At 43.5% G+C, this 72,089-nt stretch overlaps 1 protein-coding gene across 3 annotated transcripts; it reads right to left on the bottom strand.

The window, feature by feature from the left end:
* Positions 1–36,438: 36,438 nt before the first annotated feature.
* Positions 36,439–71,671, bottom strand: LOC116940860 (eukaryotic translation initiation factor 4B-like). 3 transcript variants are annotated; one of them, XM_032951148.2, is made up of 14 exons: positions 71,552–71,671; positions 67,387–67,521; positions 66,700–66,908; positions 61,533–61,649; positions 61,332–61,386; positions 60,994–61,149; positions 60,138–60,557; positions 59,113–59,332; positions 57,692–57,768; positions 48,319–48,484; positions 45,704–45,774; positions 42,197–42,302; positions 39,740–39,806; positions 36,439–36,594 (listed from the first exon to the last, which is right to left on the bottom strand). In XM_032951148.2, exons 1-14 carry the CDS (start codon positions 71,562–71,564, stop codon positions 36,529–36,531), a joined length of 1,878 nt encoding a protein of 625 aa, XP_032807039.2. In that variant the 5' UTR covers positions 71,565–71,671; the 3' UTR covers positions 36,439–36,528. The 3 variants fall into 3 exon arrangements, with proteins under 3 accessions (XP_032807039.2, XP_032807038.2, XP_032807037.2); XM_032951147.2 differs by having other exon boundaries at positions 71,537–71,654; XM_032951146.2 differs by lacking the exon at positions 71,552–71,671 and adding an exon at positions 70,828–71,015.
* Positions 71,672–72,089: the final 418 nt, after the last annotated feature.

The following is a 72,089-nucleotide window of genomic DNA, read 5'->3' as shown; positions in this document are numbered from 1 at the left end:
GAATTGCAGTGTTGCAATATATATTGTGTGCATACTGTAGCGATATTCATTTTCCATATTTATCTTTCCTGGTGTCTGCTAAAAGTGTGAATGCCAAATTGTCTCGCTTTGAGATTTTTTAAATCAATATAGACTCAGCAGTAGTTCTTAACCTGGGGTGCACGCAGCCCCTGGACGTGCGAGATGCCTTTTCTTGGGGTGCAAGACATGGCCAGATATTTTTAGAAGGTAAATGATCGAAAATACAAATTTAGCACGGGCCCATAAATACAACTTACTTCGTTTCATAAAACGTATTTATTAACATTGTACATCTTTTTTTTTTACGATTGAGAACCAAAGGGGTGCAGTCTGCAGTAAAAGTTTAAGAACCACTGAGATAGAGGGCTGTGGTTATTCATTTGTATGATATCATAGGAAACAGCTTTTCAAATCCCAGCTCCGGGCATTACCGCCCAGGGGAGGCCAAAAGACTGCATGAAGTGTGCTGACAAACGCAAACACAAAGAGCGTTCCTTAGATTTAACCCTGCAAAGGCAACCTCCGCACAACTTTACTTTAAAATGCACGTTTTACATTGTGCTTTTGTTCAGATCAATAATGCGATTGATAAGGTGCAGACGGAAACATGGACATTCAAGGATGGTGAATTAAAGTGCCAAATTAAGGCCCAACAACAAAACACAGTACCAGTACAATTACAATTGTATTGCATTGCTGATGAATTAAATTTAGGACAGTTTGTTAGATTCACATGCAAGCACCTATTAATGTTATTTTCAAATATACGTATATATTTTGAAAAGCCTACAAAACAGCAGAAATCTTTCATTGCATGAAAGTGTAATATTACCAATTACCTCTTCATGTTAGAATGACAAGCTGACGTGTTATTAATCAGTACTTGCGCTAGAAATTTCTACAAAAGTCAATTGCTCTCACAATGGAAGCAAATCAGCTGTGCCATTCTTTACACTGTGCGTTGCTTTCCAATTGGAATATTTTTTTTTCCTACAGAGTGACTGACAGGCTCGGTGCATGGTCACGAAGTCGCGCTTAACAAAGTCTGTTTTCCTGCCAATGGGATTTCAAAATCACCAACTAGCGCCCTGGGGAAAGGGGGATGCATGTAGAATTCTATATCGGTCAGTGTTAAACTAAGCCACACTTATTTCACGTGGCATTGCACACGGACCAACATCTCGCTCGGAATGGAAAGACCGCACCTGGCGGCGCTGTAGAAACAAAAGGTAGGGACACTTGAAATATTATGAATTCCGATTTCTATCTCATGCAATAATAATCTTCTTTTGTGTACATGTCTTGTGCAATGCTTTCCACAACGTCATGTCCTCGGCAGGCTGCAATTTCAACTCAATACATCATTATTATTTTTTTTGTCAATAAATCAAGCTTGACAAAAATAGTGATTTCTAAAGAGAGATACCACAATTTCTCTCGATATCAAGTTATCAAATTATTGCGAATTTACCACAACGCAGTAGGACCCACTGCTTATACATTTGGAAATACACGAACCAAACCGTATATATTATTATTAGGCATTGCAACATTGGGCTAATTTGGAAACGTACACACATCCGAATCAGCGATACTCCTGTGTTACAACTTTCATACGGATTTATACATCTTAGCACTTTTGACATACAGTATATGTAAGAGTATAAAGTATTATTACAGTGCTATCCTTTAGGGTGTAGGTGGCACAGTTATTGGAATGCATTACAATTCTTGCCCATGGCTGACACCAATGACGAATGATATCTGAACCAGGCAAGACACCGCCTTCTCGTTTCACCAACCCACCCTGGCCAGTGTGGTGAAATATGATCATAAAAAAACCATGACCAACACGGCTTGTGGAGGCATTCATCCAACAAAGGGCTGGACATAGTTTTTTTTCATGTACGATGCATATAATTGTTTTATCATACTTGCATTCATCCGTCAAAATGACAAATTTCATAACACGGTTTGAAAAGATCTGCGAATGTCCACCATGTTTCCAATATTACTGTGCGGTGTTTTGAGTTCGCACCTGGTTATAAATAAAAGGGTTTGCCCCGCCCACCGCCCCCTCATTTTATATTACACTTCATATCACATTTAGAACTTAGCTCAATCTCACAAGAGAGAATGTATCCATTTCATGGTCAAAAATAAATTCGTTTTGCCGGCTTCCTTCGGTGATGATTCCTGACCCTAAGTTGTCTTGTGGTTGTTGTTGTTGTTTGACTTGCATCCCATTGGGATTTTTGCACACAGCGTTGGTGTACGGTGCTTTTCTGGAATATTTTGCTGTCTTTTCCTGGATTTTCTATTTGCACAGTCACACATAGTCACTTAAAGATGTTTTTCTTGTTCATGTTTTTGTTTTTTGTTTGTTGCGGTTGCACCCGATTCAAGAGCCGAATGGCTCACAGGGGCTATACCAAAATAAATGAAACTGAAACTGACCGTAACCGTGCATACACGAGGATTACTCTCGTCACAGTTTGCTCACCCCCTTGTTCTCGCTCTCGCTCTCGCTTCTCAACTTTAAAGCAGAATGATGGACACACAGAAATTAAAGCATCAATTGTGGTATGATGACGGTGGTGGTGGCGATGAAAACATCTTTCAATAAATCAATAGCAGTATGATTTTGATACATACAGTGTATTGTAATTCATCCATCCTTTGATTGTTGTCTTTTAGCAAGCAATAAACCCCGAGCAATCACTCGGTTAAAAGTTGTGTGTGTTTTTTTTGCCCACTTTCAGGTCAGGTCACGTCCTCTCGTGAAACAAATTTGGAGAGAGATTTGTTGGGGAGTATTTTTTTTGTTGCGCAATGTTCAATGACAAACAAAGAAACAACACTGCCCTCTTTGTCATTCGACTGCTGGAGCAATGCCTCGCCACGCTGCGTCATGTTGTAGGGATTGTTAGACCATACTTCACCACGCTCCCAAGTGTGGACCGGTGAAGGGAGAGCGGGGGAGACCCAGATACTGGTTCACATTTGGTGGTGGCAGATTTATTTACCCGATAGCAGGTTAACCAAAGTGGCAACCTTACTGGCTCAGCATATGGACTCATCACTCCAGCAGTCGAATAACACGTGATTTGATGTGTCACATCCAATCACCCATCTGCTAGGTACTGGCTTGCCCACGTAGACATATTTGCACCTCGACTCCGGGGTTGTTGAGCGGTTCTCCCTATTACTCTTACGTGCAATGAAGGCGACAAAGCTGTTCGTGGTTAGCACGTTTTGCATGCATTCACGTGCGTACACTCTGGAACGAATTCGTGATCTCGAATGTCGCTGATGCGCAAGTGAACTCATGGCTGGTCATTGCTGATGCCCTTTCCTTCGTTCGTTCTTTCTTTTTTTTGAGAGGCATAACAAGCGCGTCAACGAAGCAAGGCTCGCATTTGTGGCGAAGCAACGCGTCCCTCATACTAGGACACAAAATCAATGCCGGGAGACCACGATCGAGTTTAATGCTTTTGTGCTCAGCGGACAGGCTAATTACAGCCAACCCAAGAAACGGGAGTCACACGAGGCTAGTTGTGAGCCAAGGCTTCCTGATATTCATTTGGCGCACTACACTGGGCCCTAGCGGAGACATCGACAGGGAGATGTTACCGGAGTTCCGTAGGGTTTTCAGGGAGTAATATGTAACGGTAAATGTTGCATCTTGTCATTTAAAACGTTGGTTCTACAGCAATAAAAAATAATAATCCCCAAACTCATACCCTTGGGCCTTCAAGCAATGAATATTCTTAATTCAAGCACAAAATCTGTAATGATGCATTGTGCACGCACCTGTTAAGAAGCAAAAACGAGAAGCTCGACCAACTCATATCAAAGTGAGAAGACTGAGGTTTAAGACAAATGTTTGATGTATAGCATCAAACACTTAATTAGTAGAGGAGAATTCTGTCCGTATAAAATTACGAACATCTGTAGCTTCTCATTGAAAAGCATTGCATTCAAAACAGCTTTACGGCAGTAATTACACAGCAGAGCACATCGCTAATGTCTGGGGAGGAGGAAATTATCACTGAGCCTCTTCCCAGTAAATGGAATGAACACATCCCCCTGAAGGACAGGTAAAGTTCTCAACAGCACCTACACCTCGTGGCATTTATGGACTCAATATAGCAAGCTAAAGTCTGAGGCTGAGTGTGACATGGAGCTGAGTGGCAATTCCCGTCTGTCTCGGCGGTTGGTGGTTTCCTACCGCTCGAGTAAAAGAGGTCTGGAGTGAGAGTGAATGAAAACGGGAAGAGTTTGGCACGTTTATCAATCAATGCCTGTTTCACCAGCTCAGAAATCACTGAGATACCAAATCACTTTGGAGCGGTTGACCCAGCCAGTGATGTGAGAGTGACGGCCACAATGGTTCCAAGAAAACAAAACTAAACTAAAAAAACAGCATCAATGGAATCAAACGAGGATTTGTTTTTTCGTGACTTGACCTCTGCCATTCATCACTGACCTGCACCCATTCTCTGTTTACTCCTACACAGTGACCTTGTGCCTCTGTGGAGGTAATGCACAATGGGGTTTAACGTGTTTGCTGTGTTTTTGTAATCAAGGGAGCTGGAGTTTTGGAATGTTATTGGAGGCATTTTTTTATATATGTGTGTGTGTGTATAGAAAAGTGTTCATGTGATGCAATTTGTTCTTTGTTATCGCTCTCCAATACGCTGGCTGGCTATGTGGCATCCTGAACAGTAGTGCTTCATGTCACGTGGACAGTGGTGCTTCATGTCACGTGGACAGTGGTGCTTCATGTCACGTGGACAGTGGTGCTTCATGTCACGTGGACAGTGGTGCTTCATGTCACGTGGACAGTGGTGCTTCATGTCACGTGGACAGTGGTGCTTCATGTCACGTGGACAGTGGTGCTTCATGTCACGTGGACAGTGGTGCTTCATGTCACGTGGACAGTGGTGCTTCATGTCACGTGGACAGTGGTGCTTCATGTCACGTGGACAGTGGTGCTTCATGTCACGTGGAATGGGTCAGAATGCTGTTCCGAAAATGATTTTGGCACTCTCCATTCATGTCAGCGTAATTTGTTCTCATCATATTTAATACATCTGTTGCTAGGATTATAGAACTATAGGGTACAACATAATCAGATAAGTATGGATAGGCATACGTTGTACGCTAGCTGCAGTGCCTTTTGGCAATGATCCCTACTTCCAGGCAGTGGCAGAGCGTAGCGTTCCATAAAATATTGAGGGGGAAATTAAACCCCTTTGTTCACACCGTTCTCGTGATGACAATCCACAGACATCGTTCTGCCTATAAGGCGGTTTATGTCTCCATCGCAAACAAACGGACACGTTAACATTCAGTGTTGTTCTCATTGTAAAACTTTTTGTTTTTATTTTCTTACCATAAAAAAACCTAATTACAAAACAATCTTTTCGATTTAAAGCTTTCGTGACTGCAATGATTCATCTTCTTTGGTTCTTTCGGTAAAGTCACGTAGAATGAGAATAAAATAATAAATTGATAAAATAAAATAACACAATAATATTCTCACGACGTTTCGGCCACAACACAAGCGGCCTTCATCAGTCTCCAGCGCTGTCCTACCAGACAGTCTCGTCCTTTCACCTGCCAGATATGTCCCACGGTACTCCACTCAACTGTGGTTAATCGGGGGTACAAGCTCATGTTTTATTAACTTGGACATGTGGGCTTTACCTGCTGCGAGAAAAATAGTTTCGTTTGTATATTTTTTTCAGTCATTTGTTTACCTTTCTCATACTTTGCACTACCAGCGTGTTCTGTATTGACGTTATGAACTGCCACTACTGGAAATCTGTGGGAAAAAAGAGCTTTATATGTCATCGAATTCCTCCAGTATAAAACAATATTCAGATTGTCATGCTTGACATCACCCATCCACCCTGTCCATCCCTTGCAAATAAAAAAGTATTATCACGCAAAAAAACATTGCTAGGGCAATGCAGGTTTCCCTCACTTTATGCGGTAAACGCTTTCCAAAATAACGGCACACAAAGCGAAACCACAAGAGACAACTGCCTGGCAAGTAGCGCACACAGTACACACACAGTGCACACACAGTGCACACACAGTACACACACAGTACACACACAGTACACACACACAGTGCACACACACAGTACACACACAGTACACACACAGTGCACACACAGTGCACACACAGTACACACACAGTACACACACAGTGCACACACAGTGCACACAGTACACACACAGTGCACACACAGTGCACACACAGTACACACACAGTACACACACACAGTACACACAGTGCACACACAGTACACACACAGTACACACACAGTGCACACACAGTACACACACAGTGCACACACAGTACACACAGTACACACACAGTACACACACAGTGCACACACAGTACGCACACAGTACGCACACAGTACACACACAGTACACACAGTGCACACACAGTGCACACACAGTGCACACACAGGACACACACAGGACACACACAGGACACACACAGGACACACACAGTACACAAAAGTACACACACAGTGCACACACAGTACACACACAGTACACACACAGTGCACACACAGTACACACACAGTGCACACACAGTACACACACAGTACACAAACAGTACACACACAGTGCACACACAGTACACAAACAGTACACACAGTGCACACACAGTACACACACAGTACACAAACAGTACACACACAGTACACACACAGTACACAAACAGTACACACACAGTGCACACACAGTACGCACACAGTACACACACAGTACACACACATTGCACACACAGTACACACACAGTACACACACAGTGCACACACAGTACACACACAGTACACACACAGTGCACATACAGAATTCTGAACCATGTCCGACCGTATGGCCGGACTACCTCGAAATTTGTGTAGAAATAGGTCAACTCAGGAAAATGAATCAGTCATGGTACATTATCGACACGTATACACATCTGTCTATCTTTAAACATCATTGCAATAAAACATTTGAACGTGAGAAGGTCTTACGCATATAGTTTCATGTAATTCTCCTCATGTCACAAACATTGAAGCACTCACAATTAAATTAAAGCGGTGCCTGCATTCTATCAGGTGGACTTTATCTTGCAGTTGCTTGAGAATAGGGTGATGGCCAACGTTTAAACATTCACCGTTAACCTGGAGAGCCTGGATTTGGGAATTAGCCACGTTGCAGTCTGTTAGACGCTGACCAGGCACTCCCTGTGCTGAGTTCATTGAGCAGGGAGAAACCCCTCTGCTGCCAAACTTCGGGGAAACGCAGCACTTTGCTGGGAAATGCATACAAATGGGGAATGTTTAAATTAAGATAGGGCTCTGCTCGCACACAACGTTTATATTCACAGCCATACCCGTTGGGTATAGAAAATCCTAAATGGCTCAGGAGTAGAGCTCAGTGTTTATAAATCACGGCGGTTCATTGTTTCTCAGGTGCCGTTCATCCTCTCTCGGAGGTGTGGGCCAGCACGTGACAACACGTCGTTCTATAATAACTGCCTCTCAACAGTTGCGTGCACATTTATGTAGTGGCACGGGCTGAACTGAAGACCAAATTGAATTAGGAAGTCATTGGATTGGGGTGAGAAAAATCGAGTGAAGAACCACTTGAGGTTACCTGCACGCTGATGATTTCCCGTGCGTGTGTTGCCCTGCTGTAAAATGAGGGCACTCTTATTTAATGCAACTTAAGTGTCGCCTGAAGGTCGCTTATAACTATGACAGCAGAACATAGATTGAGCACTGAGCTTCCACTGAGAACGTACACTCTTTTAAAGCTGGACTCCACTGCTAAACCGCAACAGAGCATCCACTGTAAATCAACGAGAGCGAACAAACGACTTCCACTCCGTTTCTCCAAATAAAATTGGAACTGCGTTTTATACTCGGCCTAAATGGAATTCTGTACTTTCGTGAGGCACCAGCATTTGCTTAGGCATGCAAACCCTGGATCTGTGGCAGCATTAAGATATTTACTTTTTAGAAAATAATTTCTAACATCACGACAATTTAAACACTGGGCAATTATTTGGTCAAATATTAAATGGATCAGCAGCAGTCGTGGCTATATTTGTGCATGTGTATCTACGAAATAAAAATTTGACTTCGCCCCATTTTTTTTTACAAAAATATACATGTATTTTTTTCACAATTATTAATTGTGCGACGCTTTTGCTAAGTAAATTTGCAAACAACTCTAGATTTGAAGCTTTTGTGACTGCAAGGATCCATACTCTTTGTTTCTATTCGGTAAAGTCACGTAGGTAAAAAATAAAACAACAAAAATCACGACGTTTAGACCACAACACAAGCGGCCTTCATCAGGTGAAGGGACCAGACTGTCTCGAAGACTTCACTCCGGCGCAGTCTTCGAGACAGTCTGGTCCCTTCACCTGATGAAGGCCACTTGTGTTGTGGCCGAAACGTCGTGATTTTTGTTGTTTTATTTTTTACCTACGTGACTTTACCGAATAGAACCAAAGAGTTTGCAAACAACGCTCATGGGTCCAGAGGCAAAAATAGCAGTTAGTGATAAGGAAGATGACACCTGCCCATGCTACTACTGTCCTTAGGGAATATTTTGGCCACAAGCCACCAACAGAAGCAGAGTTACTGCTATTATCATCAATGTGTCAGGGCACGGAGCACCAACATTCCCTGCATTACACAGACCACGGTCACAAATAATATACGCTGACCCCTCTATTTTTTCACAAAATAGCAATACCGTAAACGTTACACAGTAAACGTGTTTGAATATGCACTTACAGTGGTAGCCCTGTTATACCAAAGTGCAACGTTCCAATTACGTATCTGGCGAGGTTTTTCTAATCGGAAAATGGTATATGGGATGGATTCACTTGGATATTATTTTTAGCAATTTCAAATGATAGCGACTGTCGTCTATGAAATATATATATAACAGGATACACTTCCTTTTAATCTCAGGAAGCAACTGAGTATTGTAATCCTCAACAGCATGAAAGAAGCCGCAGGGTGAGAGAGCGTGAATTTTAGAAGGGAAGATGCTGTAAGACCGGATATGTTTCTGAAATAAGCATGCCCTAAAGTAATGGGATTGCACGGAAGCAGTTATATGCAATAATTCATTTTAGGTAACCATTAAAATTCATTTTCAGAAACAACCAATATTCACAGATTATTGTGATTTGTTTCTCCAACATTGCCACTTTTACTCTTGAAAATTATTTAGCATTTTTTTTGTCAAGAATGATCTGAAAGTGGTGTGAAGATACTTGAATTCACGTGAAAATGGATTGACAAATCTTGAGCTTTTTACATGAATTTAAAGCATAATTTCTCAATTCACTATAAAACGTTTATTCAGTTATACTATTGCAGAATTCGATTTCACTCGGACAACTTCTGTCTTTCTTCGAACACCGCTTTATTTACAACTCTCAGCATGTCCTCCACATTCCACAGTATCCTGGTCGCCACGGCTCGCTCGCCGTGCTTCACTCAACTCGCTCGCCACCTTTGTCTCTCCACTCCCCACGATTACTTCGCTTACTCCACACTCAGCGACTCCGCACTCAGCAACTCCACACACAGCGTCTTTGCACAGAGCGACTTCGCACACAGCGTCTTCGCACACAGCGACTCCAGCCTTCAACTCTTAACTCCAAGCTCTGTCTCTCAAACTCTGTCTTCCAAACTCTCCACACTTCAATTCACCTCCAAGCTCTCCGCTCTTCAACCTCTCTCCAAGCTCTCCACCATTCAACCCCCTCTGTTGACTCCGACTCCCGCTCTTATCCCCGCTCTCATTACACCCCAATTAATTAACGCGCGTCCCAACGGCGCTCCGCGTGACCGTCGCACCTGTTTCTCGCCAGACTTTTAGATGCCTCTCCAGCCCTGGCAACAGCACCAACCAATCACAGCCGTCCACGGCTCTCCCAGCTTAATTGCCCCAACATAACCTGCACTGTATTCGCCTTCGCTACAGGCTGAATCAAGATAACCCGTACTGTCTGTGTGATCATGTAATCACGCTGTTTCCACTACATCACCCCCCCCCACCCCACCGTGATAAAAAATCTAGCCGTCCCGGCTACGATGACACTTCAACCTCTGGGTAGTGGAGTACCTCAGACATAACAATGAACAACAACATAACAACAACACCAACGCATCACAGAAACATATGTACAACAGACGTACGGAGGCGTAAAAGTCAATAGAAAGTTCTTCATCGGGAGCAAGTTCCAGCGGCCAGTCTTCAACGAGTTCACGTGGACGAGCCCCCAGGGGAGGCGAGCACGCGCTCCACTCCCCCCTTCAAGTCCACATCCAGCCAGCACAACGGGCGACTCCAAGGGCGGCAGGCGCAGGAATCCTGTGACGAGAGAAACCAACATTCCTGAGGCATCACTCGACGAACACTCGCCTCGGCTCGTCGGACACAACAGTCACCCGGTCCAGGGAAGTGGAGATGCTCAATTCCGCCCGGCGGAAGGAACCAAAATACACATTCTACAACCAAACCAAGATCACACAAATACCCCTGCACACACAAAATGACGGCCGCATGCTTGGACGGCAATGCCGCAATCCACGCACCCGCATATCTCCGCGGTTCTCCCCACACTCCCATCCCAGTTTACTCCTCTGGGAATTATGACAGGCAGCGCATTTCACACCCTCCGACGCCTCTGCACATCGCCGGCGTTCGTCGCACAAATCGGCCATATCAGGGGAATCTTAAACCAGTGTTTCTCCAAGACTCGCGTTGCCGCAATCAGCTACCCCAACCAAGTTGAGAAGACACATCGTTACCTCACTGCACAACATGCACCCTGACAACTGAGGGATACAACTCCAGCCCACTGTTTCAACGCACCTCGGAGTGTCTCGAACTCCGGGCTGTCAGGTCAAACCATCATTCACAGCATGACAGGACCACACTCTCGTTTTAGACACTCAACACTTACTGGGCCATCCTGGTCAGGATCTGCGCCCCAAGAGATTTGACAGCCAGTGCAATACCAAATCAATGGCAGCATGTCACCATCTCCAATGTTGAACAAGCACGCACAATTTGCGACGATCTCAATACCTAACAGTCACCACAATACACTTCACATCCCGCATCAGTACCCATTATGTTAGATACTCGCATTGCAGCACACAGCTGTACCCACCGAGTTGAGAGAAAAACCAACTATACACAATCCCACGAATCGCCGAATGAGGTAATACAGTACACGCATCATATACAGTCCGATACAATCTATATCTTGGCAACAATAACGATCAAAGTTTCTCACGGTCACACGTAACTAATCGCAAGCGAAGCTCCATACAGCATACACAATAACAATCGCGTATCATTAACACGGCAACCCACAGGATATTTAAAGGGCCTCGGGACACTCGACACACACGAATTAATCATTGACAACCCCATCAGATAACACTCCCGATGCCGTAACCACACACACGAGCACAGACATTGCGTTCATCCTACATTCACGAAGTCAGAAACCCCGTTCAGCAGCCCAGCGGTCAACAAAACCCCACACGCAACAACAACAACAACCCGGAGCAAGCAAGATGGGTGAGGTGTGTGTTTAGGGCCGGGTGCGTTGTGTCACGACTCGCCTGAGAGGCTGTGAGGAACTCGAAGCTTTGGTGGTGAGCCAGGCATCCTCTTGCGACAGGATGCCACCAAGACGGCTGAACATCTTCCTCCACAGGCTTTGAGAATGGCGGGAACGGCGTTTCGGCGGGAACCGCGTCCCGACCGGCCGCCACGATGGCGGTCGCGCGCGCACGATGCACACAATTTTCCCGCCCCGGCACCCGCATTAGCGGCGGCGGCGGCATTCTCTCTCCTCCAGCTCCGGCGCTCTCCCTCTCGATGGCGGCGAAGCAGTGGCGTGCTGTGCGTCCTGCTGCCCCGCCTGCAGCGCCGCGGGAGATGCGGCTCCGTCGTTGACGTTTCCCAGCGGCGCGGGAATGGCAGCGGGCTGGCTTAGCCCCGTCGGCAACGCTCGTTCCGCCCGCCGGGGGAGCGGCACCCACTTGCCCCGATGCGGCAATCACGTTCACATCGTTGCCGTCGTCGGACGAGGCCGTCAGCACGTTCTTCCTCTTGGCCGCTGTCTTCCACATGTCGGCGTGGTTCTTAGTCACTCTGACACCAAATGTAGTGTTCGATTTCACTCGGACAACTTCTGTCTTTCTTCGAACACCACTTTATTTACAACTCTCAGCATGTCCTCCACATTCCACAGTATCCAGGTCACCACGGCTCGCTCGCCGTGCTTCACTCAACTCGCTCGCCACCTTTGTCTCTCCACTCCCCACGATTACTTCACTTACTCCGCACTCAGCGACTCTGCACTCAGCAACTCCACACACAGCGTCTTCGCACACAGCGACTTCGTACACAGCGTCTTCGCACACAGCGACTCCACCCTTCAACTCTTAACTCCAACTTTGTCTCTCAAACTCTGTCTTCCAAGCTCTGTCTCTCAAACTCTGTCTTCCAAACTCTGTCTCTCAAACTCTGTCTTCCAAACTCTTCACACTTCAGTTCATCTCCAAGCTCTCTGCTCTTCAACCTCTCTCCAAGCTCTCCACCATTCAACCCCCTCTGTTGACTCCAACTCCCGCTCTTATACCCGCTCTCATTACACCCCCAATTAATTAACGCGCGTCCCAACGGCGCTCCGCGTGACCGTCGCACCTGTTTCTCACCGGACTTTGAGACGCCTCTCCAGCCCCGGCAACAGCACCAACCAATTACGGACGTCCACGGCTCTTCCAGCTTAATTGCCCTAACATAACCTGCACTGTATTCGCCTTCGCTACAGGCTGACCCAAGATAACCCGTACTGTCTGTGTGATCATGTAATCACGCTGTTTCCACAACGCACCTTCGTACTCCACTACACTATTATTGAAATTCAGGGTTGATGTGATTAGTGCATTCCGCTATGAATCTGTCAAACCTAAATTAACTTCCCAGTCGCAGCTTACATGAGTGGAGAGTAAGTAGTTGTTTGAAAATGTCATATACAACCACCTTCATCCATCCTCCACCGACCGGCATGGTGAAGTATGGTTAAATAATTCTGATGAGCAAATGTTGTGGGCCGAACTTAATTAAGCTACATTTAACAACACACAGCGATGTGCATTGCATGGATAGAATATAAATGTATATAAATGAAACTCATCATATTGTAGAACGAGGAAGATTAGCATCATACTCTACTGACTAGACACATGCTGAAGCCAAACAAGAATAATCTATTTTGATTTAAAGCTTTCATGACTGCAGGGATTCATATTCTTGGTTCTTTCGGTAAAGTCACCACGTAGAAGGGAAACAATAAAATAATAAAAATATAAAACAATACAATTCTCACGAAGTTTCGACTGCAACACAAGCAATCATCATCAGGTGTGAAAACCACAGCAAGAAAATTTTCCACAGCAAGAAAATTTTCTTGCTATGGTTTTCACACCTGATGATGATTGCTTGTGTTGCAGTCGAAACGTCGTGAGAATTTTATTGTTTTAGATATTTTTTTATTTTTTATTTTATTGTTTCCCTTCTACGTGACTTTACTGAAAGAACCAAGAATAAGAATCATATGTGTCTACTTATCGCTTGTGTGGAAACAGTTTTTCCGCTCTAAAAATCCCACAGTCGACAGCTACTTCCTGTTGACCGTATGCTTGTACACTTTGTGTTGAACTTATTTCGGTCCGTACGTAGCCAACCGCGCTAATTGGAGGTGCGGGGGAAGGACAACAAATTAAACACAAAAATAAGTTCCAAAGGAATTCGTTTTCAATCTAGAATTAAAAGTTGCATAGCTCCAGTGGTTTCCTAATGTCGGACGGAAGAGCTTTCCAGACGGCTGCAAGATCAACATCACCACCATCAACATCACCACCATCAACATCACCACCACGATCATGTATGTTTGTTGAACTTATTTCCCACCGTACATAGCCAACCGTGCTAATCGGAGGTGAGGAATGATGTTTGCGTTCTCGCAATGTTGTAAACATGTGTACATCTTTAAAGATGTTAACAACATGCACATAGCTTTAAATTTAGACTCCCATATACTGAGAAAATTAGTATGCAGAGTCGGTAAACTCACAAAATCAATCAGGTGCACTTCACATTAAATATAGAGGAGAGACCTGAATAACTCAAGACGACAAACATTACATGTTTTCGTTTTAGGGGTCTAGTATTGAAAGATCCTTGAAGACAAACAGTACGATTACATCCCAAGGCGAGCTCGATGATGCTGTATTTCAGAGCAGACACCACCAAGTTTCGAATTCAGAGGCCACCGTGTTGCTGTTTCTCACTTCGAAGGCAATGCCTGGTTATTATGTACGTATGTATGTTGAACTCATTTTGCACCGTCCGTAGCCAACCATGCTAGTTGGAGGTGCGGGGAAAGGACAACAAACTAAACAGAAAAGGCTGTTCTAAAGGAATTAGTTTTCAATCTAGATTTGCAAGTGCATAGCTTCAGTGGCTTCCAAATATCGGAAGGAAGAGCGTTCCAGACGGCCGCAGAAGCGCATCTGAAAGCGCGCGATGCGGTGACCACCGTCTTTGCTCGATGGCCAGACAAAAGCCGCTGCTGCGAGGATGAGCAGAGTTGGCGTGATGGTTTATGTTCCTTGACGAGATCAGCGAGGTGTTGTGGTTCATTTTTTGGCAAGCACTTTGTATACAGATGTGTTTGTTCAAAATGCAGAAAGATATGTTTTTAAAAATTGAAAAAATTGTAGAGGGAGCCACAGTGGCTCAGAGGTCAGAGCGTTGAGGGTGGTACCACTGAGACCTGGGCCCGACATCGGACAGCTGTTCGTGACTAAACTAAGTTGTCACCTGCAGTGCGTTGTTGGTCTATGCCAAGGCACCCAATGACTTCACAAAATACATCATGTAAAAGGTCCTTCTGCGCTTATCAACGGAACATTTGAGCCATACGCTCCAAGGGCAGAGAGCGGGAGTTCAGGGCCAGATGGTTCCCCCATTCCTACTGAATCCGCGGTGAAGGTTCGCATGGTGGGAGGTCGAGGTGGGAAGGGGACGGGGACGTTCGAGGTACAACCCCAGGGATAGACGTGGGGTAATCACTGCTCTACCGGATTCGTATCGATGCTCTAAGTTCGTTTTGACGCGTGTAGTTTATTTTATTTTATTGACAAAACCGTGTTTTGTACGCCCCCCCCACATCCCTTTTCCCCTTAACTCTGTCCCTTCTCCCTTGCCCTTCCCCCTTGCCCTTCCCCCTTGCCCTTCTCCCTTGCCCTTCTCCCTTGCCCTTCTCTTCCCCATACACAAGGAAGTCCGCGGTCTCGCTCGCAGTCTCTACGTAAGTGGGGCAGTGAGCCCATTCCCCCCCCCCCTCTCTCCCCTAACCCATGAGCTCAATGTTTGGGCGTCTGTGCCCCGTTCCCTTGATATTGCTCGCGTTCTCTCCCGGGCTCTTGTCGAATGAAAAATCAGTTTAATTGTTCCGCGCTCAATTTGGCTCCACGGATTCGACTGTCGCACGGCAATACGTGGCAGAGTGGAAGGGAAAGTGCTGCCCCCTGCTGTGGTGTATAAGAGGTCACTTGAAGATATTTCAGAAATATTTTGTGGCCATCTCCCTCCCTTCCCGAGAAGCGTTCTGTGACATCGGGCGATGCACTGCGCTGGGAGAGCTTCAGACGTAACACTTACATTCCACGGCAAGGCGTGGACAGCGCAGTCACGGTATAAACCTTTGGGGGAAAGAGAAATGAAACCGTTACCCCAAAGCTTTAATGACAAGATCACTTCGGAATTTGACGCTTTATTTAACGTAGGTGAGAGACCTGTGCATATTGAATTAAAGGACCGGTTAGAGTGCATTAATGCGGGTATTGAAGATGCCAAGTATTTCGTCAGGTTAACCCTCGGAGACTCTTGCTCGCATGAGTCCTGCATTAGGATGTTTTCCCAAATCCATTGATGAGTGATTGGTATGCGGGAAGAAACCGGAGTACGTACTTGGAGAAAAATCACCACGCATTCGGGGGAGTAAAACGTAACGCTGCTTTGTCCGGATGTATGTGACCATGATAAAGATAATATTTATTGGTGTTGATATTAAAATAATTATTATGATGTTTGCAAGTACAATGCCACGGCTGATCACGTCTGCTGATGAGGAATGTGGTGAACCGTACACTTGTGACAATTCCTAGAGCAATTGTACCAGCTATCACATTGCCACATTTACATATTCAGAGTACAAAAAAAAAAACTTAGAACGGCAGACAGATGAACAATAGGACAACTTGTGGAATCAATGTCATTCAAAGCGGAACAACAACAAAAATGTGCTGACCAAGTGAAATCTCGCTGTGCATTCTAATATCCGGTGGTGAAAAATACAGCATCCAAATCTCGATTGACTTTCTAAATGCCCATTTGTGGGCAAAGTCAAACTTGAAATGTTGCGAGACGCTCAATGGCCGTGCTTGCAATTGTCTGGAATTGGAGCTAAAAACGCTTTAGACAATGGTGCACTAAATTGTTCTTTTTATAGCAACAGCAGCTTGTGGGCTTTTTTCCCCACAGCACGCCTTGACTCCTGGGCTACCGACTGTAGCCTGTGTGTTATCTGATATTCTCCATGCCAACAGAGCTGTCGTGCTTTCCCAAGCATGTACAAATTCGGCTTTGATGAAACGACGTTTCTATTTATCTAAGCTATCATTCTGTTGTGTGGCCAAAAGTGCTCTCCGTGCAGTTTCAGTTTAAACTTTTTCTTTGCCAATTCGCGGCGGACAAACCGTGCATATTACTGAATTGTAAATGTCACGTTACAGGTCACTAAGTGGTGAAAACAGAGATGCTAATTGAGAGGAAAGACGCCAGCCAGGGTTGGAAAATTCCACAGCAAAATCCCACGTGATAGCGCAATTGTGACGCTGCAGCAATTGGTGGTGTCAGCAGTGGTTACACTTGACTAACGACTGTGGCCTAGCATTCACACTGTTAAATAGCCAGCACTGCCTCAGGACACTGAACGAGGAGAGAAAATCACGGGCCAAATGCAAGGGTGAGCGTGGGGATACTGAAATATCCTGTGTTAATAATGACCACTCTGGTGACGCTTGTTGTTTTTTATCCCCGACATGTCTGGCATGAAGCTGCGCCTCCTAAAATGTGGCGTGCCCGTGATTTATCACCGCGCACGGCGAGGAATTTTCACGACCCTTTAATTTAATACTCACCGCGATAGTCACGGCGATAAAGCACTAATGGGAAAGCAAAGTGTCCGTTTCAAAAATTTAATAAAGAAGGCGCGGGGCCGACCCGCATTGTGACGTCACGCGCGGGTGCATGCGCGTCACGTGACTCGTGCGTGGGGGTGGGGTGGGTGGACGGCGACGATGAATATGAAGTCTCAATAATGGCGGCTGTCGTCACGGTCGTGATGTATTGCTTGAAAATTGGACATTCAGACCAGCACCACGATCAGTACAGAATATCATTACGATCATTACAGAATATCATTACGATCAGTACAAAATATCATTACGATCAGTACAGAATATCATTGCGATCAGTACAGAATATCATTACGATCAGTACAGAATATCATTACACTCGCCGACTCGCTCGACTTTTTGCCCAGGAACAGTCGAGCAACCAGTCTCGCGCTTAGCAAAAGAAATGACTTGGTCCAGATCACACACAGCGTTCATTTTGCTGTGTATGGACATTTCTACACACACACTGACTATTTGCATTACATTGCCCCTATCCTCCATTTACTGCACATAGGATGATAATTACGATATTTCAAGTACAGGATGTTTTAAACAGATGGACCCAATTTCAAAGCAGTATATTTCACGATGGCAACATGTTACAATTACACAAAAAGTTACAAACGGTTTAATTAGTTATCAAGTTTTATTAACCATTTAATAAATGCTCTGTGTGCCCTCCACCTGCTGTATGGACAACATCGAGACGATAGTTGAATTCGTCCCAAACGCCTCTCAAAGTGAAGTCTTCTTACACTGAAGTCACCGCTGCCGTGATTCTGTTTCTGAGGTCATCCAGATTAGTCGCTAATGGTGGCACAAAAACACCACGGGTCTTTGACGTATCCCCACAAGAACAAGTCGCAGGGTGTGATGTCTGGGGATCTTGGGGGCCAAGAGTGTAGCGCCAAGTCTAGGGGTCTAGTGCGACCTATCCAGCGTTGAGGCAGTGTTGTCTCGCGAATGACTGAGGCTAGGGGCTGTTTGTGCGCTGGGAGAGGCATCTCGCGGTAATCATTTGAAACTCTGTGCCCCCCGCCCTTTCAAGTGGTAAGAGTTTCATTCGTGGGCGGTTCGTGGTTGCACAGATATAGCGATTTCAAATCGGGTCCATCGTTTTTAAACACCCTGTATTTTGAGCCTCTTGAGATGTCTCTCCAATTAAATTATTAATTAACAAACAATAGTCGGGTGGATCGGCATTGTTATATTGATACATTAAAGTACACCGCTACAGTGGGCTTTGTTACCCACCCACCCTGTCTTTTAGACGAATGTGAATGACGCATAGCTTACCTGATTGTGCGCATTTACGCATGCGATACGATGATGCAATTGCGCAGTATGCACTCCGAATTTCAACATCACAGGTGTGGCCAAGGAGTATGAGGAGGTACCCGGTCATAAAGCCACGGTTATCACATGTGTATTTATTGACACTATTAAAAAAATGTGTGCTGCAATGCACAGAGATAAAGCAGTTGACAAGGTCACGGCTCAGTTGGTATGGCAGCAGGGCTTCTGCTGGTGATACGGCAAGTTCAGATCGTGGCCAAGGACAACCAAGCCTCGTAAACTTTATTATCCATCATTCCTCCGCCAGGGTAAGTGGCATGGGCACCACCTGGCGAGGCCCCAGCGGTTGGTGGGAAGCAATGTTTTGGTGATACGAATTCCACCCAGAGGTGAAGATACACAACAGGCCAGTGTGCGTACGTATGTACGTATGTGGAACTTCTTTCGCATCGTTACGTAGCCAACCGTGCTAATCGGAGGTGCGTCAGAGAGGGCTGAAAGGGGCTGAGCCCCCCACTCAAACCCACCTCCCTTACCCGGTGATGACCACACTATCGTGCTCAGACAGTGCACAGTGTTTGCCAGTCTATCTTAGCTTAGGTTACGAAAATCAATATTCGTTTTTTTATTTACAAGACAGCGGCAGGAGGTAAGCAGTTTTGTTTTCTTTCACAGAGTCATGTTGTAGCGGATAGAGACAAATATGGTAAAATTATTCCTTGGCTTATATATATTAATTTTAAACTGTGGTTAATGCCTCAGTCCGCTATTTACATGCATTAAATAACAAATGTTTTTAAACACAGTATTTGACCAAAAGCAATTGTCCATCTTTGGCATTTAGGCTACGACAGAAGGCAGGGCCGTCCAGAGGTACCTGGAGGCACTGCGATTCAGGCCACGCGCAAATTCCACATGGGGCTCCATCATTATTCATTCTCTGGGCCCTCTTTTGTTTGAGTCTTGGGGAAGAACCCCCTTCTTGCCCCCCTTTGTGCAGCCGTAACACGAGGAGTCCCAGAATTGTCACTTACAATAAAAACACATTTTTGAGAGCTCTTGTATATTAAGAGCATACACTCATAAACATGCACGTATCCAGAAACAAATACACACATAGACCACAGAACATCGATTTATATATACATGTTTTTTTATTTAACCATCAATAAACACAGAGAGAGGCAGAAGGTAGGGAGTACATAACAAAGTCACAACACTTTTACAGTCGTTAAATGGTTAACGTGCAAAACATCAGGACATTATATGCTTATTAACTACAGCGAATGTGGACGTGTTTTAAAATGAAACGATAGTTCCCGATTTGCCATCCTTACCAATTGGGTTTTGCCCAGAGTGATACAAATATAGTCTAGTTAAAATTACACCCTAGTGCTGCATTAAGCTAGTGCAGGGCCTGTAGCATATGTTCTAAAGGGGCCCTTACATTTAAATAAAAAAAAACATACATATTAAAACACATTTTAACATGCGTTGTAAAGTAATTGTATTTTTCATTTTCTATACAGCCAGATAATACGACAAATCGCTAACTTTAAACACCCAGTCGTTCATAAAAGTTTAAGGCAGTATAGTACTATAGTAATAGAGCAAGTGCAGATTCACTGAACCGGAATTGATAGCTTGAATGCATTTAGCGCGGGGCCCTTGAAAGTGCGGGGCCCGTAGCTACTACTACATGTGTAGCTACTTTTGCTACTGGGATAATCCAGCACTGATGACACCTGGTGAAGCTGTTCTGCTGCCATCAATTTGGCACCGTTAACCTCAGAGCACTAAGCGCGAGACAATTTAATTCCACGTATATGCTACGTGTTGTGTCTCTAATGGCATCGTAAAAAAAAAGTATCGGCCACAGTTTGTCTTCGTTCAACCCATCATAACTGACTGGTGCAAAGATAAAAGAAGCTGCTGCTGCTGCTGCTACCATGTGTCAAACGACACATTGCGGAATCTTGTTTTCCCAGTGAACTGTTTTCAAAATGTGAAGATCTGCCGAGGATTTGTTCGTAGTGTATGCCAATTCTCTTGAGTGCTTGCAACGTGGTAGGAATAGGGAAAGCCTGGAGAACCCTCCACAGAAACAGGTGGGTTTTCACAATGCTTCCCACACGCACATCACACCAAATACGATGATGTTTACAGCGGCGTCCATTCGTTTGTAGTATATTCAGACTGAAAACGTATTCACTGCATTATAAAGACATTTATTGTTTGACAAAAAATACGGCGAGGTAAATGAAGCTATCATTCGTTTTTAAGTCACATAGTTGATCCGTGTAAATGTAGAGGAAGTCTCCAGAGGACACTCCTGTGAGTCGACCTACCCAGTGCAGATTCACGTATTGCCAGTGACAAAAAACCCCTGCAGAGGAGTGGTATTCAGAGTGTGGTCCCCGGGACCACCGGCGAATGGTCCCCGACGGTCCCCGTGGTGGTCCGCGATGCTGTGATGCGAATGCAGGCTGATCGGGACAATAACGACCATATTCTTAGCTCTTTCGGTAAAGTCACGTTGAAGGGAAACAATAAAATAATAAAAATATATATATAAAACATAACGACCATGTTTATACCTTTTGTTTCGGACATGAATTCATATTTGACTCGTGATATTCAACCTTAAAAATGAATCTTGATTTGAAGCTTTCGTGACTGCAGGAATCTATACTCTTTGGTTCTTTCGGTAAAGTCACGTAGGTATAAATAATAACCGTCTTCAGGTGAGAGAGAGAGAGAGCTACAGTAGCTTTCTTTCTCTCACCTGAAGACGGTCGCTTGTGTTGCGATCGAAACGTCGTGATCTATTAATTTTTTCTACCTACCACGTGACTTTACTTAAAAATGAAGTTAGGTAGACGACCCTGATGAAGCTACCCTAACCCAGAGATATATATTGAACAAAAACCGTATAGCTGCGGTTAACATTTTTTTTAAATATTTACGAAACATGAATCGTTTTGTATCACTGCCATTTAGAGAGAGAAGCGAATCATTGTTTAGTCACCGGGAGTGGGGTGAGTGTGGGGGGAGCTGGGTGGTCCGCGGAAATGTTTCCATCGGCTGAGTGGTCCGCGGGCCTAAACAAGTTTGAGAAACAACAGCCGCAGAAGACTCGTGGAAAGTGTGAGACGGGGAGAGAGAGACAGGGAGAGAGGCTCGTTGAAAGCGTGAAGCTGACCTCTGCGTGGACTTACCTGTAAACGCATAACACGAGAAACACACGTCAAAAAGGTAACTCATGCACGCGAGAGCAATCGATGGAATTCAGTAGAAGTAATATTGAAACAATGTAGAGCGATTCTAATTCTTGGTTCTTTCGGTAGAGTCACGAAGAAGGGAAACAATCAAATATTTTGTTTTTTATTGTTTCCCTTCTACGTGACTTTACCGAAAGCACCAAGAATATGATTCCCTGCAGTCACGAAAGCTTTAAATCAAAATTTAGAACCACTCTTGTGTGGCACGCGACTGCGAAGCGAGCAAGCACACAGCTCACCTATCTATGCATTACCCTTCACGTGTAGAGATCGACTCCGTTTCCAAGTAGAGTATCTGACTGAGAGACAAGTGAACGCAGGCCTTGTGGGTTACCAGTGATGCAACTTCATCACCCAATCAGCAGATGTAGTTGGTAATCGATCGATAAGCGCAGGGAGAAAGCTGGTGTGAACAGTGAGAGAGAGAGTGTGGGTACTATCCCTTAAGGTATTCAGTAGTCCAGAACCAATCCACTGATTTAAATCATTATAATGCCATTTATAACGCGCCAGATTTTGCAGCAAAAGTGAACAACTCAGAGGCACGGAGCCAAGCTCAGAGCCGCTCGAAAGCCCTGACCAACACAGGTAGAGAGAGAGAGAGAGGCCTTGAGATGTTTCCTGAAATTCCGAGTGCATTATTCGATCCCGCTGATGTGCAAAGGAGGATGGAGAAGTTCCACACCGAGAAGGGCGACAGCAGGGACACGGACGTGAGGCTGGAACACGGCCGCCAAGCTAGAAGTTAATAATGTACACATGGACAAAGAAATATGGACTGCATCAGTTCTGCGGGGTTTTTCATCAATATATTAATGAAGGTATGTGTCCGTTGACCTGCAGTGTTTGCGCCCGTGTGCTTCAGCGGCGTGCATTATTAACACATTATCTATCCAGCGCGTCACCAGGCTTGTTCAAACGTTTTTCGAAACATGTATGCGTGTTTATAGAAGGGGTCCGCATAATGGAATGTTTTAGCGCTGTCGGCTCTGTAAATTTCTTGCAAATTTTCTTGTCCTGCCCTCCAGTGCGCTTTCGGAGTAGACAGAAAAGTATGTAATTGTCGAACATTATACATCGAAATCAGAAATATAAAACATTGCTCACCATGATTTAAAGCTCTCGTGATTGCAGAGATTCATATTCTTGGTTCTTTTGTGGTGCCGCAGCAGCGAAGCCGCTCCGTCGGAGCCGCTCCGTCGGAGCCGTGCCTGCAAATGTGGTGCGGCAGGAGAAGCGAGGCCGTCCGGCCGGCTCCGTTGCAGTGACACTGCCACCTCCGAGCGACGGGGCCGGCGCTGCTCTTGCCTCACCATCCCCCACATGAACACACACACCCCCACATAGAGCCCCCACATGAACACACACCCCACATAGAGCCACCACATGAACCCACACACACACCCACATAGAGCCCCACATGAACACACACACCCCCACATAGAGCCCCCACATGAACGCACACACACCCCACATAGAGCCCCCACATGAACAAACACACACACATAGAGCCCCCACATGAACACACACACACTACACATAGAGCCCCCACATGAACACACACACAGAGCCCCCACATGAACACACACACATAGAGCCCCCACATGAACACACACACATAGAGCCCCCACATGAACACACACACATAGAGCCACCACATGAACACACACACCCACATAGAGCCCCCACATGAACACACACACCCACATAGAGTCCCCCCATGAACACACACAGACCCCACATAGAGCCCCCACATGAACACCCCCACATAGAGCCCCCACATGAACACACACACCCCCCCACATAGAGCCCCCACATGAACACCCCCACACCCCCACATAGAGCCCCCACATGAACACAAACACTCCCACATAGAGCCCCCACATGAACACACACACACATAGAGCCCCCACATGAACACACACACCCACATGAACACACACACACCCACATAGAGCCCCCAGATGAACACAGACTCACCCACATAGAGCCCCCACATGAACACACACACATAGAGCCCCCACATGAACACACACCCACATAGAGCCCCCCCATGAACACACACACACCCCCACATAGAGCCCCCACATGAACACACACACACATAGAGCCCCCACATGAACACAGACTCACCCACATAGAGCCCCCACATGAACACACACACATAGAGCCCCCACATGAAGACACACCCACATAGAGCCCCCACATGAACACACACCCCCCCACATAGAGCCCCCACATGAGCACACACACACATAGAGCCCCCACATGAACACACACACCCCCACATAGAGCCCCCACATGAACACACACACTCCCACATAGAGCCCCCACATGAACACACACACACATAGAGCCCCCACATGAACACACACACCCACATGAACACACACACACCCACATAGAGCCCCCAGATGAACACAGACTCACCCACATAGAGCCCCCACATGAACACACACACATAGAGCCCCCACATGAACACACACCCACATAGAGCCCCCCCATGAACACACACACCCCCACATGAACACACACACACACCCCCACATAGAGGCCCGAGGGGAAGTCACCTGGCCGACAGGTTTTCACCCAGAAGCCCTCTGATGGGACCAATCTTCACGGTTTCCTGCGACCAGGGAATTGGGCGACCTCCCCCGAGGCTTACTCGCACCACGGCGCCGTGACTTGGGTTGTAATCACGTGGTCACGACGGGGCTGCTGAGCCACCGCGGGTAGAAAACACCCACAACACACACGGGTCAGCAGGCAGGTAGCCTACCTTTACCCTACCTTTTACCCTTACCCCATACAAATTACCCGATTACAGGGTAACTACTGGGGTACTACACATGAAAAAGGTTTATAACAGGTAAATGCTAGGTAGAGCGCTTTATTCATGTAGAATACTCTCGATGATTCCAATTTTACACGTTTTCTTTTAACTCACTCTGTTGTTGTCGTTGTATGCTCAAATCTTGTAACTCAATTGTAACTCACTGCCCAATGTGGTATCGACTGCAAACTTGGTATACTTATGTCATACTGATGACAATACTATATTCTATCATTAAAATATATATTTTTAAACATTATTTTTTATATGTTATGTTTCGGCTTGGGTCTAATTGTCCACTGTCAACTGGCGTTGGCTGTAATTGGCCACGGCCCCTTATGTTGTGGCAAGCTCAGGTTCACTTCCTGGAGTCGTGGAGTTCTTACATTACTACTACTCGTACATTTCATAAAAGAGTGTTTAAAAAAAAGTTTTGTTCAAAATATAACTTATTAAATGGAAGCCACGGACTGCGCCATGGAGCTTTTAGCGGTAAACAAGGCACCGTATTTATCGGGTAATACCTCGCGCTACCTTTACCCTACACGGTAATACCTCGCGCTACCTTTACCCTACAGGGTAATACTTTCTCGCTACCTTTACCCTACAGGGTAATACTTCACGCTACCTTTACCCTACCAGGTAATTCTTCCGAGCTACCTTTACCCTACCTACCCTTTACCTTACCCCTTGGCATGTCGACACCTTTACCCTTCACCTTTACCCTTTTACCCGGTAAAAAAAGGTAAATTACCTTACCTTGCCGAGGCCTAGGTGCGAGTGAGTGTGCGCGGAGATTGTGTGAATTGACCCCAGGTGGCTAAGCGCCAGCCACGGATCATCCCCCGAGGGGGCGCGGCGAAGTGGGGGGCGGGGGGGGGAGAGTCGGTGAGCAGTAACCCTCCCCAGGACACGGAAGAGGGGAGCAGTGGATCCCACGTGAGCGAGAAAACGGGGGTCAGCCTCCCCGACACTTTCGGTAAAGTCACGTAGAAGGGAAACAGTAAAATAATAAAAATATTAAACAATAACATTCTCACGACGTTTCGACTGCAACACAAGCAGTCATCATCAGGTGTGAAAACCATAGCAAGAAATTTTGAAAAAAAGTGGTGATGATTGCTTGTGTTGCAGTCGAAACGTCGTGAGAATTTTATTGTTTTATATTTTTATTACTTTATTGTTTCCCTTCTATATGACTTCACCGAAAGAAACAAGAATATTGCTCACCATATAATAAAATACAAACATCTCCATTAATTAAGGTTGCCTTAATATTAAATCTCACATTTGAGGATTTTTTCGTTGTTGTACTTCTAAATACTGCGACGTAATTGCATACAAAAACACACAATTACTTGTCGCTATAGCTACAAACAAAAGAACCCGGAATGTGCTCGGTATCATTAGATCCCCCAGAAGCTGAGCAGGTTTAAACCTGGCTAGAGCATGGATCAGTAACCGCACACAGCTGTTGTTTATAGGCTGTGGATGGCAATGGTCAGTGCAGAAATATCCATTGTTGTACAAACTTTATTTTTCGTGACGGCATTACAACTTATAAACACTAAAATACAATATTTATATGGATGCCTTCAGCTGTGAATAGCTGATTTATTGTTGTGTTTTTTTTCTAAGTCATACATCCTGTTCGTGGTAAATGTTTGTAAAATGCACGAGACAAAAAGAGGCAGTCATTTTCATGTGCAGCCACAATCATCCATCGTTTATTTGGTAGTTGTCTTATCACCCTGAATCATTCAATTATCTAAATCCACTGACATTTATTGGAATCTAGCATTTTATTACAACATGCATATATGATGTACGGCTGGCTACGTATGGTGCGAAAAAAGTTCAACATACATGCATGCATAAACATTTTTTTTTATTTTGATTTTGAAAAAAGAATAAAACATGAATTTCCTCTTTACACACTTTTCATCTTACAGGGATGATTGTATCAATTATCACTCCCACACCACTCATGATAATTCAATTATGAATTCCATATTGCTTGGTCCCCGATTGAACATACACAGAAGCATTGCAAGAAAAGCAACGGCATTATTATTATCCCTGCCCTTGCCCGTGCATTTTATATATATGGAAACAAATAGTAATAATACATTTGGATGTGAGATGCTATAAAGAAAAAAACAATGTATTTCTGGTCTCCATAATATAACGTTACATTCAGAATATAATATATTGTACTGTTTTTTTTTTCTTTCTATGAGGGTATTAGTACCTTGGTAATGCCCACATCCATGGATGGTCGCTACCCTAAGCAACCGTGGTCGCTGTGCATTCATTCATTCATGGTGATGGCGTGTTTCTGTGTTTCTGTTCATACAAAACATACAAAACTGAAAAAAAATCATTCGTCCGTGGCATCTCGCGATTCTAATACGAAAACACGCAGGACGCCGCTTATCAACAGCGGCCAGACTCGGTGCGAGCACTCGCTTGGAATGAGTGAGTCCTGCGTCGAGGGAGAGAAATCACAGATGTTGGAGATGCAAGAGGAAAGGAAGCTTGGAAGTAAATTTGAAAACATTAATCCCGTGAACTTTTTTCTTCTTTTTTTATTTTAATATCACTATTTGGACGAACATATCAGGCCGCAGCACGGAGTGAATTTACAATCCTATCCAATTCGCTGCGACTGAGTGATTGCTCGTGAAGCTGTTGCAATGAGACACCTCTGCTTAAATATACGGCACACACAATGCGGCAGGGTTACGTAAGTTATGCACGGGTTGCAGGCAACAGCGGGTTGCAGGCAATAGCGTGGCGCAGACCGAGAGCAATTTCAATGCCCTTTAATATTGTTTCCTTTGGAAAAAAAAAAATCAAAACAAGCTCAATGCACACCGCGGAGCCTCGGAAATAGTTTTTTTTTAGTCGGCAATCGATTTAAAAAAAAAAAATGTTGGCAACAAGAGAGCACGGCTTTAGCGAGACTTCATATTGGCCTAGGTTTACTGGCTCTCGCTGCCAGTGGAGGCACGCACGGCGGGAATACTGAGGAGGGAGAACCACACTAATGTGCGTGTATTAAAATGTTATTTGTTCGAGGAACACGGAGTGTGAGCGAGTGTTTTTTCGTCACCGTACCATTTTTTTTATCTCAATGGTCTGAATATTCGCTAATGTATCTAGATTTGTAGTTTTTTCCTTTTCTTTTTGAAAAGCATGAAGCTTTTCAGTGTCCCTCTCAGATCAAAATCAGCCTTGTATATGCATTCTGTGAGGCCGTTACCCCAGGTTGGACTCAGAATGAAACTTGCATCCATTGAAGGCCTCTCTTAGAGATGCTATCATCCTTTACATAACCAACTAAACCAGAATAAATTTGTGTATAAATCTAAAGTCGGGCATGTCTCGGGTGCATGCAGTTTATATATGATGCACACACAGTGTTGATATGACATGTACCAGAGAGCGCCTTTGTGGTATAGATATTGCACAAGCTCACCCGGTTGAGATCTGTTGCAAATTGAATTGAGTAATCTGCATAATGTATAACTATTATTTAGTTTCAATTCAAAGTCAATTACTGAACCTGCATAATCTGACAAAAAGCTGACCACTGATCCATATGCACAACCAGATTAGAATGTTTCTGAGTCTGCGCCTGGGTCAAATAAACAGTGTATGTATGTTGAACTTCTTTCGCACCGTATGTCGCCAACCATACTAATGCGAGGGAAGGACAACAAACTAAACACAAAAATCAGTTCAGCGTTTGATTATAGGGGTAGTCAAATATATTTGATTTAAAAAAAATAAGAGTACAGTACAACAATCACATCGTGCATCCATCACCCCGCGCTAAAGAATGGACCACAGCAGGTGATGTCACAGAACTACTTTGAAGACATCTGCACATGAAGTCCTATCCACACTGGCGCCACTTAACTTTTCCATGCACCCTGCTTTAGTAGCTCTGTTCATCACGTGTCAAGTCATCATCAGCCACGTTCTCTCCGCTGATTGATGACGGCCTCCCCGCATCACCATCGTCCACCATGATCCTTTGATACCACAATCCATATCGCTCCTGTGTATGAGCTGATCTCATTGTTCCATCTCCAGTGTGGTCGAGCTCACCGGCGGATTGCTTCCCTCGGCTGCGATTCTGTCACGAGTCTCGTCCCGTCCGAGATATCCCCTTCCAGAGATGGGTCCTGCCCAAGCCTTTTCTTAACGGTCATTGTGATGTCTCGAATTTGCATCCGTGATGCCTTATTTACGTGTTCCCCATTTCTTGTTGGCGTGCATTCTTATTATTGGTTCTTTCGGTAAAGTCACGTCGAAGGGAAATAATAAAATAATAAAAAATAAAACATAATGTAATAAAATTATCACGACGTTTCGGCCACAATGCAAGCAGCCGCCCTCAGGTGAAGAAACAGGGCTGTCAGAAAGACAGCGTCTTAATGAACACTGTTAAGCTTGGCAGCGTATTTTAAGCTGGGTGGGAGGAGGAGAGAGGCTTGACAAGGCAGTTTACATATCAACAGAGAAATTTAGCATATTGATGACAAATGCAGATATGGGGTTAGTCACTCCTTGCATTCTTGTTGCTAATGTAACTTGTATAGTTCTGTTTGCTGTAACTTTAGAATAATTTACACAAAACACAATATATTCTCATTTTCACCGTGCTACGCGCGTATCATGAGTTTAAGGAATTTATTTTAATCGATTCATCAATTAAAATAAACATGCCGAGTGACACGGCTGAGACCATGAACGCGCTTCTCTCACAAACCTGCTTTCATCAGTGATGGCTGTGCAGATTTTAACCATCGGTGTAAGCTCATTGCTCTGATCCTGAAGCACCTGGCTAAAGTTATTATTTCTTAAAACCTCGTCTCTGTATTCTAATATGGTGATTTTATATAATTCTGGGGATTACTACATTGCACGTATTAAAAAAAATATGCCTTGGTGAAAGTTTTAATAAATTTTCTCCAAACTTTTAACCCTCTTGTTTAAATGTGGATATAAAACACATTCCATGGTAGTATTAGCTGCCACATATAAAACATAGCTTCATTATACTATAGAGTAATATGGCAGCTTGGTACACATACTGTACACGAAAAAAATTACATAAGGTAGCCCTCCATTTACATCTGTGTCGAGTGCAGGAAAAAAGCACACACACGCGCACACACAATGGCAAAGGGAAGTGGATTCGAGCAGTGGCGAGGGGTTAGCAACACTGCGCTTTGAACCCTGAGTTCGATTCCGGGCCTTGGCGATCGGATATGGCAGGTGATTTATGGACCAGTCCCCCCCCACCCTTCGCAGCCGAGAATGATGAAGCATTGTCAAACAACGTCAGGGAAGCCTTAAAGCAGCAGTGGATTGACAGAATGATCGTAGATTATCGATGTTTCGATGAAAAATACAGCTACAGTAATGTCATAAGCAGATGAGAGTCATTGGTTGACCAAACTCCATTCCTAATGACTCCCTATTAAAAAAAAGAAATGGTTAACTTGTAAATGTAGATCATGGTGGGTGAGGATTACCTTGGGAAATCTTGATGTAGGCGATTAAAAATTGCAGCTGATGTTTAATGCGTGTTCAATACTTCCTGAAAAAAAAATCCATTTCAAACAAATGTAATACCGTACGTGCCCCACGCGGCGACATCATGTGACCGATTACCGTGGCGAGATGTTAACTACCTCACCTGGTATACATCAGGTCGTGGGTTCGATCCCGACGTGACACCTGGATATGTGGAGCGTGCATGTTCTCCCCGTGGTCGCGTTGAATTTTTGCGTGAACATGCGTTTAGAGTATTTGGCTGCTTAAATGTCAACGTAATACGCCGCTTCGTTAAGCTATAATTTGTGGCCAGGTCGCTTCTGGAAAAGAGCTATATAGCTCAGTGGGCCTTACCTGGTAAAATAAAAAATAGTGAATAGTAGTATAGTTTAACACGTCGGCTTTCGCGACCGATATCATCCATAATAGGGTTTTTTTTGGGTTAGGTCACGTGAATATATAAATGTGTCATTAAAACACGCCGCCACCCGACACAGCCAACTAGTAAGGGTTGTCACGTAAACAGAACGTGCCAAACGTCGTACTCAGATTGTAAATGTTGTGGCTTGGCTCTCCAACACACCGGTGTGCTGTACTAGTGACGAATTGGCCACGTTCTGTTTATGTTACAACCCTTGCTAGTTGGCTGTGTCTGGGTGGTGGTGGGTTTTAACGACATATTTATATATTTACGCGACCTAACCCAAAAAAAACCTCTATTATGAATAGTAGTATAGTTTGTAGTCATTTGTTAAGTCTGTAAAATCCCAAAGCACTGAAAACACCGCCTAAACCTCCCCGACCTGTGGCAACAAACCCCACAATCTTACTGTGCAGAGGACCTCAAAAAGTGCAGGAAGGGAAGGGCCCTCCCTCCCTGTACATGGTGACAGTTCAGTGTTAGCATGATCGCCCTGCCAAGACGAACCTCGCCAGAGGCTTCGCGATCCAGCCAATAGCGCGAGACTAAGGTCCCATGGGCAGTCAATTGTAGCCGCTGTTATTACATTTCTAAAAGTGTAACAACAGCTGTTGGGAGCCAAGCTCTGTGGAAAATCCCACGGAGAAGGAGCACTTAAACGTGTCGGCAAATCAGTTTATTGATAATCACATCAAAACAGAAGTGACACACGCGAATCTACGAGGTAATATGCATGTCGAACTGCGGGGGTAGGACAACAACCTAAACATAAAAAAAAATTTCTAAGGAAATTAGTTTTCAGTCTAGATTTGAAAGTGCATAGCTCCAATGGCTTCCTAATATCGAAAAGAAGAGCATTCCAGACGGCCGCAGAAGCGCATCTGAAAGTGCACGTTGCAGTGACCGCCTTTGTTCGATGGTCAGCCACAAGCCCCTGCGAGGACAATCGGAGTTCGCGTGATGGTTTCATGATCCTTGAGGAGATAAGCAAGTTATTGTGGTTCATTTGTGGCAAGCACCTTGTGTGTAATGAGTGTGACTTTGAAACAGCCAGCCGCAGACACCTCTTAAGAGGAAATTAAACTAAATGCAGATGGGATCAAATTGGAGAACATTTGAGCGGTAGAAAACGCATTAAACTTTAAAGTACTTAAATTAAGTAACAACGTTTCCAGAAATGTAAAGATAAAGGGACATAGCAGAATGTGGAAAGCCTGACATTTCCACAATTGTGAAAGGTTTGGTACGAAATGAAATTTGTACCAAACATTGTGGATGTGGCAGAATCATGGACAAGAGCAAAAGTGAAAAGCTTTTAGTGGAAATGTGGCTTCTGAGGAATACGGTGGGAAAACAATTTACAGATACAGAATATGATTTATCAAGAGCTTGGAGTGGAGAAACTCGAGCCAAAATGGAATGGACAAGATTGGACGCAATAGATGGACGGGGAAAGATCACCAAGATGGGGTTTGTGAAATGAGAACAGGGAACACACCGAGAGAAAGGCCATAGAATAGATAATTGAACGAGAACACACCATAGATATTCCACAAGAGACACACATGGCGATGGGTGGAGGAACAAGATGATGGAGAGTGGTAAATTAAACATTGGTAAAAACACGAGGCAACTGCAATTGGAGGGATTTTAATTTGCTCTAAAAAGTCGGCCGCGAGCAGTGTTACGACGAACAAACTAACCTCCCTGCCCCAGCCGAGCAAAAAGCGGGTCCACAAATTGAGCAATGTCAAAGTAACCTTGCAGGCGTATGCGCAAGATGCATCAATGCGCGAGTTCTGAGCGCGTAATCCTGTTGGGTGAAGCAATAAATAAAGGACCGCTTTGGTGCACGTGTTGCAGAGGTAGGTTCAAAAGTGGGATGGTGGGATTGGCCAAGCCCTTTGCGTGCGTATTTGCCACTTGTTGCAGAGGTTCTTTTACATGAATCGGAATTCCTGCAGTCACGAAAGCTTTAAGTCAAGATCGTGGATGTATTTGTGGGGGCGAGACGTCCGCCCCTTCCGCTGCCTCCTCCACCGCTTCAGTCGGCTCCCGCCGGGCCCCCGCCGACTGAGTGGTCGGGTTCCCTGCGCTAGCGCCCTCTCTGGAGGGCGCTAGCGCACACCACGGCTAACGCTAACGCAGCAGACAGTGGCATACTAGCGCCCACACCTGCGAGCGATGATCTCAGCTCGTGCTGCTTGGCCTCCCCCCTCACTCTCGCCACGCGTCCGACCAAACGCAGCCGCTCCACACAGGAAATCGCAGGCGCCCCACCGATGCTCTGTACTAACTTCTATTCGCAGTGCAAACCCCGCACTGCCCGAAGGGAATGTCCTACGAGCAGAGAGCCTAGCCTATGGCTACCCAAGTCCCCAAATACTCGCACGCCCTATCACGTACCCCGCGGCTGTACTCACGGCGTCGCACGGATCGCTGCGAGAGTCGGAGAAGAACGAGAGAAAACCTTTGCCCATCACTGCCTCGTAGAAGCACTCGCTGGCATCACGCGGGATGCTGCGAGCGGCTCGAGGAGGCAGGACGGCAGGGCGGTGGGTCTTGGCGGCCCAAAAATCCAGAGTTACGTTATCCCGCGCGACCAATCGTGCGCCTTTCCTGTGATTCTCATTCGTTTTCCCTTCCCTTACACGGAGCGTTGTGCCGGTTACTTCTGCGACCTATTGTCTATGCACCCGTACTCATTAATTTCTGACTCAAACCTGTTTAATCTGGAAGGACCTCCGGCTGGCGAGTACAAACCCTGCTCGTGTGTATTCGGTCTGGGGCCGCTTAATGTTTCACCTCCAGCCCCCTCCCCGATGTCGTGCATGACTCATTGCGGCTAGCCCAGCGAACCTTTGTGCGCCCATACAATATGAAGCCAACGCAGGGGCACCGCACTGTGACCTGTCCTGCGAGGGTCGGCCAATCTCCTGGCACCGGGAAACCGTGGGCCTTTCCTCCGAAAAACCCTTCGGATGAAAACCCGTTGTGCCAGGCGATCCCCCGCCAGGACACTCCGTGTGTGTGTGTGCTCAGGGTGGAGGCCAGGAGGGAGTTGCGGCGCTTGCTGAGCTGCTCCGAGGTCATGGTCACCACATGTTCGCTCTGTCTCAGAGTGGACGTTAAATGATCCCCGTAAAGCTATTCCAAAAAGACTAGGCCATCTGTGCCAGTGGGCCAAATTGAATATTACTTGCACATGACCGAATTTAATAAAAGCCACGAAAGCAAAATAAGCCAACGAAACACAGTACCGCCCGTTGTGACAGCCTAAGATCGGCACAAGTAACAAATGTCCAGTCTTCTATTTTATGGTGCACACTGAAACGAGTGTTTCGATTGTACTGAATGTGGGTGACCTGCAGCAACTAGCAAGCGATGCCGTCTTCCATACTGGAGAGCCACTCACGGGTGACCCTTTATTAAATGAGCGGTTTTGTGGCATACACAGACTGTCTGGCGTTGTGTACAGGGTGGTTCAACTGTCTTGTGACCCCCCCGCCCCCCATTACTTTCCCCTTTGTTAATTTGTTTTCACACCCATTGGCATGTAACAAAATATTACGTTTTAGAGAATTAAATGTGGGGTCACAAGACATCTGGACCACACTGTATATGGTGGGGTTTGCTGCGTTTGGTATTGTACAATCTTCGTGGACTACACATGGTTACTTCTAAAAAAAAAAACCCTTTTAAATGTGTATGGAGGGTCCAGTCCCCCATTATACTTAAAATTTTGCAAAAGCACAAACGCTTGGTGTTTTCTCATGTTTGCGCTGTTAAATTCACGTCCACACTTGCAATCTTCACACGTTGCCTATCTTGCTCGGCTGCCATTGTTGGTGGGTACCCATCTGACACCTAGTGGTTAAAAACAATCCTTTATGTAAGGAATGTAACCACAGTTCAAACTGTTAATTCTTTAATGATTACGTTTATGAACACCCGTCTGTGCGTATATATTTGGAATTGCTCACGGTTACCTTTTAAGTTCATAGCAGGTGTACCACACATCACTACACGAGCAGAATGTTTCTAAATCCACGTACACGTGACACAAAATTTAGTTACCCAACGGCATGTTGTTTAATACCCTATTGCTATGTCAGTGTTCTGGTCACTGGAAAAAGATGCCAAAATGTATTTTAAAAGTGTCCTTTAAAATTCAAGAATAAGGGAATACAGCAATTTGTAGAACACACGATTAAACAGCGTGGCCACAATGCTCAATCCCAAAAGATTAGGGCAAACACCTCTGTGGCGGATTTCCCAAGGCCGAGCATATCAAATGTATGAAGCTTATCGACAGCAACTGTGCTTTAAACGCTGCCACTGCTATCGCCTCTTGGCAGCTATGTGAATGTTCAGCTTGAATGTTGACATTCCTTTAAAAATACAAGTTTAACGCTGCACTTATTTTGGGCTCAATAATCCCGAGTGTTACTCCATCCAGCAAGTTTTCAAGCACAAATTCCTTCCGGCTGTCAAGCAAGCTACACCATTTAGGTTGTATAGGAAACCAGTTTGCATACACACAAACACAGGGAATGAGCACAACTTGAGTTTGCGGTGTCGTTTATGAAACGAATGGTGCAAAAGTGTTTTGTGCTGCACAACACGCAAGCTCCACGCAGCATGAACCATGGTAGTTCGTTCGCATACTCCAAGAAATGTTTTGCACGTCATTGTCTTTTTTATGGCAGCTTTCCCACCCGCTGCACGACCAAATCATTCACCCCCACAAATCATCCTGCACCCTCCTCAGCATTATTAGCATTCGCTCGTACACAAACTCACTTCGTTTAAGCACACCACATTTCCAAATTGTAGAAGCAGTTTATTTTTTTAAGTTTCATCCTAACAGGGGGGGGGCAATAAATTTCGAAACTTTCATGAGGTTGAAAACTTAAAAGAGAATGCAGCGTAACCAATAGAGCTGTCGAGCTATATTTTTTAAGGCAGGGCTTTTAAATCCTAAACACACTACCATGACAGACCAAAAAAGCACGTCAAAAGCAGCATTGTTTAAAAGCGACTTTATGCGATTAAATTTTTCCTACTGGAAATTAGCACTGAAATAAAGTCTATTTTTAAAATGGGTGAATGGCGGTTAAAATGCAGTAGAACCTCATCACAACGCCATTGTGAAATTAGTACATTTTCACCACACCAGTGTCTTCATTTACATAATTTGCTAATCAGGGCGGCGAGAAAACATTCACAATGAATAAGATGCTTACTGATTCCATAATGAAGCTCTACTGTAACCTCAATTACAGTGCTTAAAGCATCTTCAAAACCAGTTGCTATGTTTAAAATCCACTGCTTCTTAGCACTGTAGCCAAAAACCCACTGTTCAAGTTAATCAAATTATAAAGTCCATGCAAACCTTCAAATTCCATTCCATTTGCATTCACATCATCCATCATTTAATGCCAGAATTTTAAAGCCACTGTATATTATTCGAATATAATCTCAATACAGCTGCAGCACTTTCAAGCTACTTGTTTTTTTTGTATAACTATTACCTGTACTCACATTGAATAATAAAGCATGGAGTCAGAAGCAGTCTCCAAGTGATGTGCAGCAATGAATTGGCTTGCCCTGACTGTTCATTCAATCGTTTCTCGATTTTTCTCTTTTTACTTTTTCTCTTTTTTTTAATTTTCCCCCTGTTATATTTGGCCATTGAAATGTTGGCGCAAAAAAAGACCCCAGCTCTCAATCTTCGTCTTCATCCTCTCCTTCTACCGTCAGAGCTGCAAACTTACTAGTTGACGAGAAAACCTGTGAAAAAGATAAAAAAAGATTAAGAGTGAAGGAATAAAAACTATAAATTATGGCTCATTTCGGTTCAGACCACCTCTTTACACAATCGTAAAGAGTAAATATTTAAAGTATCGCATTGCTGCGTCAGGGAATTTATGTATGGAATAGCAATTAGAAATAGCTTTTTTTTGTCAGAGGGCAAAAAAGATTTCGAACATTGGATGAATGGCCTAAAGGAAATAGAAAAACATTAAAAGCTTATTTTTATCATGGTAGACAGTGATAAGGGCAGAATTTTTCAAGTATAATCAAATCGCCGACTAAATGTTGACAAAAAAATAAGTATGAATATTTACCAGTTACAACAGATCACATCCCATTTCAAAACCAACACAAAAGATGAATGCCTTCCACCACTCCGCTCTGAAAAATGTGGCGAGCAGGCAAATTATGAATGATGTCAGGGACTTGGTTCTCATTTTGGGGAAAGATTTTCATCACCCACGGTTAAATGAAAAAGCATCACTATTCTTACAAATGTTTTTTTCCTAAAAGTGTGGAAGATGCATTTTAGTAAAAAGCTGGATAAAGCACTCGACTTTTGCTTTTACAATGCGTTTTTACTCAAGCCTGACAAAAAACAATCCATTAGGACACAATATAACAATAGGACACAATATTACAATAGGACACACTATTACAATAGGACACAATATTACAATAGGACATACTATTACAATAGGACACAATATTACAATAGGACACAATATTACAATTTTTACTCCAACACATGGACAAAAATGACTATCTGAAGCAAACTTTAAAAAAAGGTATAGATATAGATGCACTTGGAATACAATAAAAATTATTTTGAACAGTCATGTGGCAAAAATAACAAGTTTACATTTTGCCCATTGATGACACTGCTCTACATTGGCATCGACTCCAGGAACCAAAAATCACCGTCCAGGCTCACAATCTGACTTGACATGGTCTCACCTTGGATTAGTTCTAACTTCCTCAGGCTACATTTTGCCAAAACTGAAGTACTTCTCATGTTCAAAAAACAAGTCCACAGACCCCGCTTTGAGGATGCACCAATTAAACCCAAGACGTTACACTGAAAAAGAGTGCATGAAATAAGGGACCTGTCATTGATGCCAAAATCTATTGAGCAGAACCTCATACCTCCATCTGCACATCTTTCGCATCTACAATTTCCTTTTGCCCCCCAATTGCTGTTGAGACCGTCATACATGCTTCTATCACATCCAGACTACTGCAACGCTATTCTCAATGGCCTCCCCCAAATTCATTATCAAACTGCAGATCCAAAATTCCACTGCGAGTCTCATTACTCACACCCCTAAATCGTATCAACCCCAATACCCAGATGCATCCCCAGAACAATTTCACACTGACCATTTTCAAGATCCTCTCCATGGACTTGCTTCCTTCCGACCTCTCACGTCACTCTACCCTCCCAACTCACGGAATACCCGCTGCTCTTCCAGCAACCAGGACATTTCTGTCAGTCTCCAGTCAACCTTTGTTCAGTGGGAGAGGTCACTCAGTACTCCTCTGCTGCCCCCATAGTTTGAAACTCCCTTGCCAAGCCAATTGTGCTGTCGAATCTGCTCCCAGTTCAAGTCGCAACACCATTTTCATCTTCCTTTGACTGACCGTCATCTCTCCTCTCTATAAAAAAATACGGTGACTTATGTAAAGCTTCTTCAGATGCAAATGCTGTGCAAGTCCAAAATATATTAGTAATAACTTAATGTTCAATTGAAAAGTTACAAAATATGCTAATTCTAACAGAATTTAAATATAATACGCAGTTTAAAAAGGTAATCCATGAATTTCTCCAGTGAATTAATCAAATTCATGTCAAAACAAAAACTAACTTTTTAAAATAAAACCCCAAGTTAAATATTGTGAATCCAGAATAGCTATGAAATTCCAATAAACTCTGTAAAAAACCCAGTAATGTATCTTCATAGCATTGCTGATTAATGATGGCCATATGTTACCCAAGGGAAAAAAATGCAACTTATAAACTGGCTCATTACTTGTTTTTGGCAGAGAAAAAAAACCATTATTGTAGCCAGCCTGCAACAGGGGGTGAAAAAGGGTTTGCTGCTGGCCACCTATTTCACATTTTATGCCAATTTTTTTTCTCTCCGATTTTTTTTTAAATATCCCGATAAAGTGCCGAGCTGGAATGTCAGATCACTGGATGCTAAATGAGCACGGAGGCAAGCGTGCATGGTTATTTTCTTTACGCGGGTGTTACGCTGCACTCTGGCATGGGGGAGTGGTAGTATGGCACCGGTAAGTGATCCGCGCCGCGAACCCCACGACCTGAGTTTAATTCGCATGCACGGTCGAAACCAGTGACGATTAACTGAACCAGGCCTAGGCCTTCCCGAGGTCGACTCGGCCTCAAATGAGTACCTGGTGCGGTGTGTAAGATCATCGCCACAGGGGAGAACAGGACAGTCGGGCATGGTGCTGGCCACCCATCCCCTCGTGTACTCTATCAGCCTTCACAGGTACTTGCTAATAGCACTTGCTCCAAAAGTCTGTTAAGGACTATACGGGGAATCTTTTTCTTTGGCTCGCATGCTAGCGATGCTTGACATGGGCCACAAAAGATGTATGCAACTATTATCATCGCCTGTATTATATCAACACTCAAGCCATAATGGTCCTCTGTGCCTGAAATGTTCAGGTCACTTTTGAACATTTTATGATGACTAGAGTTGCTTTGTGATCTTATGCCCTTTCTGTAGAGGATAACAGATTGTGGCAGATGTGCCCACTTGGCAAAATGACATGAATAACAAAAAAGGCCAAAAAATTTATTCTAACACAACCTACCGAGCATCTCGAATACAAGCTCCACTGAGACCCAGCCTACATTAACCTTTCGATTATTTTTTTTGAATGTCAACTTCCGTAAACCATTCGTCTTGCTGGCTTATATCTTGACATAAGAAAGGTTGTCCAATGAATGGAGTCCTTTGCCAACAGCTTTTTCCGCACACCGGATAAGATTCCACAGGCAAAAGCCTTAAAACCAGACACACGCACACCAATCCGTGCTGCACGTGCGGGTCAAATTAAGCAATGCCTTGACACGCATTATCCATCTGCTTACAGGAGGCTGTGGCTCCTCATACTTGCGAGGTTCCGGTTTATCACGGTCCTTGCGAGCTTCTTTACGGCTGAAACACAGTGGTTGGGGGATTTTTTTTTTAATTAATTAGGTCATGTTACACAGTTCTTCCTTCAGCGCACACACTGTAAAGGCAATGGGCGGGGGGGGGGAACATTAAGAGCAAAAGTGAGAAAACGATAAAAACTGACAACTTTCATCTATATGAAAAAGTACAATCTTAATTTTCAATGTGACCTCTTTACGTAGAGGCTTATTTTTGCACACCATTTTATTATGAAAGATCATTTCGCCAAAGACAAATTCGAAAACAGCATGCATTTTAATGCATTCATTTACTTGCATGAACCGAATAACATTTAGTAATTTACTTACTGGAACAAAGAATTTGGCTTCATTCACCATTTTATAAATGTTGTGCAAAATAAACATGCTGAATTCATTCTAGCAAATCATTCCAACCAATAGTCAGAATATACAATTAGCTTCAACCCAACAGCACAGCTTTGAGCAAGTGCCATCAAGACTATTGGTCTTAAATCTTGAAAAAATGCAGGTAACGCAAGCACTTTTTTTCTGAGTAAACTCCGCATTGTCAAAACGAGTAGCACTGACAAGTTGTCAATGATACTTCATTGTTGCAGTTTCTACCGCATGCATTGATTTCTGACGAAAATTGTGCTGCATTTGGACAAGCAAGTGCACAGGCCATTTAGAACAGAAAACTAAACAGCGCTATTCCATGATGTAAGGTAATTTAGCAGACCATTTGATGTGAGATTCTAACACAAATCAAGCAGGTTTTTTTTCTTCAGTTTTCTCGATGGTGAAAAAAACATGTGGGTTTTTAAAAGTTAAAACGTCATGTGCCCATTTACTGTATAGAATTGCTAGGCCATGTGGTGAGCATATAACAAAATCTCACCCTCACCATTGTATGGTCTTAAAACTGTTATTTTATGCACATAATTTAAAGAAAAATCCAGACATTAACAAAAAAAACCGTCTGCAGATATTTTTAACACACCAACAAGTGGCAGTGCTGTTACAAATTGCTAAATGTTAAGTGCTAGGCCATTTCCACATTTGTGAAGGGTGAAGATATATAAACTAATTTAAAACCAAACAAGTTCAAATATATATTCTTAGTTTTTTCGGTAAAGTCACATTGAAGAGAAACAACAAAATAACAAAATATATATAAAACAATAAAAAATTCTCACGACGTTTCGACCATAACTCAAACGGTCATCATCAGGTGTGTTGGTTTGCATAAATTTATTTTTAAACGGCACATTTATTTATTTATAAAAAAACGTTGGCGTCACGCGCAGCGATTTGGCAGTTTGCCCAGGACTAGTCCATCTATTTTTTTTGAAAAGAGGAGGGGGGAGACGAATTTTTTTATAATGTATGCTGTCTGAAAGCCACTGTAAGCGTGAACAATCAATTAAGAACTGAAATGGTTTATCAAATCTTTCCAATGATTGCTAAGATTTTTTATAAATAAATAAATGTGCCGTTTAAAAATAAATTTATGCAAACCAACACACCTGATGATGACCGTTTGAGTTATGGTCGAAACGTCGTGAGAATTTTTTATTGTTTTATATATATATTTTGTTATTTTGTTGTTTCTCTTTAACGTGACTTTACCGAAAAAACTAAGAATATTAATTACTGCAGTCACGAAAGCTTTAAATCAAAGTTCAAATATCATACCCTTCAATGTCAGTCGTGATGTATAAATTACATAAACAGTTTATGGATCAATTTTAAGTGCCCATCAAAAACCCTTAGCCAGTGAATACAATACAGTAAAAAATGAAAAGTCCAGTTTGGTTGTATTCAACTGTGATCGTGAAAGTCACACTTTTAATTATTTGCTCAATAAATACGGCACACGTTCAAAAATAGATGTCTAGACTTGCCCACCTGCACAGCTGGACTCCACCCTGGAGCCTATCATCTCGATGCAAGTTGTGATGCAGACACAAATGTGCATGTTGCAAAATTGAGGTTTCCCTCTCCAGCAACAATGCCAGAAATATAAAACATTCATGCAACACAATGTGTGAAAACACTTCTCAGCATAATAAAGGATGGATAAACATAGCACTTACAAAGTTTAATTACTGATTAATATGCAATTATACGCACATACGTTATCCAAGGACGATTTCCTAGATGTGGCACCACAATGTGTAGCCATGTAATACAGCGCTGGAAGAGAATTTCAAGTTACCGTTAATTATTAACAATATAACAGTACTTTTAAAATGTTAAGCACATCCATTCTTGAGGAGCTCTCAACAGCAGTCTTTTGTAACTATTTATTTTCATGAAAATAAAATGAGCAGTTGTTTGCTCGAAGCAAAAAGTCAATGCCACACTGAGCAACAGTGGATGGGAACATTTTTTTTCCGGAGGTCAGCCTACCCATCAGCTGGTGGCGCTTCTTTTTTGCCCCAGGCATTGTTCTCCGGTGGAGGAGCACCTGCAGAGGCCGCCCTCCCACTCCCCCCCTTCTTGTCATCATCTCCATCTGGACAAGACAAAAAGGTGTTTTGGCACAAAACAGAGGGGGGCTGAAGCTTCCGCTCTACAAAAAAACTGCACCAATGCTTGAAATAATGTAGTGCTTTGTCAATAACATGCTGAACAAAGACCTGCCACTCCCATGGCCGGTCATGGGAGTTGTTTGACCATACTTCACTTTGCTGGTCAGTGCAGGTTCGCGAAGGGAGGGCAGGGACTGGTTTCGGAACGACTTGCCACTGATGTTTAATTAATCGTGGCCAAGAATAGAACTCATGAAGCCCAGCTCATAGCATAGTGTGCAAAGCACTGTGCCATGGAAAAATAATATAAAGAGCAATTAAATCTAGAAGAGCAATTAAAGTTTTACAATGTTTTCTTTAATCAAAAGTTTTGATTTTAGTGTTGGTATCATTCTACTTTTAAGAGATTTTAATTTCAATCCAAGATTTTAAAATACCAGCCAACAGCACTCACATTATTAACATTTATGGCCTGAAATTTGTTAATGCAACGTTTGCTACGAGTGCACCGTTTTTTGCACAAAACGGAGCCGATTTTCAGTCACAGTAAACATCACATTCATCACTGTACATAAGATGATACTGACACTCATTTGCCCTCGTGTATCACATTCATGGATAATTATTTTCTGTTACCAAGTATCACTTCAACTTTTGGCGATGTTATTTTTCCAACCGAGGCGTTTTTTTGTTACGTGAAAAAATATTAACTGAATCAATGTATCACATTCACGTACTTCTGAAGTAAAGTCAGCTATTTATTTTCTTTAGATAAATGTATTTCTTTTCTGGAATGCAGAGCTATGAATGGCATAAGTCTATTGTTTAAGTCCTTTTAAATACATTTACACGAATGGCAATGTTCTCACGGAACAAGGCGTGAAAATCAATTACGAACATTTTGCACATTCCTTTTGACCGAATCAATTATGTGCCACCGTTTCTGATGTAATACATGCGAGGGAGAACATGCAAGGACAGGTATGCAATTCAAGGGGCTAATAAGTCTATCAATCGATGTGCTGTAATGTATTTATCAGGTGTAAAAATAAGACTCCGATTACCCTGTGGATCCATAACAGCATAATGACTTGATTTTTTTTCTTCTTCTGAATAAATGTGTATTTAATATATATCTAAAATGGAGTGACTTTTAACATTTTATACATTTTAATTATGAAAGCATGAAGATAATTAAAATCACAAGATGCTTACAGAGTTTATTGTTTAATATTTTTAATATTGTATTGTTTCCCTTCTACGTGACTTACCGAAAGAACCAAGAATATGAATCCCTGCAGTCACGAAGGCTTTAAATCAAAAGCTTACAGAGTTCTTCAACTTCTCAAATTAAAATTACAGTTGAAATTGCCAAGATTGTGGTGATATATTTGTTACAATTTTTTTTATCATAACCGAAACTATTTAAGCAAATAGGTTTGTTAGTTCCTTCTGTGGTGCTTCAGAAAAACATACTACAGATAGAAATCAGCTTTTATGATCAAAAGACAGAAATTCTTAAAAACATGTTGGTCATCACAGATTCTCCTTTGCATGGTGATAAAAGTACAGTACAACCACACGCTGGGAGCTGTACGGTCAACCACTAACCTACGATGTAGTAAAGATCAGGGGGCAGCAGCTGAATAATTCGTGCGTGCAAGTCCCACAAGTCTGTTTATGCTTCAGTGGGCAAAATAAGGAAACATTGTAGGTCCCGAGAACAAAGCTTCAGGTAAAGTCGACTTAATACATCTATGATTGCACCTATGCGTGTGCAAGATTTAGCAAAAATAACAAATACATTTCATTTTTCAGCAAGTGCTGAGACACACTGAATGGTATAGCTGGACTTAACACAAGAGGCAACACTATTGCTGCGATGAAAGCAATATGTACGCAACTTCTTTGTCATTATTTCTTTAGCCACTTAACACAATGACCACAGATGTGACATTCCCAGAGGCAACGTTTAAAAACAACCCACGGAAACCTTTCAATATTCAAGAGTGGGGGAAAAAACATACATTTTACACTTGACTTAAACAGTGGGACATGGGCTCTCTCCCTCTCTCAATGTTGTTCTCGCTTTGACTGCACGACACAGAGTACTTTGCCCAGCAGGCAATGTGTTCTGCTCTCAAGCACCCTACAGGACCACCTTCTGGAATACAAACGTACGAGACGCTGTGATCTTCCCTGATCGAGTGGGAACATAGTGAACTGCAACGGCAGGCACTAAAGCCAACACAAGTGCTTTCCACATTGTTGTTGTGACTAAGTCCCAGGTGTTTGCTCGAGGGAGCTTGCATATACGTTTAGGACAGGAGCAACGAAGCTGTATTCGTCACGCCTGCATTTGAAACGACCCACGTCGGCACCTGTTTATTGCTACACGCCAAAGCGCAATCTACAGGGGGGAACTAGACTGTGCAAGGTCGATCCAGCTTGGTCAACATTCTTGAGAAAGTTTCACAAGGTAGCCACTATACAAGTCTGTCTTAACAGTGGCTTTGTAAATGTTTTTTTACGAATGTAAAACAGCATTATCGTAAAAAAAATGTGCTACCATCCATTTCCAAGTGTGGAGACTAGGTTATTCTAAACAGTGCCAATATGCAGATATCTCATGCAGCAATGACTAGAGATGACTGAGACAATGCTTCATTTTACCTGCACCACTCAAGTGGCGATAACTTTTATGCTCAAGGCTTAATCGACCGCTCGCCTGGCCCACAAAACCTGGGATTCCTCACATTATACGTTTAATTTTTAATAAGTCAAGGTTATGGCCATGGTCATCCAGTAGTGGATTGATCATGGCTGACTGATGACACTGCAAGTGGTATTCTTACCCGAGGGAAGATCTACGCTGTTTGTTACAAGGTACTTTTCAACTCGACTGTTTGCAGTTTAACAGGGGTTGGTGTACTTCATAACAATTCAGCTGTACTTGTCAAACTATTCCAGCAATTTTTTGAGTGGTACAAAACAATAATAAGGGGGACAACTATACCCGATGGCTAACGCCATCATTAACTACATGACACCATGTCGCTTGAATGCACCTGTATAAAATATAAGAGCACCATATATAAGAGCACCAGATAAGGCTTATATTTCCTACAAGTTCCTCAAATGGTATTCCAAGGAAAACATTATACATTGTGCAACAGATGTATATAATTTTAGCTCATGCAAATATAGCATTAATTGAAAGCACGCATTTTTTTTCTTCAAACTACTAGTTCCATGATAGAATGCAGTTCTAGTTAACATCCAAACATTTATTTTGGCTGTAGACTTTAGAGTGCTCGCTCACAGCACTTGCTTTGACACACCCTTGTAGGTTAAGCAGGGGTTCATTGCCTTTTTATAACATTACCTTTTGAAGAGGTACTGCTGCCACCACTTTCTTCCTTGCTTGTTGGGCTTTTGGGTGGAACGTTGCCTTTACTGCAGACCCAAAGAGCAAGACATGAGGACGGAATTAACAGTGTAATTCATAATTATATAAAATAAGCTGACACAACTATTAGGATTTAAAAGCAGAACATATTTTACGCATTAAAATACGTATTTTTCATAAAATTATTCATATGCTTTAAAACTAGGATTCAGTGAAGTCTTACCTTAATCCTGGTTTTACCAAGTAGTATTATCATCCTGGCTCCGAGTCATAATTAGTGAACTCGTTCCTCTGCAGCAGCACAGAACCCACTCTCCCTCATATTAATTAATATTAAAAATTTACAGAGATATTCCCTCCATATCAGGGGGGAGGAGCCACCCATGCCACGCCCCTAGGAGCAGAATGGGCGGTCCCCAAACCCCCCACATGTGACTTCCTTTCTATCCTCAGTTCAATGACTATGCTATCAAAGCCAATTTAGAGGACATTGACCATCATCCACGAGCGAACTACACCTTAGAGGTCCGACAGGACTTAGAACTCGACCGGGGTGGGTGGGTGTGGAGCTGGGATAATACTACTTGGTAAAAGCAGGATTACGTTAAGCCTTTAAATTCTAGTTTAATACCTGTCGCATCATCCCAGCTCTGAGTCGTACTTGGTGAAGGACGTCACAGACTCCATTTTGAAACTATGGTTCTTCAAGAATGTTTTGAGGCTTCATAAGTCCATTGTAACCCGGAAGCCCCGAGGAGACTTTGGGACCATAAAGAACTGCGAGTAAATCCCGCAGCCCCCGATGAGATGTCGGAACCACATCCATCGCCCCTACTTCCAAAATCCATGCCACGTCAGTTTTGAGAGCCTCCTCCATTTTCAGATGACAGGTTGGTTTGCGAATCCACAAAGGTGTCTCGTGGCGATTGAGATGTGAACTTGTATCCCCATCTTGTCATGCAATGCGCCAATGCGGCGCTGGTGGATTGGGACCACTCGTTCCAGAGCCAGTTGAGACGACCCCCCGGTGCGCTGTGCGGGCGTCCCCCCGTGTGGGAAGATCGCTAACCACTTAAGGCTCATTTGGGAAGCAGCCACGGAGGGCTGTGCTCCTCCACTTCTGCTCCGACTCGCGCATGCGCGCTCCCGCCGCGGCAACGCCTCGCGATGCAACGCCACGATTGACTCGCATTGCTATTGCTGGCGGAACTCGCCCCACGCGAATGCGCCATCAAGCACTGCTCGGCGCGTTCCTCGATCACGAAAGCACTGGTTCCCTGGGACCTCCATCCCATCTCGCTTTGTACTCTTTATCATGTTCTGCTCGTGGATGACAAGCAAGGGCCATTATATAGTGGCTTTGATAGAGTCATTGAACTGAAGAGGATGGGCAGGAGGTCACATGTGCGGAGGGTGTGGGGACCACGCATTCCGCCCCGCGGGGGAGCGGCATGGGCGGCTCCTACCTCCGCCCCTTGCCAGTTTGCATGGAGGGAACACCTCCGAAAACGTTAAATGTCAACTAATATGAGTGAGAGTATGGGCACTGTGCTGCCAGAAGAATAAGATCACATAGTACCATTCGGCGAGGATGACATTACGGAGATAATAACAATTAGCCAATTAAAACAGTTTAGCTCATGACAGCACTGCAATATGCATAAAAAATGAGTTTTTTAAATTCTCCCACCTCAAGAGTGAATGTACAAGAAAAATGTAGTTGTCCTAAACTCCACCGGGATTTACCGCGTAATCAGGAAGTGCCGAGTGCCCATAATAGTCAATATTACACAGTGACAGCACTGACTGCTAACGCTGATGAAAGTCACTCAAGAGCAATGAATCAGATGAGGGAGGAAATAAATAAAAAATTAAGCCATAAATTAAGGTGCGGGGCTCTGGTGGATGAAACCCGTGCAAAGGACAGGCAAGGTGTTGGGATCCAGCTTCTTTCATTGATTTACTGCTTTGAGACAGTTTTGAGTTGGGCTCGTAAAGCGACCACCGCAGCATCTGGCCTCATTACGTTTAACATCGAAAGGGGCAACACGCGTCGGTGTGACAAATCATGCTAAACCCTAACCATTTCCAAGCCGGCACACACTTGCACATCAAGTGAGCACGGTCTGGAGAATTGTTTATAGTACAGAACCGATGTGTGCTGGTAGGTAGCCGAGGGCTTTTTTTTTTAGATCCTTTACGAAAGCGAAACATCTGTTTAACTTGGGAAGGAGGCCAAATACTTACACTGGCACCCTTTAGATAACCTCCACAAGAGCAACATACCCGAGTTCTTCCCAGTACACTGTGCAATGGTTTGAATTTAAGGTCTTCTTATTAATTTGTGCTTCCTTACCACCGCACACATTACAAAATCCCATGGGAGTTACACAGAAATGAGATCTGGACTTATTTTACTTGAGATAATTCATGTTTATAGCTAATATAAAACAATAACTAGGTACAGGTTAGACTTACATTTTCAGATGTAAAATACAAGGAAGCCTAACTAAATTAGGAAGAAGCGTGGTCTGGTGAACGTGTTCATGGAGAATATGCTAATAATTGCCTACAAGACAGTGTGGCAGGACCTGAAATCTCCATCAGAGCCCGGAGAACGCAGAGGATTGGCACCACGAGCCCAGGCATTCTCCTTGGGTGGAGGCGCTGCCTGTGTCTTTGGCGGTGTGACTTCACGAGCGCGTTCGCTCTGGCCGCCCTCCCTAGGCTCGCTTCCACTGTCCTCCCGGTCATCAGCTGGAACAGAAAGCGTTGGCACAATAGGCACACGTTTCATGCTGATGTAATTCAGCGCCAGACCATCAAAAGAGGCAGGCAGCAGGAGTGGGGGCTTTTTTTGCGCACTCCCACCCAGAGACAAGGACATTCCAACTCCTTGCCACAAATGGAACAATACCCCTTAGCAATGCACATGCTGGCGAGCATCAAAGTCAGCTGGGTCATTCGGATCATCAAACACAGGCATGATAGCAATGGACACTGCTTCAAGAGAAAGCGGCTCCAGTGATTATCAAATGTTCTTGCGTACACGTTTTACGTCATTCCACGTAAATATATGCACACATGTTTCTTATTATTCTTTATCCCAATAAGTAATTTGGCAAACAAAACCGAGTAAAAAATTATTCCAGGGAACTGCAAGTCAGGCTACTCACTGCTATTCCTGGGAAAATATTGTCGATTCATCGAAAGACTTCACACATTTTCATGAAAACTTACAAAATAACAACAATGCTCAACACAGCTTACCAATAGCGATGACCAGATCATTTTTTGAAATGTCACATTTTATATGGATGTGATTAGTAAGCACGAGTTAAAGGTCACGGGTGCAGTCATTAGAACGCATGCACGCTGGGTTTAATCACGTGCGCCAAACAAGTGTGCACATTTGCATGTTTCGGTCGCGCTCATTTCAAAGTGCAGTAAAATCACCAAACGAAATGGTGGCTTCCCTTAATGAACTGGCTGGATATATTTTTTTCTGCAGTGCTTTAGAATTCTGGGTTGGCGATGCTTTCAAGCTTCACCATGGACAGATACAAGGGAGATGAAGGAACTGGATAAAGAATGAAAAAATGCTCTATCTCACCTGTTCTTTGAAGTCGCCCATTATAAAGGAAAAAAGCAATCAAGCGCATCATTTTAATTGGGGCTCCCTGAAGTATTCATTACCATTCAGTGTTCATAGCAGCTAATTAAGGAATGACTGTGGTTCAGAACTTGCTTTAATGCTTTTAATATAGCAGCATTGCTACTCTCAAACATGACAGCCTGTTTTCATGAAACGCAAACAAAACTTAAAAAATACAACCTAGTATTCCAGTTAAATTCAATTCTATTTTAATTCGTGTAAAAATGAAGGTCTAAAGGAAATTCTTAGTCTGTTTACGATATATTGACAATACAGAACAGAGCACTGGAGGAACCGTCTGGACTCCAGGCATTCTTACTAAATGGTTAAGCTAGCCAGTTACTGAAGCATCCTCGTCAGTACAAAGAGGACACACACAAACCATAAACACCTAAAGAAGTATTTTATACTGCACAGCTAATGCTGCAGCCCAGAGGGCATTATGTAGCACTGACTGCTAATGTTCGCCCAACAAATGCCAACAAGAATCTCCCAGATTTCTTGGTCTTATGAAAGTGGAGGTTTTAGCCAGTACAGCATAAAAAAAAACATCCTAGTAAAGAAAAAACCAATGAGACGTGCCAAAAATGCTTTTGGACATCAGATGGCATTGGGTTAACATTTGGAATCTCATTCACATTGAAAAGCAGGATGGGGAAAACATGTTGGTACATGGTACCAATTCTCAGAAGTCATCAAAAGCAACTTTCAGTATTTTTTCTCAAATGTATTCGTAAAAATACTCTATGAATTGTTAATTCCTTGGCCACTCCTCCGCTATAACTGTTGCTGGTCTGCGCTGCTCATTAAAGTATTTTCCATCCAAAGCAATAGATAGGGAAGGTCGATCTTCAAAAATCATGCTAATTTGATATCCCAGCAGGGTTTACAAAAACATAACAGCTTTAGTTTTGACAAGATGCACCACAATAACAGAGACCAGTGTGCTCCAAGCCAATCTGATAACATTCTTAATCTGCTTAAAACCAGACTGGCTTGGAGAAAAGCAAGGCTCCCATTTGCTCCTCAAATATCCACTGTTATTTTTTTTAAATAATAACCACAATCATGCCTTTTGTTCTGGTAGAGCCAAACAGAGTGCCTTCACTATCTCCTTTCTTCAAAATATGAAATTGGAGCAGCCACATAATGGCTTACGGATATAACTAACAAACATCTACTGTGTAGTGAAGATAAATTGAAAGCATGTGCAATTGGTTGCATTCATCCTATTCACACAAAACAGAATAACAATGCTAATTCTGCACATGTTTTTAAAGATCCCATATTCATGCCTCTGTTTACATCACTCAGATTTTTAGGGCCACTTATAATATATGGACAAGACACAATGGGGTGGAGCGGTGGTATGAAAGTGGTTTGCGCAGTGTTATGAATCCATTCACCCGAGATCAATGATATACAGTGAGGGAAAAAAGTATTTGATCCCCTGCTGATTTTGTACGTTTGCCCACTGACAAAGAAATGATCAGTCTATAATTTTAATGGTAGGTTTATTTGAACAGTGAGAGACAGAATAACAAAAAAATCAAGAAAAACGCATGTCAAAAATGTTATAAATTGATTTTAATTTTAATGAGGGAAATAAGTATTTGACCCCCTCTCAATCATAAAGATTTCTGGCCCCCAGGTGTCTTTTATACAAGTAACGAGCTGAGGTTAGGAGCACACTCTTAAAGGGAGTGCTCCTAATCTCAGCTTGTTAGCTGTATAAAAGACACCTGTCCACAGAAGCAATCAGATACCAAATTCTCCACTATGGCCAAGACCAAAGAACTCTCCAAGGATGTCAGCGACAAGATTGTAGACCTACACAAGGCTGGAATGGGCTACAAGACCATTGCCAAGCAGCTTGGTGAGAAGGTGACAACAGTTGGTGCGATTATTCGCAAATGGAGGAAACACAAAAGAACTGTCCATCTCTCTCGGCCTGGGGCTCCATGCAAGATCTCACCTCGTGGAGTTGCAATGATCATGAGCACGGTGAGGAAACAGCCCAGAACTACACGGGAGAATCTTGTCAATGATCTCAAGGCAGCTGGGACGATAGTCACCAGGAAAACAATTGGTAACACACTACGCCGTGAAGGACTGAAATCCTGCAGCGTCCGCAAGGTCCCCCTGCTCAAGAAAGCACATATACATGCCCGTCTGAAGTTTGCCAATGAACATCTGAATGATTCAGAGGACAACTGGGTGAAAGTGTTGTGGTCAGATGAAACCAAAATGGAGTTCTTTGGCATCAACTCAACTCGCCGTGTTTGGAGGAGGAGGAATGCTGCCTATGACCCCAAGAACACCATCCCCACCGTCAAACATGGAGGTGGAAACATTATGCTTTGGGGGTGTTTTTCTGCTAAGGGGACAGGACAACTTCACCGCATCAAAGGGACGATGGACGGGGCCATGTACCGTCAAATCTTGGGTGAGAACCTCCTTCCCTCAGCCAGGGCATTGAAAATGGGTCGTGGATGGGTATTCCAGAATGACAATGACCCAAAACACACGGCCAAGGCAACAAAGGAGTAGCTCAAGAAGAAGCACATTAAGGTCCTGGAGTGGCCTAGCCAGTCTCCAGACCTTAATCCCATAGAAAATCTGTGGAGGGAGCTGAAGGTTCGAGTTGCCAAACGTCAGCCTCGAAACCTTAATGACTTGGAGAAGATGTGCAAAGAGTGGGACAAAATCCCTCCTGAGATGTGTCCAAACCTGGTGGCCAACTACAAGAAACGTCTGACCTCTGTGATTGCCAACAAGGGTTTTGCCACCAAGTACTAAGTCATGTTTTGCAGAGGGGTCAAATACGTATTTCCCTCATTAAAATGCAAATCAATTTATAACATTTGTGACATCCGTTTATTTTTTATTTTTTTGCTGTTATTCTGTCTCTCACTGTTCAAATAAACCTACCATTAAAATTATAGACTGATCATTTCTTTGTCAGTGGGCAAACGTACAAAATCAGCAGGGGATCAAATACTTTTTTCCCTCACTGTATCAACCACAGGTAACAACTAGCTGCACTCACAAACATGGTTTAGTATTATGCAACAACCCCCATGAAATAGGAATAGGTTTTACCCTTTTAACTGGCACAAAAACTGACACCTTTATTCAAGGCATCATGTTTGCAATAACCACAACACAAGCAGTCAAAATGCAAACAAAAAAGACAACTCTGATAATAATATGCACTGTCCTTGAATTTGATTGGTCAACACCCAAGACAGCTTTTCTTAGAGCCTAGTCTCCATTGGTGTTGGACCAGAAGACGCCAAAAGGCGTCAATGGAGACTAGGCTCTAAGAAAAGCTGTCTTGGGTGTTGACCAATCAAATTCAAGGACAGTGCATATTATTATCAGGGTTGTCTTTTTTGTTTGCATTTTGACTGCTTGTGTTGTGGTTATTGCAAACATGATGCCTTGAATAAAGGTGTCAGTTTTTGTGCCAGTTAAAAGGGTAAAACCTATTCCTATATCTTGTTTCTGGCAAAGGAGGTCTCATAACCCCCATGAACTGGCATGGTTTGGAGATGCCTTCATCCAGCAATAGACTGACAATGGAATGTAGATTATTAATCATTTTACAATGTACATACTGCATAAAAGGACATTCTATTTTACAGGGAGCACAGCAAATATCCACAATTAACACGCATATTTTCGACAACCGTGACGATGTACATTACAGAACGCAACTTGCAATGGTCTTTGAGTGTTTGCTCTTCAATTAAAAGCTTGGGTTGCTTTGCTAAGGAATGAGCAGAGCACCATCCAGTGGATATGCCATAATCCCATCATTATATAATACTGCTGCACAAAAAAAACTTGGAACAACACATCCACCATTCTGCCGCCTGGGCCAAGACACTCAGCTGGGTATGTGGGCAAAATATTTGAAATGAAAAACTATAAAAAAAACAATGCATCTTTTGCTTTGCTATTTCTACACTTGGCTTCTCTGACACATTGTGCTAATGCTAATCAAAACGTTTTCTTTTTAGCAACGTATAGTATTGCAATTAATTAACGTAGGATGCCACTGATTTGTATAGCCTTTTAATGGAGTTGTGCATTTGGAATATCCATTGCCAGGAGAGAAACAAGTGCTCACCAGCGTAAGAAGTTCTACTGCACGTTGCTGAAAATGTCAATTGTGTTAGTTTTTGAATAAGTTGAATTGTGGGTCTACTTTTCTAAGTCAGGAGTGATATTTTCTTTCAACTCTGCTTTTCATGAGATGGAGAATGGTCCATGGAAGATCACAGAAATACTTTTGAATACTCTTCAAATTACCTATTATTCAGAAGAGGTGCTGCACTTTCGCACATATACTGCTAAAGAAAGATGTCGCACAGCTGTAAAATCAAATTAATGTATTCTCATGGAGAGAATTAAAAGTGAAAAACATGTTTTGATTTAAAGCTTTCGTGACTGCAGGGATTCATATTCTTGGTTCTTTCGGTAAAGTCACGTAGAAGGGAAACAATAAAATAATAAAAATATAAAACAATAAAATTATCACGTTTCGACTGCAACACAAGCAATCATCATCAGGTGTGAAAACCACAGCAAGAAAATTTGAAAAAAGTGGCGTTTTTTTAACGTTAGCACCACGGAGAGCGATTTGGCAGTTATTCAGATGGACGAGTCCATCTATGTTCGGAAAAGAGGAGGGGGGAGACGAAGATAATGGCTGCGGTCTGAAAGCCACCGTAAGCGTGAACAATCAATTAAGACCCTAAATGGTTTATCAAATCCTTCCAATGATTGCCTAGCCAGAATCCATCTTCTCGGTTGAAATTGTCTGTTTGTATATGTGGATAGCCTCATGAACAAATCTCTCATGGTAGCCAGATGGCTTGCAGAGAACCTCTGTTTTGGAGAAGGCAATGTCATGTGAGCCTACTTAATTATAACAGTGATTTCGATTTAAAGCTTTCGTGACTGCAAGGATTCATCTTCTTTGGTTCTTTCGGTCTGTTCCTTTCACCTTAAGAAGGCCACTTGTGTTGTGGCCGAAACGTCGTGAGAATTTTATTATGTTATTTTATTATGTTATTTTATTCTTTTATTCTTATTCTACGTGACTTTACCGAAAGAACCAAAGAAGATATAACAGTGATCTGCCACGGCCGGGGTGTTGGTCCTACCGTGTTTTAGGTCTGCTTTGTGTTCATGGATGCGGTCCGAGACATGTCGTTTGATTCTCCAATGTAACTACTACCAGAGGCAACTTAGGAGCCATTCAAAACCATCACTTTACCCTACATTGCAGGGATCACAAAAAAGATCTCCAAAATCTTGAATAAACACAAGATCCAGTTCCGATTCAAGACATTACATAAAATCCGTGATCTGGTTCCATCTGTAAAGGATGTGATTCTGGACATAGAGTACCCTGGCGTCTACAAACTAAGTTGCCTCTGTGGTGGTAGTTACATTGGAGAAACCAAACGACACATCTCGGACCGCATCCGTGAACACAGAGCAGACCTAAAACACGGTAGGACCAACACCTCGGCCGTGGCAGATCACTGTTATAATTCAGTAGGCTCACATGGCATTGACTTCTCCAAGACAGAAGTTCTCTGCAAGCCATCTGGCTACCATGAGAGATTCGTTCATGAGGCTATCCACATATACAAACACAGACAATTTCAACCGAGAAAATAGATTCTGGCTTAGCAATCATTGGAAGGATTTGATAAACCATTTCGGGTCTTAATTGATTGTTCACGCTTACGGTGGCTTTCAGACCGCATCCATTATTTTCGTCTCCCCCTCCTCTTTTCCGAACATAGATGGACTCGTCCATCTGAATAACTGCCAAATCGCTCTCCGTAGTGCTAACGTAAAAAAACGCCACTTTTTCAAATTTTCTTGCTGTGGTTTTCACACCTGATGATTGCTTGTGTTGCAGTCGAAACGTCGTGAGAACTTTATTGTTGTATATATATTTTTATTATTTTATTGTTTCCCTTCTACTTGACTTTACCGAAAGAACCAAGAATATGAAAAACATGTAATAACATTTTTTTGCATTGACAATGCATGTTACCTGTGGTGAAACCATAAGATCACTATTCTTAAAATAATATAATCATGGTAATTGTCCAGATTAGAACCTAAGATATCAAGTCATGCCATATTTAGTCCCGAATGTAACACTACAAGTTAGGAATAATGTATTTTGATGAACACCCAATTTCACACCAATATCCTTGCCTGTGCAATGTCATCACAAGGAAATAAAATTAATTTGGATATAAAAAAATGATAATTCCACTAACCATTTGTGAAGCACCAACAATTTTGCAGTTGGGTTGCCAGTCCAGTAACATATTCCAAATGAGACTTAAGACTAATGCCCTTATTATCCTTGCCAGATTATATCCATTAGCAAAGCTCCAATAATGAAGGCAACAGAATTCAGGGCATTTTCTGCCATCAAAGACCCTTTGCCCTTTTCCTCCACAAGTAATACTACAATTAACAGAATTGGAAAAAAGCACAAATCAATAATTCAATGATCTTAATTCCCTGTCTGTGATGAAATGTAATTGCTATTGTAATTTTCAGCAAGTGAGTAATTAAAACTAGGGCACCTTTAAACACCGGCTGCATTAATAAGCTAGCCCATTCGAGTGGCTGCTTAGCACAGTGCTACGGGAATTCGCACCAGTTGCTCACGATTAGACGGGAGGTATTTTTTATTGGGAATTCTAAACATCCATGTGGTTTGTAAGGCAAGTTGCCTTCAGCATTTCTGAAAACTGAAGTAGTAAAGACTCAGACAACAAGAAACCGGTGAACAAGATACCATTTTTTCTCCTCTATACATTTCTCTTGTTTATAACCAGTGCAAATAAGCAAGTGATCAATGGGATGAAAAAAATCATTACATTTACAGCACCAAACATCTATGTGAGAGGCATACATTTCGTAAGACTGATTTAAATTTGCGCAGTGTTCCAAACATAACCACATCTAATTTTGGGTCAATTACTAAAGTTCCAACATGACGTTAATGAAAAATAAAATAAAATGTATGTCGTGTTTTACAAGCCTTGTCATCTACACTCCAGTTTTCTTTGCAGATACGCACATATTTACCACCCCTCTTTAAAACCTACAAGTCCCAATTGGTGCTGCTACTAATCGGGAAAGTGTCATGGTCCTTAATAAATGCTAAAATGTGCATGCTCATTAGGATTGTCCTTTAAACTAATATTTTTACATATAAAATAAATATTTGTAATCCCAAAGTAAGCTCTACCCAGGCCCAATAATTTAGGAAATTATTCAGAGCTGAAAATAAAATTTCACAGCATTTTGCCAATCCACTGTTGGATGAAGTCTTCCCCATGCTGCATCATTCATGGAGGTTGTCTGACCACACCCCACTTTGCTGTTGGTGAACAAAGCGGCAGCAGGACCAAGTCAGATACCAAATGCGACTGATGTTAGCCAAGGCCATGTGTCACGTCCGAGTTCATCGTGCAATACGTTAACCACTGTGCCACCATTCCACTTCATTCACAATTAAGATAATTGAACGATAATAGAAAAACAGACACTTAAACATATTCTGCGGCCAATTTTAGTATTAATTACTAAAGGTAGAGAGAAGCCAACAACTTGAGAGAAATGGGCAGTGAAAAAGAACCGTCATTGGATGTCGGCGTGCTTATGTAAAAAACCATCGAAGATTGTCGCAGGAGTGCCACAATAATTTATCTGATTCACCAAATCAACCATGCAGTGATTTTAAAGCTCCATTTCAGACATCATTTGTGATGTCATCAACTACTCGACAAAAAAAGGGCATCAAATATAGCCAATGCACGAGTGAGGTTACAGTTGTCATTGCAGGTAAGATTATGGAGTTTATCTCTCTTCTGCCATGTAGACAAGAACCCCACCTGACCACAGGAGGAACCCCAATGCTCATGTCCTGAGGCATGCATGTGCTCATGCAGAAGACGCAACACCCTGAAAGCTAAGAGTTTGACATTTTGGCTTATCCATTATTTTACCATTGCTGTCGGTGACGTTAAGTGACTGGGCAAAAGCACAGTCAATCCATCTTGCAGACAAGCAATTTTATTCTTTTTTTCTTACACCCACAGGTGAAATGTACCAAAGGCAAAACCACGAGGGAGGTGGGGCGGGGCACCAATCGAATCACAGCATTTTTTGCAAGCAGAGACGCCACGGGGTCTTTAACCTCTACAAAAGCATGCGCGCCACAGACTGATGTGGGTGTGTCAAGTTTTGTTTTTTACCGTCACCTTCTCTTCTTTCTTCTTCTCTTGGTCTGGGTTCAGACCTCTCCTCCCGGTCAGTGTGCCAACTCGACTGCCTGCAATAGTCACATGCAGTGATTTTCGCTTTTCTTTTGATTAATAATGCTCACATTTATCTGGTGGCGAGGAGTTGCTACTAAAATAAATAACAAACGATTGCATGAATGGTCACATCTTATCACTGCAGATATTTCAATTTTTACTGAAGCTAAGCCGCACAACAGCAAGAGAACATGGTAATGCAATTATACAATCAATAAGCCTCATAACGTTTGAGCCATTAAATAGGAAGATGGGAACAAGGGCAGATAGGAATACAGTAATCTGCCAAAGCCAACAAATATACAGTTAGACTTTCTATAATGCATACTAACTAAGGCTATATAAACATAAAATCCATGCAGCCCACGGCAGAACTCAAAACAGCCTTTCATTACCATGGCAATTCCCGATTATTATTCAGGACCACTCGCCAATGCACGCCCACACGTGGATGGAGAGATGAAGGCCTCTCTCATTTACATCTCCCTGACTGGTTTCCAATCAGTGCACAGGTGACCTTTACTGATCGATTCTACAGCAAGATCAGACGAGTACTCAGCTGCTTGCTCAACTCATTGCATACACACACACACCACTGGCAACAACCACCACCACCGGCCCCATTCAAATGAGTATTTTTATTGTTCAAACTGTAAGGGGAATAAATATGATACCATTACCACATGGATATCATGAATCTCAAACAAAAATAAAAAACATTGTTAAACTGAACCCGAGCAAAAAATTACTGAAGATTTTAAATTATCTTATATCCTGTGATATTCCAATTACGCTACCATCATCATGCTTTTTGTGCAAATATTGAAGAGTGCACGGAAATGTGTTTCATGTAAACAGTGCATCTCACCTCTGTAAATCAAAGTGATTCAAGTGCAGCGAGTTAATTCTCAGCCTAGTCACCAATGACTTTACAAGAGAGAGTATTTGCCATTTAATGTAATACAACCTCATATAGGTGTATGGTTTGTATCCGTATTACATAAGTGAATGATAAATGTGATGATTTAAGACTCTGCAAAGCATGGAGGTGCACTGCCCAGCAATCCAAAGAAAGCCTATCTCTATACTCGGCAGAAAAAAAATAAAGAAATTACCAAACACCCATGCAGGACCCTCTGAAAAGTTTAATAAGATTCAGCCAAAGCCTTCATGGTTATTAAGTTTCGAAGTACGTCTGCGGTATCTTACTAGGTCATTCTCCAATACGACGAGCACTTAAGTGAGCGCGCAGCATTGCCAGAATGGGCTATTCACAGCCTCCAAATGCCACAATTGGGATGTGTTTGGTGTGGAGCCAAAAAAAAGAACAAGCAGAACCTGCCACCGCCATTCCTCACCTGTCAGCACCACGTGGGCGATCCCCCCGCTCCTGCTCACGCAGCAGTTTGGCCTCCACCTCGCGCTCACGAGCTGTTGTGTCCACGGGACGTGCCGCGCCAAAGATGGAAGCCGCTCGGCTGACGGGTTCACTCGAGCCGGCTGCAGTCGGGGCCTTCGTCACCTCTTCCTTGGGTGCTGTGCGTGGCTGCAACACCAGCCTGGGGCGCTGGACGGGCCCTGCGATACATTTCCGCCAAGACCAAATGTCAACATCACATTCCAAGAGCATCAACACGGTCTCAATCGACCCCCCCCGCGCTGCCACAAATAACAAACACAGCCAAGTCATCACCACTTCAACAATGTGGTAATAACCATTGTTAGATGGTCACAACAACAAATGCAAATTTTTTCTGCCAAACTAGAACCTTCATCACCATTATACAAGGGGGTTTTGGCTAAGAGGCTAGGCCCAAACTCAGCCCAATGGGGTCTAGCCTTGGATATTATTCAATAAGTAGACGAGCTGGCAATTTATTCTGGCTAATTCTCCAAAGGGCACTGACATGAAACAAGAAACAAACACAAATTGATATATTGTGAATCATGTAATGGGACATTTTATGTTTAGATGCATTATAAGTTATGAAGTAGTGATTAAATTCCCTCAATTCTTCTTCTTCCTGCTCCTTTATATTCCCGCATTGCTACCCTGGTCAATTTCCACACCAACTCCAGAATCCTTAATATCCTGGCTCACAGTAGCGAACCCTCTCACTCTAGACCATCCTTTCAGTCTTCACCCTGATGCAAACATGTTCACCAGTTTTCTTCCAATGTGGGGTTTCCCACTTCTCTTACGACATGTCCCAGTCATAAATTTAATTATATTTCGGCCAAGATGGGCAACACTCTTGCCTCCTTCCTCATCTCCACATTTCTGAAACTCCCTTATTCACTCGTAAAACAAAAGTTTTGCGAGCACATAACCGATTTAAAGAAAAAAATATCAGATGTTGTGTGTTTGCGGATGTGCCTCTACCTGAATCACCCCGTCTTTCTTCATCCTTGCGCTCATAGCGATCTTCGTTGCGCCTGTCCCCAGAGCTGTCTCGGCCGCCAAAGCCAAAGCCCCTGCGCTCCCTGGGAGGGCCATCTCGATCAAAGCCTCTATCGCGGTCAAAGCCCCGGTCTCGGGGGCCATCTCGGTCACTGCCTCTGTCTCGAGGACCATCAAAGGCGCCGCCACCGCCGCCGCCGCCACCACCACCTCTATCGCGCGACTCCCTGTCGAAGCCCCAGCTGGCACTGTCCGAAGGGCGATCGTAGTTTCGTCGAGGCCCGAAAGCTCCACCTTCCCGGTCACCGCCCCGGTCACCGCCTCGGTCGCCGCCTCGGTCGCCGCCTCGATCGCCGCCCCGTTCGCCGCCCCGTTCGCCTCCCCGTCGCTCATCTCGGCCCCCTGAGAAGCAGCGCAAAGCCCACATTGTAACCATGAGACAGAACATACATTTCACTAAAATGTCAAAATGTTTATACGTTTGAATTAGAGACAACCCTCCAAAATTGGGGTTAAGCACAATGCCAAAAAGCTGCACTCTTCTTGCAAATGCAGGCGGCTTAAAAAAACACACAAATTATATTTCATGTTGTAAATCGTGGCACTTAATTACAAATGTGTTTGTAATGCAACTATAATATAAGTCTGTGTTGGTAACCTCATGTTGAGTTATCAATCGACAAGCTTAGGACAAGTAGAAACCAGAGAGAAAAAGTTTTGAGACTTTACGAATCAGATTATATTTTTGTACTGAAGGAATCCGATGAGGATAAAGCTCTTCTTCACAGATGTCCAGTCGAATACACAAGGATTGTGGGGGGGATGGAATTGCTCATACATTCCGAGTAGCTGTCACGGCCTCTGCGTGGGCCTGCGTCCTCCTCCTCGCCAGGCGTCTTCACACGCCAGTCGGATGAGTCTGTTTTGCCAGAGTCCCGTGCCCAGTCTCTGTCGCGGTCACGTCCTCCACCAAAACCTGATCTCTCTTCACGATCTGGACATAAAAAAAATGCCATGGTTACTGCTTCCGTCTATTGGGCTATCAAAGCCCCAGTCACCTGCAAATACCATCGCACAATGATCAACAGCAGGTCCAGATATTGGTGCAAAAAATGGATGGAAGGCGTGTAGGAGGCTTGTCTTTTTCCGCTGTTCACCAGATTGAATGCTTCGTACCTTTATCCTGTACATGATCTGCCAAATCCACGCGAATTTTCCTATTGAGTAAACTCTGTGAAAGAAAACAGTGATGCCAGTTTTAAAAGTCATGTATTGGTAAAAATAGGCGAATATAGGCATGCGGCATGTGGAGGGAAAAATGCAACTCCATTTCTAATTTCAGGAGTTAAAAAAAAATGTGTTTGCAGCTGCACACACCTCCTCATTGAGAGCCAGTCCGGAAAGAAGTGAATCTATATCATCAAACTCAGCATATCCAAACCCCTTCAGTCGATCTGGGTTGAGTGCATCTCGAGGCAGTCGGACAGAACTGATCTGCAGTGAAGAGGATTTACATGTATTAGACAAAGTATTACACAGGCTTTCTTAAATACCCAAAAGCACAAAAGGGTATCTTTCAATGGTAACAATGAACGTTTATTGTATATACAAACAAGCATCACGCATTCCAAAACATAACGGACGGCATAGTCAGCTTTAATATATAAAATGCACATTTCAGATGTAATTAATATTTTCATCTACATTAAATGACTGCATTTTGCATATGAAAAGCATAATTGGAAGTTTGGCTGGTTAAATATGCAAGGTCAGAGCCAGTTTATAAAACAAATCACAAACTAATATGTACTGTAGGCCACCCAGACGCTCGTTTCTGCAGCAGTTTTGACCAGCGAAAGTCTGCTTAGCATAGTTCCGTAACATCTATGCATGGCCAGCAATCATGAAGACGCAATCTCTTAATATAAAGCAAGTTCATGTAATTTTACAGATTTGACTATATCACAATGGTCCTTTGTGGTAAATGTAATTTGATATTAAATGTGAATAGAAACTACCAGGCAATGTGCCTGTTTACAAATGATTTCTGCAGTGTATAATCAGAGGTATGACACTGAATTTGAATTAAGAAACCCTACACCATTAGACCTCCTTTGCCAGTACCAAAATATAATAGGGTTTTCCCCCTTTTTTTCTTGCAGAAAAAAGGGGAAAAACCCTATTATTAAACCCTACACCCTGAAGAAAATGTAATAACCACTTGGTCACCCTGCAGCCCTGTTTATGTAAATATCTCATGTGCTTTATATTTATTAAACATGTTTTCAAACCATGTCCCATGAGAAGCAAATCTACACAGACAATGCACCCAGAAAATGGAATGCTAATGCTGAAAAATGCTCTTAACATTCACTGCTTGTTATGTTGAATTGACAACTAAATTGAAATTCCAAAATAATCAATAGGTGCAATACATCGATCAGAAATATATTGCAGGGAAGTCATTATTCACCAAGTCTGTCAGAGTATCTGCAATTTCACACTATATCATACCATGTCTCTTACTCAACAGAATTATACTTATTCTTGGTTCTTTCGGTAAAGTTACGTAGAAGGGAAATAAAATAATAAAACAAAATAATTTTCTTACATTGACATGCTAATATCTCACAATACAATGGCCACCTCCACAGCTTCAACGTCGTGGAGGTAGCTCGGCTCTCCAATCTAACATTTACATGCAAATTTCATCTCTAGCCCTGCCCACTTTGCTTAGGACCCTTGGGCTACACCTATTTCAAACCTCTATAACATCCTGCCTCAGTAGTTCTCCCGCTATATGTTTTCCTGCCTCAGTAGTTCTCCCGCTATATTTTTTCCTGCCTCAGTAGCTCGCCCGCTATATTTTTCACGTGATGACGATTGCTTGTGTTGCGATCGAAACGTCGTGAAATTTTTTATTATTTTTCTATTTACGTGGCTTTATCGAAATACCCAAAGAATATTAATTTCTGCAGTCACGAAAAGCTTTAAGTCAGGAAAAAATACCGTATTTTCCCGCATATAGCCCGCATACACATATACCCCGCAAAAATAGCGTTTTGTGTAAAACTAATATCAGATAGTCCGCACCTCCATATGCCCCGCATGCATTTTAGCGTCGTTACCGCAGCTTAATTCCATCATATTAATACGAAGTTTACATTTGTAATACATTCCACTATCAATTGTTAACATTAAAATCATAACGTCCACAAAGAAAACTAACCGGAAACGAGTGAACTTAAAACAGAAAATAAGTAACAAAAGTAAATATCCAATAAGCAACACATAACTGGTAGATAAGTACAGTTTTAGCACTGGCAGATTGCGCACTGCGCAGATAATAGCGGCACATTGGTAACACCGTCGCCTCGTCCCCACCTCTCTCCCCACAGCTGCCCCACCCCCCAACCCACACCTCTCTCTTCGCCCCAGCTCTCCCGTCGCCGGTAAACAGTGCGTGCACTTCAAAACATTGTCGTTCAATTGCACAAACTCATTAAAAACGTAATAACATGTGCAATATTAGTGTGAGTGGTTTATTCTGCAGCGCTTTAGTCAAAGGTAAGTGTTGCAGAGTGGATAGTCCTACAATGAAAAAAATTAAACGAGTCATGACATTTTGATTTAAAGCTTTTGTGACTGCAGTAATTCATATTCTTAGTTTTTTCGGTAAAGTCACATTGAAGAGAAACAACAAAATAATATAATATATATAAAACAATAAAAATTCTCATGACGTTTCGACCATAACTCAAACCTGAAGATGACCGTTTGAGTTATGGTCGAAACGTCGTGAGAATTTTTATTGTTTTATATATATTATATTATTTTGTTGTTTCTCTTCAACGTGACTTTACCGAAAAAACTAAGAATATGAGTCATGACATATTCTTGGTTCTCTCGGTAAAGTCACGTAGAAGGGAAACAATAAAACACGTGACTTTACCGAAAGAACCAAGAATATGAATCCCTGCAGTCACGAAAGCTTTAAATCAAGAGTCATGACATGTCACACGTGTAAGATATTTTTGGGATAGCCCGCACCTCCATATGAATAATTTGGCGGGACCCCGGGGTCCCGCAAAAATCAGGTCAATAATTATTATTTTTCAGTCCGCCCACTCGTGATCCCGACAGCAACGCGCCGCCTGCCCAGACTCGCGCCAACAAGCGCCACCAGCAGGCGGTGATCCACACGATGGGCGCCACCTCACCGGCCAAACGCAAGCCCCGGGGGGCGTCCGCCACAGTCGCGCGCGGCGACGACGCCCTCCGGTCAGCCGTCGATCCTCAGCTTCTTTGCCAAGGCGAGCCCGCCCCCCAGGCAGTGAATTTAACGTGTTAATGTAATTTTTCAACTTTTTACGAAACTTAGTGCCCCGAGTAGCTCTCGACGAGGCCAATCGATTGACACTAGTTTTGTTGTCGGTAAGGCAAGACTCGTGTCGCTACGCGGGTTTTCCCACCCCGGTTGGGGCAGTGATGGGACCCCGGGATCCCACCAATTGCTTCATATACCCCGCAGGGTCTTGTTTTGTTTGTAAAAAGTGGTATACCCGAGGGGTACATGCAGGAAAATACGGTAAATATTCAACAAAGGACAACCCTCAACCGCCACCTTGTGGATAAAAAGCATTTTTCTTTCGCACTGGACGTAGCCAACGGTGCTAAATCGGAGGTTCAGAGGAAGCACAAACTCAGCACAAAAAGCAATTCTAAAAAAAATTGTTTTCTATCTAGATTTAAAAGTGCATAGCACCAGTGGCTTCCTAATATCGGAAGAGCATCCCGGACGGGCGCAGAAGGGCATCTGAAAGCGCGCAATGCAGTGGCCGTCTTTGTTCGACGGCTATCCAAAAGTTGCTGAGAGGATGACCGGAGTCACACATTATGGTCTAAATGACAATTACTACTGCAAAGCCAATAGTACAGTGAGGGGAAAAAGTATTTGATCCCCTGCTGATTTTATATGTTTGCCCTCTGACAAAGAAATGATCAGTCTATAATTTTAATGGTAGGTTTATTTGAACAGTGAGAGAAAAACAACAAAAAAAATACAGAAAAACGCATGTCAAAAATGCTATAAATTGATTTGCATTTTAATGAGGGAAATAAGTATTTGACCCCTCTGCAAAACATGACTTAGTACTTGGTGGCAAAACCCTTGTTGGCAATCACAGAGGTCAGACGGTTCTTGTAGTTGGCCACCAGGTTTGCACACATCTCAGGTGGGATTTTGTCCCACTCCTCTTTGCAGATCTTCTCCAAGTCATTAAGGTTTCGAGGCTGACGTTTGGCAACTCGAACCTTCAGCTCCCTCCACAGATTTTCTATGGGATTAAGGTCTGGAGACTGGCTAGGCCACTCCAGGACCTTAATGTGCTTGTTCTTGAGCCACTCCTTTGTTGCCTTGGCCGTGTATTTTGGGTCATTGTCATGCTGGAATACCCATCCACGACCCATTTTCAATGCCCTGGCTGAGGGAAGGTTCTCACCCAAGATTTGACGGTACATGGCCCCGTCAATCGTCCCTTTGATGCGGTGAAGTTGTCCTGTCCCCTTAGCAGAAAAACACCCCCAAAGCATAAAGTTTCCACCTCCATATTTGAGGGTGGGGATGGTGTTCTTGGGGTCATAGGCAGCATTCCTCCTCCTCCAAACACGGCGAGTTGAGTTGATGCCAAAGAGCTCCATTTTGGTCTCATCTGACCACAACACTTTCACCCAGTTGTCCTCTGAATCATTCAGATGTTCATTGGCAAACTTCAGACGGGCATGTATGTGCTTTTTTGAGCAGGGGGACCTTGCGGGCGCTGCAGGATTTCAGTCCTTTATGGCGTAGTGTGTTACCAATTGTTTTCATGGTGACTATCGTCCCAGCTGCCTTGAGATCATTGACAAGATCCTTCCGTGTAGTTATGGGCTGATTCCTCACCGTTCTCATGATCATTGCAACTCCAAGAGGTGAAGTCTAGCATGGAGCCCCAGGCCGAGGGAGATTGACAGTTCTTTTGTGTTTCTTCCATTTGCGAATAATCGCACCAACTGTTGTCACCTTCTCACCAAGCTACTTGGCAATGGTCTTGTAGCCCATTCCAGCCTTGTGTAGGTCTACAATCTTGTCCCTGACATCCTTGGAGAGCTCTTTGGTCTTGGCCATGGTGGAGAGTTTGGAATCTGATTGCTTCTGTGGACAGGTGTCTTTTATACAGGTAACAAGCTGATATTAGGAGCACTCCCTTTAAGAGTGTGCTGCTAATCTCGGCTCATACTTGTATAAAAAACACCTGGGAGCCAGAAATCTTTCTGATTGAGAGGGGGTCAAATACTTATTTCCCTCATTAAAATGCAAATCAATTTATAATATTTTTGACATGCATTTTTCTGGATTTTCTTGTTGTTATTCTGTCTCTCACTGTCCAAATAAACCTACCATTAAAATTATAGACTGATCATTTCTTTGTCAGTGGACAAACGTACAAAATCAGCAGGAGATCAAATACTTTTTTCCCTCACTGTACATGTTTCAGGCTCATACCTTCAGTCCTTTGAAGAAGTCAAAAATGGACTCCTCCGTGACATCGTATGGAAGGTTTCCCAGGAAAGCGGTGTACGGTGGTTTGCTGGGCAGTCGGCTCGTATCAATTCCAGCCCCGCGGGCAGCACGTGGAGCCGTGGGGAGCTGGGAGCGGTCAATTACAGGCCGCCGATTTGGAGAGTTGTCCCCAGCGGGCCACACCGGGGAATCTGTGGATCACCGTCATGAAAATACAAAGTGTTACTTTGCACCAGTAAAACGGTAGAGTTGGCCATTTTTTTAAATTATGTGATCATTATTTTCAGTTCTTAAATATTTATTGAATACAGTTGCTGTTGCTTCTTTTGTTATTTTAGTAGTCTGAATGTAATGTTAATATTACAGCCAAATCATGCAAGTTACGTTAACTGTGGAGTTTCTCCCCGTACGTTTGCATCCAACAAACAGTTCCAGTGTCGGCAGGCAACTACTGGACCGGATCTGCATCACTGCGAGTACTATGCACCACAAAATACTTTTTTAAAAGCAAATAATGTCAGAGCTAAAATCCTTGCCGTTCGAGTTGAGAAAGTAAGAATTGCCATTTCGTCACCAAATATTTTCAGCTACAATTACATTATCAAACCATGCAAAAGGAAATGTCGCAACTGTACATATTCAATGCAGTGTGGAAGAAAACATTCTCACCATCTGTTTCATAGTCATCGGTGGCATCGGCCCAGCTGACGGGAGCCCTGACCATGGCAGGGGCTGGTGCACCCCCCTCTGCCAGGAAGTCATTGAGACTCACCGTCTTACCCTTGGTCTTCAGCTTTTTCTTGCCTAAAAGGTGCCACGGGTGTGTACAATTAGACTGCAGCAATACGCATATAAACTAAGCGTTTCTTACAGCAAGCACCACACACATGATAATGTGTTGTCAGAAATGTAATCCAATTCCAAAAACATGTTATGGTAATGGATAGAATAAGCTATCCCATGTGAATTAAAATACACAATGTATTGTATACAATATTCATCAAGTCTTTCACCCTGTTCAAACACCATTTCCAAAAAGGTTAGTTGTAAATGGATAGATCTACATTAAATACTATTAACCCTGTGTGTTGAACTTCTTTCCCACCATACTAGATAAGTACTAATCGAAGGTACGGGGGAAGGACAACAAACAAAACACAAAAAGAAAGCAAAGAGCTATTTATAAAAAATGCAAAATATAACCCAAAAATTATTGTACATTTTAATTGTGAATCCCAGGACAGTATGCCGTCATGGAACAGCACATTGTCAGTGTGCTAATTTTACCAAATAAAATATTTACTATTTACCCTACCGACAGCTCCTTGATATTTTATTTTTACTTTAAATTTTGAGCTAATATTGTGCAAACCCTGGGCGAGTTTTTCAACATACCCATAACAAACATTGTGAAAACTCACTGGTAAAACAAAGAGCTCCTAATTGTTAATCTTCCCTAATACATCTCTAAAGTCATCTTTGTCCCACCATGAACCAGATTTGACTGTTTCCACTATCAGATGCATAATATGTAATGCCTACATTTGAATGGAGGAATGTGGCAAGATGAACCATGGTGGGGAGTATGTTCGAGCTCTCCCATGGGAGCACGTGAACAATGATGGCGATTAGACATCCCTGCATCACGCCGATTTTTGAAAATTTATTTGGCACAGTATAGGTGCATGTTGTTAAATAACAATTTCCAAAATGAAAGCAATACGTAATATATTGTAGCATCTGGGCGTAATAATGGGGATGACTCGTGTATAACACATGATTATTGCCAGTCCTTTATACCACTGCTGGATGAAGACCTTCCCACTTCACCAGTCATGAGGATCGACTGACCATACTTCACCACGTTGGTTATGAGTTGATAAAAGAGGGGGGAGCCATCAACCACGTTGAGCGATCACTCACTACTCGTGATAGCCGTGGCCAGAAATCCAACTCAGGTGGCCGGACACATAGCAGAGACCACCAACCGCTGCACCAAAGAGCAACCCTGACAGTCCGTGTCTAAATTCATCATCCATAAAGCAACCCACTGCTGAATGAACCCTCCCCAAGCCAGCACTATCTCTTATAAGCCTGCAATGTAAGTCCATTCACACCTGCACACTAGATTTGATATCACTCCATCTCCTCAAATGAAACCGTAACGAATGCATTCAATTCCTCAGCTGCCACTACATCACTTTTATTGACCATACGCTATATCTTCTTACGAAATTTAACGTTCAAGCCCACTTAAGTTTGAATAGCATGAACCTGCACATGTTCCTCATATGTGTTCCTGTCTCCGTGGAATTCCAAGAATGCAGACCTCTATGCTTTTATGCACATTTCATTCAAATTGTTGCCAATTACTATGTTCGAAGCCATGCCATATCAAATGGTACGCAATTATTAAAAACTAGATTTTTAGACACATGTTACTTTTGACTATAGTGCAACTTTTCAAATGCACAATCTGCTCACTATTGATTTCACCATTTTACTTTAGATCCACCAAATTGTTCTAGGTTGTCTCTACGGAAGATACTGTATTTCCAATTGTTTAGCGAACTTACTGTAATTGGCCTTTGATTCAGCCTGTTTCCATTAATTTTTTTCCAAAAATTTCCAGCAGCATGTCAGAAAATATCAGAGGGTTAATGTTTTCTGCATTTATGTTAATTTATATTTCACCAATCAAGTTTTTTTTTACTATCTTTTCGCGATGAATAATTGTATCCACTCCCATTTGAATGTGTATTTTGGTACTTTATGAAATCTTAGTGGCACTTCAATTTTCGGTAAATGTTTTTTTGTTAATTGGCTTGGTTTGCGACAGCTTGGATAATTGCATAAACTTTCATAAAAAATACTTTGTTCTTATACTGTTTAAAATTAATAATCAGCAGCCATAATGGGATGGTAACATGGCCTAGGAGAGTAGCACGTTTCCCACGTGCTCCAGAGGGTTCCGTTTGAATTCAGCGACTGTCCTTGTTATTACTGCAGCACTATAAACCAACAAATTGACGTTGTCTGCTTCAGTGTATGTTAATTATAATAAGTATTTATATTGGAATCCGATTTGCTATAAAGCTCTTTCCTGAAACATAATTCGCAAAGATTATGCAATCGTGTGCTGTCATGGTCCAAATTTTGAAGGCTGCATTAAAACGACTCAGTTGTATTAAAAAAGCAATTTAGCAAGACCCTTCTAAAAACGTAACGAGGCTTCCCTCAGTACACAAGAAAAATGCGCATCCCCATAGTGATGGTTAGGATTGTCGTGCACGACTGAGTTACATATATTGCAAATATACAGTTATGGACCAGCGTTGGATATTAAAAATGTGCAATTATAAGGCTATTCATGTGGAAGGAAAATAAGATGTCCACTGGAAATGAGAGTACATAACAATTATTCATTTTGATCACTTTGGCTCGTTATGTTTAGGATGCTGGTCAATATCAAGAGTAAGGTGTTAATATGAACGGTCTTCATGTTAATCCATGATCTAGCCACTGCTGGAAGCACGCATCTCCGACCACGTGGCATTACTATCCAGAAATGCAAAACTCAATCTAGATCTTACGCTCGCCACTCCGTCGTAGGTTTCGATCACTGGCCAGCATCCTTCTCAAGGCGTCCTGCCCAAGGCCATTATAAAGTCAATAAAATCAGAAACGTATTGCAAAAGGAAACAAAAGCAGACAAGCGCGCAAAGCACGGAGGTTGAATGCTTGGAAGCACACTCAACCAGCACTCATGGGTCAACGTGTATTGTCCAGTGTGTAAAATTTAATGAGGATTAACACATGCTAAAAACGTAGGTCCAGAAGGCCCATGGGCTGATTCACGAAAAATAATGTCGGGAAGTCTAGTCTCATTGTATAAACATGACGCTCAACTGTGGGTCGTGAAGCTCACTCACTTCACCCTTTGTACCATCTGGTTTGTACTACGAGTTTGACTTGTCCATTCGCAAAACAAAAATCGACGCTGACACGCACGATACAAAACATATCGTGAGCTACAACAATAGGCGTTTTAATGTAATGCATACGCCCCAAAGACCAGCTTGTGACTTGCTGCAGTGAACACGCGTTCACCGTAGGGGGGCCATGCGTCCAGGCCCTCTAAACTAGCGGTCGCTGTAGGGGCATCCTGCGAGTAGCTTGCAGCCCCAAAATCCTTCCCGGGGACTGCAGCGGTCGCCACTGTCATCACCACCCTTCCCTCCTCGTTATTTCTGCTCGGTGTCTACCGCGGGCCTTTAGCCTCGCAAGGGAACCATCGGGGTGGGGATGGGGGACGACGGAACGAGAGACCATGTGGGTGAGGCCTGGGGCCTGTGCGGCCGAGCCATTACATTCCCCGCAGCGCATGGGCGACCGCGCCACCCCGTTGGCTGCCGCCGCGCACGGCGCGGGGGCGCGCGACCAATCGGGTGAGCGGGAGCGCGGCGAGGGGCCAATCGCGCGCGCGGATCCGCGGCGACTGCGCCTTATCCGTGCTACGGAATACGATCGCGGGCGGGTTAACGCGGCGCTCGTTCGCGTTCACGGAGAATGGGGGGTGGGTGTGGAAGAGGTTTGAGGCAGCGAAGGGCGAGGGAAGGAAAAAGAAGCCGACGCGATAAATGCCCGAGCGGACTCGCGACATTTAAAGTCTTCCCGCACCCCCCGCCAAATAAAAACGACGTCGCGAGCGGTTACGCGAAAGCTCGCAGACATTGAAGCCCACACACCGCCCCGGTGGGGCTGCTGTGGTTGTTTCTCTCTCTCTCCTCACAAGAACCCCGCGGTTGCCGTTACACACCGCAGCCTTCCCCACCTGCAGCGGCCATTCCGAAGTCACGTGAGGACGAGGAGCCAATCGGACGTCGGGCGGCTCCCGGACCGAGTGATGCGCGCGCGCGCGGTTGGGGTGAGGGGGGGGAGGAGCTCGATGGGGCTGCGGGCGGGGCGCGAGCACGTGACGGGTGACGTCATGGCCTACCGCGGGCTTTTATTGAGAGTTCGGTTGCCACCGGAAGTTGAGGATTCCCATCCGCGTCAACGAGAGGTGCCCGCGTCCCGTATTCTCTGGATTAGGAGGCACTGCGAAAGGGTAGAGGTGCAGCCCTGCAATTGCTTGCTCACGGCCACTGTTGGCGGAAGGGCCGTGGATCTCGCGTACCGTATTCTCTGGATAAGGAGGCACTGCACTAGGATAGAGGTGCAGCCCTGCAATTGCTTGCTCACGGCCACTGCTGGCGGAAGGGCCGAGGATCTCGCGTACCGTATTCTCTGGATTACGAGGCATTGCGAAAGGGTAGATGTGCAGCCCTGCAATTGCTAAACTAACGAAACTTTTTTTTATTTTACCAGGT

This window comes from Petromyzon marinus, chromosome 10, assembly GCF_048934315.1.
Source record: "Petromyzon marinus isolate PM22_M1 ecotype Great Lakes invasive population chromosome 10, UKy_Petmar_22M1.pri1.0, whole genome shotgun sequence".
Taxonomy (NCBI): domain Eukaryota; kingdom Metazoa; phylum Chordata; class Hyperoartia; order Petromyzontiformes; family Petromyzontidae; genus Petromyzon; species Petromyzon marinus.
The sequence above is the reverse complement of the archived record's forward strand: the minus strand, read 5'-3'. Positions and strand labels throughout refer to the sequence as shown.

What these genes read in the sequence shown, in the direction of transcription:
- LOC116940860 (XM_032951146.2), bottom strand. Translation starts at nt 70,942, where the DNA reads ATGACAGTGGCGACCGCTGCAGTCCCCGGGAAGGATTTTGGGGCTGCA. An exon ending in CGATGACTATGAAACAGATG is followed by an intron (nt 66,909 to 67,386) that starts GTGAGAATGTTT and finishes GGTGATCCACAG; the next exon opens with ATTCCCCGGTGTGGCCCGCT. An exon ending in AGATCATGTACAGGATAAAG is followed by an intron (nt 61,150 to 61,331) that starts GTACGAAGCATT and finishes TTTTATGTCCAG; the next exon opens with ATCGTGAAGAGAGATCAGGT.